Source organism: Carassius carassius, chromosome 8 (genome assembly GCF_963082965.1).
Source record: "Carassius carassius chromosome 8, fCarCar2.1, whole genome shotgun sequence".
NCBI lineage: Eukaryota > Metazoa > Chordata > Actinopteri > Cypriniformes > Cyprinidae > Carassius > Carassius carassius.
The window spans coordinates 36,150,537-36,220,884 of record NC_081762.1 but is presented as its reverse complement, the minus strand read 5'-3'; the positions used below and the strand labels follow the sequence as shown (position 1 = coordinate 36,220,884).

The 70,348-nt window shown below is 43.5% G+C and overlaps 19 non-coding genes across 19 annotated transcripts; 4 read left to right on the top strand and 15 right to left on the bottom strand.

Annotated features, from left to right (window-relative positions):
* The first annotated feature begins 682 nt into the window (after nucleotides 1-682).
* Nucleotides 683-754, top strand: trnad-guc (transfer RNA aspartic acid (anticodon GUC)). Its single transcript has one exon. It is a non-coding gene; the product is annotated as a tRNA-Asp (tRNA).
* Nucleotides 755-2,342: 1,588 nt separating this feature from the next.
* On the bottom strand, nucleotides 2,343-2,414 carry trnag-ucc (transfer RNA glycine (anticodon UCC)). The gene has a single exon. It is a non-coding gene; the product is annotated as a tRNA-Gly (tRNA).
* Nucleotides 2,415-11,242: 8,828 nt separating this feature from the next.
* On the top strand, nucleotides 11,243-11,314 carry trnad-guc (transfer RNA aspartic acid (anticodon GUC)). The gene has a single exon. It is a non-coding gene; the product is annotated as a tRNA-Asp (tRNA).
* Nucleotides 11,315-15,815: 4,501 nt separating this feature from the next.
* Nucleotides 15,816-15,887, bottom strand: trnag-ucc (transfer RNA glycine (anticodon UCC)). The gene has a single exon. It is a non-coding gene; the product is annotated as a tRNA-Gly (tRNA).
* Nucleotides 15,888-21,630: 5,743 nt separating this feature from the next.
* trnag-ucc (transfer RNA glycine (anticodon UCC)) lies at nucleotides 21,631-21,702 on the bottom strand. The gene has a single exon. It is a non-coding gene; the product is annotated as a tRNA-Gly (tRNA).
* Nucleotides 21,703-21,995: 293 nt separating this feature from the next.
* On the bottom strand, nucleotides 21,996-22,110 carry LOC132146001 (U5 spliceosomal RNA). The gene has a single exon (XR_009434755.1). It is a non-coding gene; the product is annotated as a U5 spliceosomal RNA (small nuclear RNA).
* Nucleotides 22,111-23,719: 1,609 nt separating this feature from the next.
* LOC132146029 (U5 spliceosomal RNA) lies at nucleotides 23,720-23,835 on the bottom strand. The gene has a single exon (XR_009434780.1). It is a non-coding gene; the product is annotated as a U5 spliceosomal RNA (small nuclear RNA).
* A 9,630-nt stretch (nucleotides 23,836-33,465) lies between these two features.
* trnag-ucc (transfer RNA glycine (anticodon UCC)) lies at nucleotides 33,466-33,537 on the bottom strand. The gene has a single exon. It is a non-coding gene; the product is annotated as a tRNA-Gly (tRNA).
* Nucleotides 33,538-33,823: 286 nt separating this feature from the next.
* Nucleotides 33,824-33,938, bottom strand: LOC132145827 (U5 spliceosomal RNA). Its single transcript, XR_009434591.1, has one exon. It is a non-coding gene; the product is annotated as a U5 spliceosomal RNA (small nuclear RNA).
* A 1,070-nt stretch (nucleotides 33,939-35,008) lies between these two features.
* On the top strand, nucleotides 35,009-35,080 carry trnad-guc (transfer RNA aspartic acid (anticodon GUC)). The gene has a single exon. It is a non-coding gene; the product is annotated as a tRNA-Asp (tRNA).
* Nucleotides 35,081-35,548: 468 nt separating this feature from the next.
* Nucleotides 35,549-35,664, bottom strand: LOC132146022 (U5 spliceosomal RNA). Its single transcript, XR_009434774.1, has one exon. It is a non-coding gene; the product is annotated as a U5 spliceosomal RNA (small nuclear RNA).
* Nucleotides 35,665-37,278: 1,614 nt separating this feature from the next.
* Nucleotides 37,279-37,394, bottom strand: LOC132146080 (U5 spliceosomal RNA). The gene has a single exon (XR_009434829.1). It is a non-coding gene; the product is annotated as a U5 spliceosomal RNA (small nuclear RNA).
* A 1,064-nt stretch (nucleotides 37,395-38,458) lies between these two features.
* trnad-guc (transfer RNA aspartic acid (anticodon GUC)) lies at nucleotides 38,459-38,530 on the top strand. Its single transcript has one exon. It is a non-coding gene; the product is annotated as a tRNA-Asp (tRNA).
* Nucleotides 38,531-46,241: 7,711 nt separating this feature from the next.
* On the bottom strand, nucleotides 46,242-46,356 carry LOC132145826 (U5 spliceosomal RNA). Its single transcript, XR_009434590.1, has one exon. It is a non-coding gene; the product is annotated as a U5 spliceosomal RNA (small nuclear RNA).
* Nucleotides 46,357-47,971: 1,615 nt separating this feature from the next.
* Nucleotides 47,972-48,086, bottom strand: LOC132145934 (U5 spliceosomal RNA). The gene has a single exon (XR_009434693.1). It is a non-coding gene; the product is annotated as a U5 spliceosomal RNA (small nuclear RNA).
* Nucleotides 48,087-53,846: 5,760 nt separating this feature from the next.
* On the bottom strand, nucleotides 53,847-53,961 carry LOC132145825 (U5 spliceosomal RNA). The gene has a single exon (XR_009434589.1). It is a non-coding gene; the product is annotated as a U5 spliceosomal RNA (small nuclear RNA).
* A 1,609-nt stretch (nucleotides 53,962-55,570) lies between these two features.
* LOC132145867 (U5 spliceosomal RNA) lies at nucleotides 55,571-55,686 on the bottom strand. Its single transcript, XR_009434628.1, has one exon. It is a non-coding gene; the product is annotated as a U5 spliceosomal RNA (small nuclear RNA).
* Nucleotides 55,687-56,928: 1,242 nt separating this feature from the next.
* trnag-ucc (transfer RNA glycine (anticodon UCC)) lies at nucleotides 56,929-57,000 on the bottom strand. Its single transcript has one exon. It is a non-coding gene; the product is annotated as a tRNA-Gly (tRNA).
* Nucleotides 57,001-57,286: 286 nt separating this feature from the next.
* On the bottom strand, nucleotides 57,287-57,401 carry LOC132146121 (U5 spliceosomal RNA). The gene has a single exon (XR_009434865.1). It is a non-coding gene; the product is annotated as a U5 spliceosomal RNA (small nuclear RNA).
* Between the last annotated feature and the right edge of the window lie 12,947 nt (nucleotides 57,402-70,348).

Here is a 70,348-nt window from a genome sequence, read left to right as displayed (position 1 = left end):
CACCTCTAGCCCTATCGGACAACTAGATGAGCCCCAGATACAGATCCCCTGTAAAGACCTTGTCTCAGACGACCACCAGGACAAGACCACAGGAAACAGATGATTCTTCTGCACAGTCTGACTTTTCTGCAGCCTGGAGCTGATTTGCTGGTTTCTTCTGACCAGAGGAGAACTGTCTCCCCGACTGAGCCTGGTTTCTCACCGGGTTTTTTCTCCATTTTTTCACCGATCGAGTTTTGGTTCCTTGCCTCTGTCGCCTCTGGCAGGCATAGCTGGGGACACTTCATGTACAGCGATATCGTTGACTTGATTGCAAATTATTGCACAGATACTATTTAAACTGAACTTAGCTGAATGATGACATCATCGATTTCAATGACGAAATGCCTTTAACTGTCATTTTGCTTTATTGACGCACTGTGTTCCTAATTAATGTTGTTCAGTTGCATTGACACAATCCTTTTTGTTTAAAGCACTATTTAAAAAAAAAAAAAAAAAAAAGAGTCCAAACAATGACCCCTGCAACGGGTAGTGTTCCAAATGTAATGCCACTTTAGCTAATGATGGGTCCATCCGGAATTTGACGGTGCTAGGGCTGTGTCAGCGTCAGAAAAAGCCATGCATTGTTCAGTTATGTCGGTGCAGTAGCGTCGGTTGGGGGAGAAACAGCAACATGCACAGCTCCTCGTTAGTATAGTGGACAGGATCTCCGCCTGTCACGCGGAAGACCGGGGTTCGATTCCCCGACGGGGAGGGCTAGCTCTTTTCGGCTTCAGAACGATCCATCCAAAAGTTTTGGGAGGAGCCACAGGTCACAGAAGGAGTTCTGCTTCGACATCAGCCCGAGCCAAAGGACATGCGTTGGCCAGGAATCGAACCCGGGTCAACTGCTTGGAAGGCAGCTATGCTCACCACTATACCACCAACGCAGTCAGCAGTCAGCCACTTGCGCCGTCGTTAAGAAGGCTCGAAGTGCACGAGTCGCCGATAGGGCTAGAGGAGCTGATGAGATCTTTGTTTGGACCCGTCACTAAAGAGAGCCTTCCAGAGTTTGCTTCCCGTCACGTACAAGAAAGTGCTGCCTTCCCATGCCAGCTAAATAAACACTAAGTGCTGACAGCGCAAACGCAGAGAGTGCAAATACAGACGATGACCAGTGGCACGCCCTCCTGCAGCGTGTTGGCGGACGGCCAAATTGATTCTGCTATTGCATTTTGTTGTAGCTCTGTCCTCGGTCCACCAATAACCACAAGCCCAATCAAGGCAATCTCTTTCTCATGCCTCCATCTGAAAAGTTGGAGAAAATCTTATATGAATAAAAGAGTCTTTTAAAGAAATCCCTTATTCCGAGGTCACCGTAGCCACCAGATCCATTCTGTATCCAGATCAGTGGGCCGCTTCAGTCACCCGGATCCAGTCAGTATCCAGACAAGATGGTGGATCAACACCTAGAAAGGACCTCTATGGCCCTGAAACACAGCGGAGACCGGGACAACTAGATGAGCCCCAGATACAGATCCCCTGTAAAGACCTTGTCTTAGACGACCACCAGGACAAGACCACAGGAAACAGATGATTCTTCTGCACAGTCTGACTTTTCTGCAGCCTGGAGCTGATTTGCTGGTTTCTTCTGACCAGAGGAGAACTGTCTCCCCGACTGAGCCTGGTATCTCACCGGGTTTTTTCTCCATTTTTTCACCGATCGAGTTTTGGTTCCTTGCCTCTGTCGCCTCTGGCAGGCATAGCTGGGGACACTTCATGTACAGCGATATCGTTGACTTGATTGAAAATTATTGCACAGATACTATTTAAACTGAACTTAGCTGAATGATGACATCATCGATTTCAATGACGAAATGCCTTTAACTGTCATTTTGCTTTATTGACGCACTGTGTTCCTAATTAATGTTGTTCAGTTGCATTGACACAATCCTTTTTGTTTAAAGCACTATTTAAAAAAAAAAAAAAAAAAAGAGTCCAAACAATGACCCCTGCAACGGGTAGTGTTCCAAATGTAATGCCACTTTAGCTAATGATGGGTCCATCCGGAATTTGACGGTGCTAGGGCTGTGTCAGCGTCAGAAAAAGCCATGCATTGTTCAGTTATGTCGGTGCAGTAGCGTCGGTGCAGTAGCGTCGGTTGGGGGAGAAACAGCAACATGCACAGCTCCTCGTTAGTATAGTGGACAGTATCTCCGCCTGTCACGCGGAAGACCGGGGTTCGATTCCCGATGGGGAGGGCTACCTCTTTTCGGCTTCTGAACGATCCATCCAAAAGTTTTGGGAGGAGCCACAGGTCACAGAAGGAGTTCTGCTTCGACATCAGCCCGAGCCAAAGGACATGCGTTGGCCGGGAATCGAACCCGGGTCAACTGCTTGGAAGGCAGCTATGCTCACCACTATACCACCAACGCAGTCAGCAGTCAGCCACTTGCGCCGTCGTTAAGAAGGCTCGAAGTGCACGAGTCGCCGATAGGGCTAGAGGAGCTGATGAGATCTTTGTTTGGACCCGTCACTAAAGAGAGCCTTCCAGAGTTTGCTTCCCGTCACGTACAAGAAAGTGCTGCCTTCCCATGCCAGCTAAATAAACACTAAGTGCTGACAGCGCAAACGCAGAGAGTGCAAATACAGACGATGACCAGTGGCACGCCCTCCTGCAGCGTGTTGGCGGACGGCCAAATTGATTCTGCTATTGCATTTTGTTGTAGCTCTGTCCTCGGTCCACCAATAACCACAAGCCCAATCAAGGCAATCTCTTTCTCATGCCTCCATCTGAAAAGTTGGAGAAAATCTTATATGAATAAAAGAGTCTTTTAAAGAAATCCCTTATTCCGAGGTCACCGTAGCCACCAGATCCATTCTGTATCCAGATCAGTGGGCCGCTTCAGTCACCCGGATCCAGTCAGTATCCAGACAAGATGGTGGATCAACACCTAGAAAGGACCTCTATGGCCCTGAAACACAGCGGAGACCGGGACAACTAGATGAGCCCCAGATACAGATCCCCTGTAAAGACCTTGTCTCAGACGACCACCAGGACAAGACCACAGGAAACAGATGATTCTTCTGCACAGTCTGACTTTTCTGCAGCCTGGAGCTGATTTGCTGGTTTCTTCTGACCAGAGGAGAACTGTCTCCCCGACTGAGCCTGGTTTCTCACCGGGTTTTTTCTCCATTTTTTCACCGATCGAGTTTTGGTTCCTTGCCTCTGTCGCCTCTGGCAGGCATAGCTGGGGACACTTCATGTACAGCGATATCGTTGACTTGATTGAAAATTATTGCACAGATACTATTTAAACTGAACTTAGCTGAATGATGACATCATCGATTTCAATGACGAAATGCCTTTAACTGTCATTTTGCTTTATTGACGCACTGTGTTCCTAATTAATATTGTTCAGTTGCATTGACACAATCCTTTTTGTTTAAAGCACTATTTAAAAAAAAAAAAAAAAAAGAGTCCAAACAATGACCCCTGCAACGGGTAGTGTTCCAAATGTAATGCCACTTTAGCTAATGATTTTTTTTTTTTTTTTTTTTTTTTAAGCAATAGAAAATACAGCATTTCTTCTATACACATCTCTACATTACACATCTTTCCTTTACATAGATAATTTAAAAATGTCCTTCACTTCCTGGCAGCTTCCACATTGAATCATTTAAAACACAATAAACTTTTGGGGTAAAAACATCATAAAAATAATCCAACATATTTACACCTTTAAAATACACATACAGCCTTTCAATATATAATTCGGTTTTCCTTTTAAACACAGTCCAAACATCCAACACAATGATTTCCTTTTTAGCCACAGTTCTTCTCTCCCATATTGCACGAGACTGCAATGCTGTCAGGTGTCCGGATTGCCAAGAAATTTTAAATAAATGTGAATGCTGGATGGAGGGGGTGGTAGGTGGAAGGAAAGAACAGGTGGACAGACAGGTGCATGAAGAAAACAATGATGAAGGACATTGTGATGAAAGACATGAAGAAGACAAATTACAACCAAAGGAAACAGAGGAAGGAACAAACAACAGACAGGAAGGAGAAGGAGAAAAAGAAAAAGAAAATAACAATGAACAAATAAGAGAAGAGGACACACAAATTACACCGATGGACATATCTTCAATTCATGGACAAAAAGGAAAAGAACAAGACAAAGAAACTGATAACGAAGGAGAAATTAGTATGGAGGAGGATGAGAAGGAAAAGGCGGAGAGGGGAAAAATACGAAGAAGATCGCTAAAGGTAAAGCCAAATATAGAAAGTTCAAGAAAAAAAGTGAAATGTTTAAATAGGTTTGAGGTGTTAAAGGAATTGGAGGAGAAAGACTGCGAATGATGGGTTTTAGATATTTATTATTTTTCTTTTTAATGGTTTTAAGTGTTGTGACTTTTAATGCAAGAGGACTTTTGAACTTAAAGAAATTTGAAAATATAAAAGAAAAATGTAAAAGAGAAGACATTATTGTACTACAGGAAACAAACTGGAGAGAAAATGTAATGAATGAATATAAAAAGAGATGGGGAGGAGGGATTTTGTACAATAATGGAGATGGGAGGTTTGGGAGAGGTGTGGCTTTTTTAATGAAGGATGATGTTTTTAAAGCAAGTCAAATTTTATACAAAGATACGATGGGTAAATGTATGGTTGTAGAGACAAAACATGAAGGAAGGGAATTGATTTTAGTAAATGTACATGCACCAATGGAGGAGAAGGAAAAGAAAGAGTTTTTTTATGTTTTAAGTAGTTTTGTAAAGAAGTATAAAGAAATAATAATGATGGGGGATTTTAATACGGTTTTTAGTAAACAAGACATGGCAGATGGAATGGTTTTTAAAACTGACAAAGGGAGAAAAGAATTAAAAGCTTTAATGGCAGAAAATAATATGATAGATGTGTGGAGAGAAAGAAATGAAAAGAAAAAAGAGTTTTCAAGAAGGCAAATAGTGGGGCAGTTTGTGTGTGAAACAAGAATTGATTTTATTTTATGTACAAGAAATGTGGAGAATTTTATAGAAAATATTAAGTATGAAGAAACAAGTTTTAGCGATCACAAGTTCTTATTTTTTAAATTGGATTGGAATAAAGTGCAAAGAGGGCCAGGAATATGGGTTTTAAATACAAAAATGTTAGAAAATGAAGACTATGTATTAAAGGTTAAAGAAATTATAGAAAAAGAAAAGGAAAATGAAATGTATGAAGAAGATAAGAGAATTTGGTGGGAGAATGTAAAGTTTTTAATAAAAAAATTCTCAATTAAGTATTGTAGCATAATACGCAAATGCAAAAGATACAACGAAAAAAAAATAAAGGAATGTTTGGAAGCGGAATTGAATAAAGAAAATAAAGATATACAAAAGATAAAGGAAATGGATGAAAAACTGAAGGAAATAGAGGAAAAAGAATATGAGGGGGCGAGGTTAAGGAGCAAAGCTAAATATACTGTGGAGGGAGAAAAGTGCACAAAGTTTTTTTTTGATTTGGAAAAAAAGAGAGGGAAAGCTGAAACAATAAAACAGGTAAGAGGGAAAAATGGGGAAGTTGTAGAGGGGAATGAAAAGATTTTAGAAGAAATAAAGAATTTTTATGAAGATCTTTTTAGTGCCAGGGGTGTAGAAGAAAACGAAAAAATTGAATTGTTGAATCGAATAAAAGTAAAAGTGAGTAAGGAAGATAAAAAAGAATGCGATCAAAAAATTGGTGAAGAAGAGATTGAAAGAGCAATACAGCAGCTGAATAAACAGAAAAGTCCAGGAATAGATGGTTTGGGAAGTGAATTTTATATATGTTTTAAAGAGATTTTAACCAAGATTTTAAAGGAAGTTTTTAGTGAGATTTTTGAAAAAGAAGAAGTTAATGAAAGAATGGGGATGGGGATAACAAAACTGATATATAAAAGGAAAGGAGAAAAGGTAGATTTAAAAAACTATAGGCCGATCACAATGCTTAACACAGATTTTAAGATTTTATCAAAGGTTTTAGCAAATAGGTTAAAGGAAGTAATGCCAAGTATAATCGAAACAAACCAAGCATACGGAGTAAAAGGAAGGGATATAGCGGATATAACAATGAGTATAAGAGACACAATATGGTATATGAAAGAACTAAATGAAGATGGTTACATAATTAGTCTAGATTTTGAAAAAGCATTTGATCGGGTTGAACACGAGTATTTATTTGATGTTTTAAAGAAATTTGGTTTTGGGGGAGATTTTATCAAATATATTGAGATTTTATATAAGGGCGCTTTAACGAGAATAAAGTGTAATGGGTTTTTAACAGAATGTTTTAAAATCACAAGATCGATAAGACAGGGTTGTCCGCTTTCGGCATTATTATATTCACTTGTATCGGAACCGTTAGGATTGGCCATAAAACAAAAAGAAGGAATAATTGGAATTGAAATTGAGGAAAATAATGCTGAGGGAAAGGTTTTTCAATATGCTGATGACACAACGATAATAGTAAAAGGAAAGGAGAGCATCAAAGAAGTTATGAATGTTGTAGAGGAATATTGTAAAGGATCTGGGAGTAAAGTAAATGAAGAAAAGACGGTATATATGAGATTTGGTAAAGCAATGGTTTTAAAGGATAGTTTTAATTTTAAGGAAGTGGAAGAAATTAGGATTTTAGGAATTTTAATGGGTAAAAATGAGATGAAAGTAAGAGATGAAATGTGGGTGGAACTAGTAACAGGAATAGAGAGAAGGTTAAATTTTTGGAAATTAAGAACTTTAAACTTAAAAGGGAAGGTTTTAGTATTGAATGTTTTAATGGTGTCTAAGCTATGGAATGTTTTATATGTGTCGCATATGCCAATGTGGACAGAAAAGAGGTTGAAGAAATGTTTTCTTGACTTTTTATGGGAGGGGAAGCCAGCAAGAATAGCTTTTAATACGATTTTAGGGGCGGTAGAGAAGGGGGGTTTAGGTTTAATAGATGTGGAACAGAGGAAAAATAGTTTGAGAGTGAAAGTAGTGAAGAAATACCTACAAGATGAGGACAAACCAGAGTGGAAAAAGACGATGAAATATTTTTTAAACAAATGTGGGGATCTTAACATGGGGGATGGAATTTTATGGATGAAAACGAAGAATTGGATGACAGAAAATTTACCAGAGTTTTATAGAGAAATTTTAAGTGCTTGGGGAAAATTTTTAGATAAAGTTGAGTTTGATCCACATGGGAGAGAACACATTTTAAATCAACCTCTGTTCTTAAACCAAAACATTTTAAAACAAGACAAAGGGATTTTTTTAAAGAAATGGATGGAAGTGGGGATAACAAGAGTGAGAGATGTATTGTATGAATTTAAAGAAGGTTTTTTACCGACACAATTTATTATAGATGCAATGGAGGAGGCAAAAGAGGATTACAGTGAACAAGACATAAAAAATAAATATGAAATCATTAAAAGCGCAATACCCAAAGAGTGGATTAAAAGAATAGAATGTATGGAAGAAGAGCCAAAAGAGAAATGTATTTACGTGAAATTAGGGGAAAAACTGTATGATTTTAAGGAATGTACTCTGAAAATGATTTATTGTTCTTTTAGAGATGGTGTTTTTAAAGAGCCTATTGCAAAAGGATACTGGATGCAGAAATTCAAAGATTTAAAAAAAGAGTATATATGGAGAAACATGACAGGGAAGTGTGTGGAAACTAAATTGGGATGTTTGGAGTATTTTATAAGGCATAAAGTGGTTTTTACTGAGATTATTTTAAATAAAATAGGAAGGGAAGAAAATGCTCTGTGTAAAGTGTGCCAGGAAAAGGAAGAGGGGATTTTACATATGTTTTTATATTGTAGAGAACTGGAGGAGTTTTTAAGAAAATGTAAATGTTTAATTAAAGATGTGACTGAAGACTGGGATGAAAATGTAATGGAATGGAACAGAGTGGTGATGTTTGGTTGGGAAAAAAAGTGTCAAAACAAAAATTGTATTAATCTGTGTGTAATGCTAATGAAAAGTGCAATATGGGAGAGAAGAACTGTGGCTAAAAAGGAAATCATTGTGTTGGATGTTTGGACTGTGTTTAAAAGGAAAACCGAATTATATATTGAAAGGCTGTATGTGTATTTTAAAGGTGTAAATATGTTGGATTATTTTTATGATGTTTTTACCCCAAAAGTTTATTGTGTTTTAAATGATTCAATGTGGAAGCTGCCAGGAAGTGAAGGACATTTTTAAATTATCTATGTAAAGGAAAGATGTGTAATGTAGAGATGTGTATAGAAGAAATGCTGTATTTTCTATTGCTTGTGTTTAATCTATTGTACTTTATTTGAAATTTCTTTAATAAAAAAAAAAAAAAAAAAAAAAAAAAAAAAATCTCCGCCTGTCACGCGTAAGACCGGGGTTCGATTCCCCGACGGGGAGAGCTAGCTCTTTTCGGCTTCCGAACGATCCATCCAAAATTTTGGGAGGAGCCACAGTTCACAGAAGGAGTTCTGCTTCGACATCAGCCCGAGCCAAAGGACATGCGTTGGCCGGGAATCGAAACCGGGTCAACTGCTTGGAAGGCAGCTATGCTCACCACTATACCACCAACGCAGTCAGCAGTCAGCCACTTGCGCCGTCGTTAAGAAGGCTCGAAGTGCACGAGTCGCCGTTAGGGTTAGAGGAGCTGATGAGATCTTTGTTTGGACCCGTCACTAAAGAGAGCCTTCCAGAGTTTGCATCCCGTCACGTACAAGAAAGTGCTGCCTTCCCATGCCAGCTAAGTAAACACTAAGTGCTGACAGCGCAAACGCAGAGAGTGCAAATACAGAGGATGACCAGTGGCACGCCCTCCTGCAGCGTGTTGGCGGACGGCCAAATTGATTCTGCTATTGCATTTTGATGTAGCTCTGTCCTCGGTCCACCGATAACCACAAGCCCAATCAAGGCAATCTCTTTCTAATGCCTCCATCTGAAAAGTTGGAGAAAATCTTATATGAATAAAACAGTCTTTTAAAGATATCCCTTATTCCGAGGTCACCGTAGCCACCAGATCCACTCTGAATCCAGATCAGTGGGCCGCTTCAGTCACCCGGATCCAGTCAGTATCCAGACAAGATGGTGGATCAACACCTAGAAAGGACCTCTATGGCCCTGAAACACAGCGGAGACCGGGACAACTAGATGAGCCCAAGATACAGATCCCCTGTAAAGACCTTGTCTTAGACGACCACCAGGACAAGACCACAGGAAACAGATGATTCTTCTGCACAGTCTGACTTTTCTGCAGCCTGGAGCTGATTTGATGGTTTCTTCTGACCAGAGGAGAACTGTCTCCCCGACTGAGCCTGGTTTCTCACCGGGTTTTTTTCTCCATTTTTTCACCGATCGAGTTTTGGTTCCTTGCCTCTGTCACCTCTGGCAGGCATAGCTGGGGACACTTCATGTACAGCGATATCGTTGACTTGATTGCAAATTATTGCACAGATACTATTTAAACTGAACTTAGCTGAATGATGACATCATCGATTTCAATGACGAAATGCCTTTAACTGTCATTTTGCTTTATTGACGCACTTTGTTCCTAATTAATGTTGTTCAGTTGCATTGACACAATCCTTTTTGTTTAAAGCGAAATTAAAAAAAGTCCAAACAATGACCCCTGCAACGGGTAGTGTTCCAAATGTTATGCGACTTTAGCTAATGATGGGTCCATCCGGAATTTGACGGTGCTAGGGCTGTGTCAGCGTCAGAAAAAGCCATGCATTGTTCAGTTATGTCGGTGCAGTAGCATCGGTTGGGGGAGAAACAGTAGCATGCGCAGCTCCTTGTTAGTATAGTGGACAGTATCTCCGCCTGTCACGCGGAAGACCGTGGTTCGATTCCCCGACGGGGAGAGCTAGCTCTTTTCGGCTTCCGAACGATCCATCCAAAAGTTTTGGGAGGAGCCACAGGTCACAGAAGGCGTTCTGCTTCGACATCAGCCCGAGCCAAAGGACATGCGTTGGCCGGGAATCGAACCCAGGTCAACTGCTTGGAAGGCAGCTATGCTCACTACTATACCACCAACGCAGTGACCAGTCAGCCACTTGCGCTGTCGTTAAGAAAGCTTGAAGTGCACGAGTCGCCGATAGGGCTAGAGGAGCTGATGAGATCTTTGTTTGGACCCGTCACTAAAGAGAGCTTTCCAGAGTTTGCATCCCGTCACGTACAAGAAAGTGCTGCCTTCCCATGCCAGCTAAATAAACACTAAGTGCTGACAGCGCAAACGCAGAGAGTGCAAATACAGACGATGACCAGTGGCACGCCCTCCTGCAGCGTGTTGGCGGACGGCCAAATTGATTCTGCTATTGCATTTTGATGTAGCTCTGTCCTCGGTCCACCAATAACCACAAGCCCAATCAAGGCAATCTCTTTCTCATGCCTCCATCTGAAAAGTTGGAGAAAATCTTATATGAATAAAAGAGTCTTTTAAAGAAATCCCTTATTCCGAGGTCACCGTAGCCACCAGATCCAGTCTGTATCCAGATCAATGGGCCGCTTCAGTCACCCGGATCCAGTCAGTATCCAGACAAGATGGTGGATCAACACCTAGAAAGGACCTCTATGGCCCTGAAACACAGCGGAGACCGGGACAACTAGATGAGCCCAAGATACAGATCCCCTGTAAAGACCTTGTCTTAGACAACCACCAGGACAAGACCACAGGAAACAGATGATTCTTCTGCACAGTCTGACTTTTCTGCAGCCTGGAGCTGATTTGATGGTTTCTTCTGACCAGAGGAGAACTGTCTCCCCGACTGAGCCTGGTTTCTCACCGGGTTTTTTCTCCATTTTTTCACCGATCGAGTTTTGGTTCCTTGCCTCTGTCACCTCTGGCAGGCATAGCTGGGGACACTTCATGTACAGCGATATCGTTGACTTGATTGCAAATTATTGCACAGATACTATTTAAACTGAACTTAGCTGAATGATGACATCATCGATTTCAATGACGAAATGCCTTTAACTGTCATTTTGCTTTTTTGACGCACTTTGTTCCTAATTAATGTTGTTCAGTTGCATTGACACGATCCTTTTTGTTTAAAGCGCAATTTAAAAAAAAAAAAAAAAAAAGAGTCCAAACAATGACCCCTGCAACGGGTAGTGCTCCAAATGTAATGCGACTTTAGCTAATGATGGGTCCATCCAGAATTTGACGGTGCTAGGGCTGTGTCAGCGTCAGAAAAAGCCATGCATTGTTCAGTTATGTCGGTGCAGTAGCGTCGGTTGGGGGAGAAACAGCAACATGCACAGCTCCTCGTTAGTATAGTGGACAGTATCTCCGCCTGTCACGCGGAAGACCGGGGTTCGATTCCCCGACGGGGAGAGCTAGCTCTTTTCGGCTTCTGAACGATCCATCCAAAAGTTTTGGGAGGAGCCACAGGTCACAGAAGGAGTTCTGCTTCGACATCAGCCCGAGCCAAAGGACATGCGTTGGCCAGGAATCGAAACCGGTACAACTGCTTGGAAGGCAGCTATGCTCACCACTATACCACCAACGCAGTCAGCAGTCAGCCACTTGCGCCGTCGATAAGAAGGCTCGAAGTGCACGAGTCGCCGATAGGGCTAGAGGAGCTGATGAGATCTTTGTTTGGACCCGTCACTAAAGAGAGCCTTCCAGAGTTTGCATCCCGTCACGTACAAGAAAGTGCTGCCTTCCCATGCCAGCTAAATAAACACTAAGTGCTGACAGCGCAAACGCAGAGAGTGCAAATACAGACGATGACCAGTGGCACGCCCTCCTGCAGCGTATTTGCGGACGGCCAAATTGATTCTGCTATTGCATTTTGATGTAGCTCTGTCCTCGGTCCACCAATAACCACAAGCCCAATCAAGGCAATCTCTTTCTCATGCCTCCATCTGAAAAGTTGGAGAAAATGTTATATGAATAAAAGAGTCTTTTAAAGAAAAACCTTATTCCGAGGTCACCGTAGCCACCAGATCCATTCTGTATCCAGATCAGTGGGCCGCTTCAGTCACCCGGATCCAGTCAGTATCCAGACAAGATGGTGGATCAACACCTAGAAAGGAACTCTATGGCCCTGAAACACAGCGGAGACCGGGACAACTAGATGAGCCCCAGATACAGATCCCCTGTAAAGACCTTGTCTCAGACGACCACCAGGACAAGACCACAGGAAACAGATGATTCTTCTGCACAGTCTGACTTTTCTGCAGCCTGGAGCTGATTTGCTGGTTTCTTCTGACCAGAGGAGAACTGTCTCCCCGACTGAGCCTGGTTTCTCACCGGGTTTTTTCTCCATTTTTTCACCGATCGAGTTTTGATTCCTTGCCTCTGTCGCCTCTGGCAGGCATAGCTGGGGACACTTCATGTACAGCGATATCGTTGACTTGATTGCAAATTATTGCACAGATAATATTTAAACTGAACTTAGCTGAATGATGACATCACCGATTTCAATGACGAAATGCCTTTAACTGTCATTTTGCTTTATTGACGCACTGTGTTCCTAATTAATGTTGTTCAGTTGCATTGACACAATCCTTTTTGTTTAAAGCGCAATTAAAAAAAAAAAAAAAGAGTCCAAACAATGACCCCTGCAACGGGTAGTGTTCCAAATGTTATGCGACTTTAGCTAATGATGGGTCCATCCGGAATTTGACGGTGCTAGGGCTGTGTCAGCGTCAGAAAAAGCCATGCATTGTTCAGTTATGTCAGTGCAGTAGCGTCGGTTGGGGGAGAAACGGCAGCATGCGCAGCTCCTCGTTAGTATAGTGGACAGTATCTCCACCTGTCACGCGGAAGACCGGGGTTCGATTCCCCGACGGGGAGAGCTAGCTCTTTTCGGCTTCTGAACGATCCATCCAAAAGTTTTGGGAGGAGCCACAGGTCACAGAAGGAGTTCTGCTTCGACATCAGCCCGAGCCAAAGGACATGCGTTGGCCGGGAATCAAACCCGGGTCAACTGCTTGGAAGGCAGCTATGCTCACCACTATACCACCAACGCAGTCAGCAGTCAGCAGTCAGCCACTTGCGCCGTCGTTAAGAAGGCTCGAAGTGCACGAGTCGCCGATAGGGCTAGAGGAGCTGATGAGATCTTTGTTTGGACCCGTCACTAAAGAGAGCCTTCCAGAGTTTGCATCCCGTCACGTACAAGAAACTGCTGCCTTCCCATGCTAGCTAAATAAACACTAAGTACTGACAGCGCAAACGCAGAGAGTGCAAATACAGACGATGACCAGTGGCACGCCCTCCTGCAGCGTGTTTGCGGACTGCCAAATTGATTCTGCTATTGCATTTTGATGTAGCTCTGTCCTCTGTCCACCAATAACCACAAGCCCAATCAAGGCAATCTCTTTCTCATGCCTCCATCTGAAAAGTTGGAGAAAATCTTATATGAATAAAAGAGTCTTTTAAAGAAATCCCTTATTCCGAGGTCACCGTAGCCACCAGATCCATTCTGTATCCAGATCAGTGGGCCGCTTCAGTCACCCGGATCCAGTCAGTATCCAGACAAGATGGTGGATCAACACCTAGAAAGGACCTCTATGGCCCTGAAACACAGCGGAGACTGGGACAACTAGATGAGCCCCAGATACAGATCCCCTGTAAGGACCTTGTCTTAGACTACCACCAGGACAAGACCACAGGAAACAGATGATTCTTCTGCACAGTCTGACTTTTCTGCAGCCTTGAGCTGATTTGCTGGTTTCTTCTGACCAGAGGAGAACTGTCTCCCCGACTGAGCCTGGTTTCTCACCGGGTTTTTTCTCCATTTTTTCACCGATCGAGTTTTGGTTCCTTGCCTCTGTCGCCTCTGGCAGGCATAGCTGGGGACACTTCATGTACAGCGATATCGTTGACTTTATTGCAGATTATTGCACAGATACTATTTAAACTGAACTTAGCTGAATGATGACATCATCGATTTCAATGACGAAATGCCTTTAACTGTCATTTTGCTTTATTGACGCACTGTGTTCCTAATTAATGTTGTTCAGTTGCATTGACACAATCCTTTTGTTTAAAGCGCAATTAAAAAAAAAAAAAAAAAGAGTCCAAACAATGACCCCTGCAACGGGTAGTGTTCCAAATGTTATGCGACTTTAGCTAATTATGGGTCCATCCAGAATTTGACGGTGCTAGGGCTGTGTCAGCGTCAGAAAAAGCCATGCATTGTTCAGTTATGTCGGTGCAGTAGCGTTGGTTGGGGGAGAAACAGCAACATGCGCAGCTCCACGTTAGTATAGTGGACAGTATCTCCGCCTGTCACGCGGAAGACCGGGGTTCGATTCCCCGACGGGGAGAGCTAGTTCTTTTCGGCTTCCGAACGATCCATCCAAAAGTTTTGGGAGGAGCCACAGGTCACAGAAGGAGTTCTGCTTCGACATCAGCCCGAGCCAAAGGACATGCGTTGGCCGGGAATCGAAACCGGGTCAACTGCTTGGAAGGCAGCTATGCTCACCACTATACCACCAACGCAGTCAGCAGTCAGCCACTTGCGCCGTCGTTAAGAAGGCTCGAAGTGCACGAGTCGCCGATAGGTCTAGAGGAGCTGATGAGATCTTTGTTTGGAACCGTCACTAAAGAGAGCCTTCCAGAGTTTGCATCCCGTCACGTACAAGGAAGTGCTGCCTTCCCATGCCAGCTAAATAAACACTAAGTGCTGACAGCGCAAACGCAGAGAGTGCAAATACAGACGATGACCAGTGGCACGCCCTCCTGCAGCGTGTTGGCGGACGGCCAAATTGATTCTGCTATTGCATTTTAATGTAGCTCTGTCCTCGGTCCACCAATAACCACAAGCCCAATCAAGGCAATCTCTTTCTCATGCCTCCATCTGAAAAGTTGGAGAAAATCTTATATGAATAAAAGAGTCTTTTAAAGAAATCCCTTATTCCGAGGTCACCGTAGCCACCAGATCCAGTCTGTATCCAGATCAGTGGGCCGCTTCAGTCACCCGGATCCAGTCAGTATCCAGACAAGATGGTGGATCAACACCTAGAAAGGACCTCTATGGCCCTGAAACACAGCGGAGACCGGGACAACTAGATGAGCCCAAGATACAGATCCCCTGTAAAGACCTTGTCTTAGACAACCACCAGGACAAGACCACAGGAAACAGATGATTCTTCTGCACAGTCTGACTTTTCTGCAGCCTGGAGCTGATTTGATGGTTTCTTCTGACCAGAGGAGAACTGTCTCCCCGACTGAGCCTGGTTTCTCACCGGGTTTTTTCTCCATTTTTTCACCGATCGAGTTTTGGTTCCTTGCCTCTGTCACCTCTGGCAGGCATAGCTGGGGACACTTCATGTACAGCGATATCGTTGACTTGATTGCAAATTATTGCACAGATACTATTTAAACTGAACTTAGCTGAATGATGACATCATCGATTTCAATGACGAAATGCCTTTAACTGTCATTTTGCTTTATTGACGCACTTTGTTCCTAATTAATGTTGTTCAGTTGCATTGACACATTCCTTTTTGTTTAAAGCGCAATTAAAAAAAGTCCAAACAATGACCCCTGCAACGGGTAGTGTTCCAAATGTTATGCGACTTTAGCTAATGATGGGTCCATCCGGAATTTGACGGTGCTAGGGCTGTGTCAGCGTCAGAAAAAGCCATGCATTGTTCAGTTATGTCGGTGCAGTAGCATCGGTTGGGGGAGAAACAGCAGCATGCGCAGCTCCTCGTTAGTATAGTGGACAGTATCTCCGCCTGTCACGCGGAAGACCGTGGTTCGATTCCCCGACGGGGAGAGCTAGCTCTTTTCGGCTTCCGAACGATCCATCCAAAATTTTGGGAGGAGCCACAGTTCACAGAAGGAGTTCTGCTTCGACATCAGCCCGAGCCAAAGGACATGCGTTGGCCGGGAATCGAACCCAGGTCAACTGCTTGGAAGGCAGCTATGCTCACCACTATACCACCAACGCAGTCACCAGTCAGCCACATGCGCCGTCGTTAAGAAGGCTTGAAGTGCACGAGTCGCCGATAGGGCTAGAGGAGCTGATGAGATCTTTGTTTGGACCCGTCACTAAAGAGAGCCTTCCAGAGTTTGCATCCCGTCACGTACAAGAAAGTCCTGCCTTCCCATGCCAGCTAAATAAACACTAAGTGCTGACAGCGCAAACGCAGAGAGTGCAAATACAGACGATGACCAGTGGCACGCCCTCCTGCAGCGTGTTGGCGGACGGCCAAATTGATTCTGCTATTGCATTTTGATGTAGCTCTGTCCTCGGTCCACCAATAACCACAAGCCCAATCAAGGCAATCTCTTTCTCATGCCTCCATCTGAAAAGTTGGAGAAAATCTTATATGAATAAAAGAGTCTTTTAAAGAAATCCCTTATTCCGAGGTCACCGTAGCCACCAGATCCAGTCTGTATCCAGATCAGTGGGCCGCTTCAGTCACCCGGATCCAGTCAGTATCCAGACAAGATGGTGGATCAACACCTAGAAAGGACCTCTATGGCCCTGAAACACAGCGGAGACCGGGACAACTAGATGAGCCCAAGATACAGATCCCCTGTAAAGACCTTGTCTTAGACAACCACCAGGACAAGACCACAGGAAACAGATGATTCTTCTGCACAGTCTGACTTTTCTGCAGCCTGGAGCTGATTTGATGGTTTCTTCTGACCAGAGGAGAACTGTCTCCCCGACTGAGCCTGGTTTCTCACCGGGTTTTTTCTCCATTTTTTCACCGATCGAGTTTTGGTTCCTTGCCTCTGTCACCTCTGGCAGGCATAGCTGGGGACACTTCATGTACAGCGATATCGTTGACTTGATTGCAAATTATTGCACAGATACTATTTAAACTGAACTTAGCTGAATGATGACATCATCGATTTCAATGACGAAATGCCTTTAACTGTCATTTTGCTTTATTGACGCACTTTGTTCCTAATTAATGTTGTTCAGTTGCATTGACACATTCCTTTTTGTTTAAAGCGCAATTAAAAAAAGTCCAAACAATGACCCCTGCAACGGGTAGTGTTCCAAATGTTATGCGACTTTAGCTAATGATGGGTCCATCCGGAATTTGACGGTGCTAGGGCTGTGTCAGCGTCAGAAAAAGCCATGCATTGTTCAGTTATGTCGGTGCAGTAGCATCGGTTGGGGGAGAAACAGCAGCATGCGCAGCTCCTCGTTAGTATAGTGGACAGTATCTCCGCCTGTCACGCGGAAGACCGTGGTTCGATTCCCCGACGGGGAGAGCTAGCTCTTTTCGGCTTCCGAACGATCCATCCAAAATTTTGGGAGGAGCCACAGTTCACAGAAGGAGTTCTGCTTCGACATCAGCCCGAGCCAAAGGACATGCGTTGGCCGGGAATCGAACCCAGGTCAACTGCTTGGAAGGCAGCTATGCTCACCACTATACCACCAACGCAGTCACCAGTCAGCCACATGCGCCGTCGTTAAGAAGGCTTGAAGTGCACGAGTCGCCGATAGGGCTAGAGGAGCTGATGAGATCTTTGTTTGGACCCGTCACTAAAGAGAGCCTTCCAGAGTTTGCATCCCGTCACGTACAAGAAAGTCCTGCCTTCCCATGCCAGCTAAATAAACACTAAGTGCTGACAGCGCAAACGCAGAGAGTGCAAATACAGACGATGACCAGTGGCACGCCCTCCTGCAGCGTGTTGGCGGACGGCCAAATTGATTCTGCTATTGCATTTTGATGTAGCTCTGTCCTCGGTCCACCAATAACCACAAGCCCAATCAAGGCAATCTCTTTCTCATGCCTCCATCTGAAAAGTTGGAGAAAATCTTATATGAATAAAAGAGTCTTTTAAAGAAATCCCTTATTCCGAGGTCACCGTAGCCACCAGATCCAGTCTGTATCCAGATCAGTGGGCCGCTTCAGTCACCCGGATCCAGTCAGTATCCAGACAAGATGGTGGATCAACACCTAGAAAGGACCTCTATGGCCCTGAAACACAGCGGAGACCGGGACAACTAGATGAGCCCAAGATACAGATCCCCTGTAAAGACCTTGTCTTAGACAACCACCAGGACAAGACCACAGGAAACAGATGATTCTTCTGCACAGTCTGACTTTTCTGCAGCCTGGAGCTGATTTGATGGTTTCTTCTGACCAGAGGAGAACTGTCTCCCCGACTGAGCCTGGTTTCTCACCGGGTTTTTTCTCCATTTTTTCACCGATCGAGTTTTGGTTCCTTGCCTCTGTCACCTCTGGCAGGCATAGCTGGGGACACTTCATGTACAGCGATATCGTTGACTTGATTGCAAATTATTGCACAGATACTATTTAAACTGAACTTAGCTGAATGATGACATCATCGATTTCAATGACGAAATGCCTTTAACTGTCATTTTGCTTTATTGACGCACTTTGTTCCTAATTAATGTTGTTCAGTTGCATTGACACATTCCTTTTTGTTTAAAGCGCAATTAAAAAAAGTCCAAACAATGACCCCTGCAACGGGTAGTGTTCCAAATGTTATGCGACTTTAGCTAATGATGGGTCCATCCGGAATTTGACGGTGCTAGGGCTGTGTCAGCGTCAGAAAAAGCCATGCATTGTTCAGTTATGTCGGTGCAGTAGCATCGGTTGGGGGAGAAACAGCAGCATGCGCAGCTCCTCGTTAGTATAGTGGACAGTATCTCCGCCTGTCACGCGGAAGACCGTGGTTCGATTCCCCGACGGGGAGAGCTAGCTCTTTTCGGCTTCCGAACGATCCATCCAAAATTTTGGGAGGAGCCACAGTTCACAGAAGGAGTTCTGCTTCGACATCAGCCCGAGCCAAAGGACATGCGTTGGCCGGGAATCGAACCCAGGTCAACTGCTTGGAAGGCAGCTATGCTCACCACTATACCACCAACGCAGTCACCAGTCAGCCACATGCGCCGTCGTTAAGAAGGCTTGAAGTGCACGAGTCGCCGATAGGGCTAGAGGAGCTGATGAGATCTTTGTTTGGACCCGTCACTAAAGAGAGCCTTCCAGAGTTTGCATCCCGTCACGTACAAGAAAGTCCTGCCTTCCCATGCCAGCTAAATAAACACTAAGTGCTGACAGCGCAAACGCAGAGAGTGCAAATACAGACGATGACCAGTGGCACGCCCTCCTGCAGCGTGTTGGCGGACGGCCAAATTGATTCTGCTATTGCATTTTGATGTAGCTCTGTCCTCGGTCCACCAATAACCACAAGCCCAATCAAGGCAATCTCTTTCTCATGCCTCCATCTGAAAAGTTGGAGAAAATCTTATATGAATAAAAGAGTCTTTTAAAGAAATCCCTTATTCCGAGGTCACCGTAGCCACCAGATCCAGTCTGTATCCAGATCAGTGGGCCGCTTCAGTCACCCGGATCCAGACAAGATGGTGGATCAACACCTAGAAAGACCTCTATGGCCCTGAAACACAGCGGAGACCGGGACAACTAGATGAGCCCAAGATACAGATCCCCTGTAAAGACCTTGTCTTAGACAACCACCAGGACAAGACCACAGGAAACAGATGATTCTTCTGCACAGTCTGACTTTTCTGCAGCCTTTAGCTGATTTGATGGTTTCTTCTGACCAGAGGAGAACTGTCTCCCCGACTGAGCCTGGTTTCTCACCGGGTTTTTTCTCCATTTTTTCACCGATCGAGTTTTGGTTCCTTGCCTCTGTCACCTCTGGCAGGCATAGCTGGGGACACTTCATGTACAGCGATATCGTTGACTTGATTGCAAATTATTGCACAGATACTATTTAAACTGAACTTAGCTGAATGATGACATCATCGATTTCAATGACGAAATGCCTTTAACTGTCATTTTGCTTTATTGACGCACTTTGTTCCTAATTAATGTTGTTCAGTTGCATTGACACAATCCTTTTTGTTTAAAGCGCAATTAAAAAAAGTCCAAACAATGACCCCTGCAACGGGTAGTGTTCCAAATGTTATGCGACTTTAGCTAATGATGGGTCCATCCGGAATTTGACGGTGCTAGGGCTGTGTCAGCGTCAGAAAAAGCAATGCATTGTTCAGTTATGTCGGTGCAGTAGCATCGGTTGGGGGAGAAACAGCAACATGCGCAGCTCCTCGTTAGTATAGTGGACAGTATCTCCGCCTGTCACGCGTAAGACCGGGGTTCGATTCCCCGACGGGGAGAGCTAGTTCTTTTCGGCTTCCGAACGATCCATCCAAAAGTTTTGGGAGGAGCCACAGGTCACAGAAGGAGTTCTGCTTCGACATCAGCCCGAGCCAAAGGACATGCGTTGGCCGGGAATCAAAACCGGATCAACTGCTTGGAAGGCAGCTATGCTCACCACTATACCACCAACGCAGTCACCAGTCAGCCACTTGCGCCGTCGTTAAGAAGTCTTGAAGTGCACGAGTCGCCGATAGGGCTAGAGGAGCTGATGAGATCTTTGTTTGGACCCGTCACTAAAGAGAGCCTTCCAGAGTTTGCATCCCGTCACGTACAAGAAAGTGCTGCCTTCCCATGCCAGCTAAATAAACACTAAGTGCTGACAGCGCAAACGCAGAGATTGCAAATACAGACGATGACCAGTGGCACGCCCTCCTGCAGCGTGTTGACGGACGGCCAAATTGATTCTGCTATTGCATTTTGATGTAGCTCTGTCCTCGGTCCACCAATAACCACAAGCCCAATCAAGGCAATCTCTTTCTCATGCCTCCATCTGAAAAGTTGGAGAAAATCTTATATGAATAAAAGAGTCTTTTAAAGAAATCCCTTATTCTGAGGTCACCGTAGCCACCAGATCCAGTCTGTATCCAGATCAGTGGGCCGCTTCAGTCACCCGGATCCAGTCAGTATCCAGACAAGATGGTTGATCAACACCTAGAAAGACCTCTATGGCCCTGAAACACCTCTAGCCCTATCGGACAACTAGATGAGCCCCAGATACAGATCCCCTGTAAAGACCTTGTCTCAGACGACCACCAGGACAAGACCACAGGAAACAGATGATTCTTCTGCACAGTCTGACTTTTCTGCAGCCTGGAGCTGATTTGCTGGTTTCTTCTGACCAGAGGAGAACTGTCTCCCCGACTGAGCCTGGTTTCTCACCGGGTTTTTTCTCCATTTTTTCACCGATCAAGTTTTGGTTCCTTGCCTCTGTCGCCTCTGGCAGGCATAGCTGGGGACACTTCATGTACAGCGATATCGTTGACTTGATTGCAAATTATTGCACAGATACTATTTAAACTGAACTTAGCTGAATGATGACATCACCGATTTCCATGACGAAATGCCTTTAACTGTCATTTTGCTTTATTGACGCACTGTGTTCCTAATTAATGTTGTTCAGTTGCATTGACACAATCCTTTTTGTTTAAAGCGCAATTAAAAAAAGTCCAAACAATGACCCCTGCAACGGGTAGTGTTCCAAATGTTATGCGACTTTAGCTAATGATGGGTCCATCCGGAATTTGACGGTGCTAGGGCTGTGTCAGCGTCAGAAAAAGCCATGCATTGTTCAGTTATGTCGGTGCAGTAGAGTCGGTTCGGGGAGAAACGGAAGCATACGCAGCTCCTCGTTAGTACAGTGGACAGTATCTCCGCCTGTCACGCGGAAGACCGGGGATCGATTCCCCGACGGGAAGAGCTAGCTCTTTTCGGCTTCCGAATGATCCATCCAAAAGTTTTGGGAGGAGCCACAGGTCACAGAAGGAGTTCTGCTTCGACATCAGCCCGAGCCAAAGGACATGCGTTGGCCGGGAATCGAACCCGGGTCAACTGCTTGGAAGGCAGCTATGCTCACCACTATACCACCAACGCAGTCAGCAGCCAGCCACTTGCGCCGTCGCTTAAAAGGCTCGAAGTGCACGAGTCGCCGATAGGGCTAGAGGAGCTGATGAGATCTTTGTTTGGACCCGTCACTAAAGAGAGCCTTCCAGAATTTGCATCCCGTCACGTACAAGAAAGTGCTGCCTTCCCATGCCAGCTAAATAAACACTAAGTGCTGACAGCGCAAACGCAGAGATTGCAAATACAGACGATGACCAGTGGCACGCCCTCCTGCAGCGTGTTGGCAGACGGCCAAATTGATTCTGATCTTGACATTTCGATGTAGCTCTGCTGTGAGCAGAGCACCCAAAAATACAGGTCACTTGCAAAAGTTCCCCTCCACGGAAATCTTTAGTAAAAGGCGAAAGATTTATGCGACAATGAAGAGAAACTCGAGCTGTGTCTACGACCCCTCGGGCCTGTGCGCTGCCTCTGGTAAACCACTACGCTTGCCAAGGGTCATCAAGGGTGACGACGTCTGCCCACATGCGTTTCATCAGCCCCCCCCCACTCTAAAAGGGAGGAGTAAAACTCACAAAAGTCCCCTCGGTCCACCAATAACCACAAGCCCAATCAAGGCAATCTCTTTCTCATGCCTCCATCTGAAAAGTTGGAGAAAATCTTATATGAATAAAAGAGTCTTTTAAAGAAATCCCTTATTCCGAGGTCACCGTAGCCACCAGATCCAGTCTGTATCCAGATCAGTGGGCTGCTTCAGTCACCCGGATCCAGTCAGTATCCAGACAAGATGGTTGATCAACACCTAGAAAGGACCTCTATGGCCCTGAAACACCTCTAGCCCTATCGGACAACTAGATGAGCCCCAGATACAGATCCCCTGTAAAGACCTTGTCTCAGACGACCACCAGGACAAGACCACAGGAAACAGATGATTCTTCTGCACAGTCTGACTTTTCTGCAGCCTGGAGCTGATTTGCTGGTTTCTTCTGACCAGAGGAGAACTGTCTCCCCGACTGAGCCTGGTTTCTCACCGGGTTTTTTCTCCATTTTTTCACCGATCAAGTTTTGGTTCCTTGCCTCTGTCGCCTCTGACAGGCATAGCTGGGGACACTTCATGTACAGCGATATCGTTGACTTGATTGCAAATTATTGCACAGATACTATTTAAACTGAACTTAGCTGAATGATGACATCACCGATTTCCATGACGAAATGCCTTTAACTGTCATTTTGCTTTATTGACGCACTGTGTTCCTAATTAATGTTGTTCAGTTGCATTGACACAATCCTTTTTGTTTAAAGCGCAATTAAAAAAAAAAAAAAAAGAGTCCAAACAATGACCCCTGCAACGGGTAGTGTTCCAAATGTTATGCGACTTTAGCTAATGATGGGTCCATCTGGAATTTGACGGTGCTAGGGCTGTGTCAGCGTCAGAAAAAGCCATGCATTGTTCAGTTATGTCGGTGCAGTAGAGTCGGTTGGGGGAGAAACGGCAGCATGCGCAGCTCCTCGTTAGTATAGTGGACAGTATCTCCGCCTGTCACGCGTAAGACCGGGGTTCGATTCCCCGACGGGGAGACCTAGCTCTTTTCGGCTTCCGAATGATCCATCCAAAAGTTTTGGGAGAAGCCACAGGTCACAGAAGGAGTTCTGCTTCGACATCAGCCCGAGCCAAAGGACATGCGTTGGCCGGGAATCGAAACCCAGGTGAACTGCTTGGAAGGCAGCTATGCTCACCACTATACCACCAACGCAGTCAGCAGTCAGCCACTTGCGCCGTCGCTAAGAAGGCTCGAAGTGCACGAGTCGCCGATAGGGCTAGAGGAGCTGATGAGATCTTTGTTTGGACCCGTCACTAAAGAGAGCCTTCCAGAATTTGCATCCCGTCACGTACAAGAAAGTGCTGCCTTCCCATGCCAGCTAAATAAACACTAAGTGCTGACAGCGCAAACACAGAGAGTGCAAATACAGACGATGACCAGTGGCACGCCCTCCTGCAGCGTGTTGGCAGACGGCCAAATTGATTCTGCTCTTGACATTTCGATGTAGCTCTGCTGTGAGCAAAGCACCCAAAAATACAGGTCACTTTCAAAAGTTCCCCTCCACGGAAATCTTTAGTAAAAGGCGAAAGATTTATGCGACAATGAAGAGAAACTCGAGCTGTGTCTACGACCCCTCGGGCCTGTGCGATGCCTCTGGTAAACCACTACGCACGCCAAGGGTCATCAAGGGAGACGACGCCTGCCCACATGCGTTTCGTCAGCCCCCCCCCCCCCCCCCCACTCCAAAAGGGAGGAGTAAAACTCACAAAAGTCCCCTCGGTCCACCAATAACCACAAGCCCAATCAAGGCAATCTCTTTCTCATGCCTCCATCTGAAAAGTTGGAGAAAATCTTATATGAATAAAAGAGTCTTTTAAAGAAATCCCTTATTCCGAGGTCACCGTAGCCACCAGATCCAGTCTGTATCCAGATCAGTGGGCTGCTTCAGTCACCTGGATCCAGTCAGTATCCAGACAAGATGGTTGATCAACACCTAGAAAGGACCTCTATGGCCCTGAAACACCTCTAGCCCTATCGGACAACTAGATGAGCCCCAGATACAGATCCCCTGTAAAGACCTTGTCTCAGACGACCACCAGGACAAGACCACAGGAAACAGATGATTCTTCTGCACAGTCTGACTTTTCTGCAGCCTGGAGCTGATTTGCTGGTTTCTTCTGACCAGAGGAGAACTGTCTCCCCGACTGAGCCTGGTTTCTCACCGGGTTTTTTTCTCCATTTTTTCACCGATCAAGTTTTGGTTCCTTGCCTCTGTCGCCTCTGGCAGGCATAGCTGGGGACACTTCATGTACAGCGATATCGTTGACTTGATTGCAAATTATTGCACAGATACTATTTAAACTGAACTTAGCTGAATGATGACATCACCGATTTCAATGACGAAATGCCTTTAACTGTCATTTTGCTTTATTGACGCACTGTGTTCCTAATTAATGTTGTTCAGTTGCATTGACACAATCCTTTTTGTTTAAAGCGCAATTAAAAAAAAAAAAGAAAAAAAAAAAGAGTCAAAACAATGACCCCTGCAACGGGTAGTGTTCCAAATGTTATGCGACTTTAGCTAATGATGGGTCCATCCGGAATTTGACGGTGCTTGGGCTGTGTCAGCGTCAGAAAAAGCCATGCATTGTTCAGTTATGTCGGTGCAGTAGCGTCGGTTGGGGGAGAAACGGCAGCATGTGCAGCTCCTCGCTAGTATAGTGGACAGTATCTCCGCCTGTCACGCGGAGGCCAGTCGCGGATAGGTGTAGAGCGCTGACTAGCCAATAGGAACGAAGGCAATTCCAGGGAGGCGGGACGAAAAAAATACACAGAATTAGAGGTTCGAATCCCGTCTCGGCCACAAATACCATTAAATTAGTTTGTATTCGTTTTTTCATCTAGATACACTGTAGGTACGATTAACATATAATAAACGAACTTTGTGAACAAAGATAAAATAAATATTGTAATAATTGTTGTTTTGTAGGATGTAAAAAATGTGCAACGATCTTAAGAAACAAATTTATTTTTAATATAGAAAATTGTGAATTATTAAAAATAATATTTTGATAATGTTTCAGGCCTTTATTTTTAAAGAGACATCTATTTATATTTGTATAACTGTGTACAGAAAACCCATATATATGTAATATAACTAACACTCACAAAAAAGTAAGTTTTCCATTTTATTTATAGTAAAGTAATTACTTATATACTTATTATAAAAATGATAAGAAAAACTAACCAAAATATATAATGATTAAATAAATATATCTTAATAAATCTTAATAAATATTTACATTATAATAGGGAATAGTTATTTTTAATATAGAACAATTAGAATAATTAAAAAAGAACATTTGGTAATGTTTCAGGCCTTTATTTTTAAAGAGAAATTAATTTTATATTTGTATAACTATGTACAGAAAACCCATATATATATATATATATATATATATATATATATATATATATATATATATATGAAATATAACCAATAACAGCAAAAAAGTAAGTTTAATTCTTATCTATAGGTCAGTAATACATATATTATATAAAACTGAAAAATTTAATTATTAAAGTACAGTACTTACCAAAATATTTAATAGTTAAATAAATAAACATTAAATAATTATATATTAAACAACAACAATAATAAAAAGAGAGAACACAGGAAAAACAATTAAATTGTGTTTTAAATTAAATAATTATGAACAATTATGTATATTTAATAGTAACAGTGATTAACATTTAGTGTTTTCAAATCTGAGCAAGATAATAACAACGCAAGTCTATAAAATTTACTTATAAAAAAAAACGCTAACAATGCAAATAAGGCCAATGTTTCAGGTATTTTAAAGATCACAAATGGGAATAAATAATTTAAAATTACAGATTAAACAACAGTAATAATAATAAAATCTACAGTTGTGGATAACACGGGGGAGAAAATACAAGAAACACATATTTTAAATTAAAAAAGAGTTTAATAGCAACAGTTATTAACATATAGTGTTTATGAGGCAAGATAAAATAATGCAAGTCAATAAAATAAAAATAAAAACACTAAAATACAAGGCAATACAATAAAATATATTACTTTTGGTATTTTAATGAACAGAAATAGAAAACAGAAATAAATTAAATAATTTACAATTATAGATTAAATAACAACAACAACAATAATGATAATATAATCTAAAGTTGTGGATAACGGGGGGGGGGGGGGCAAGAAATGAAATAATTATGTAGACAGTTTAGTTATAACAGTTATTAACAATGCAAGTCAACAATATAAAAACCCCACTAAAATACAATGCAATAGAATAAAATAATCATTTCGGTATTTTATTGAACAAAAGGAAATAAATGAAATAATTAAAAAAACAAACAAATTTTAATAAATTTTTTTTACAAGTGCAACAAAATATATATATATATAAACACAACCTTGTGCAAGGAATGTCTTTGTCAAATGACATGCCCAGATCTCAAATACTGTTTTGTAGCACAGTGAAGTCATTTTTTCTTTTCCTTTATCCACCTCTGCTTCTCAGTCTCATAGAATGGAGACTGCTGAAAGTCTCTCCATGACATTTCTGCACTCATTCCCTGAGCCTGATAAAGAGAAAACACTTTAGCAGGACAGTAAATGTATTTGCCTGCCACTCCAGGTAAACCAGTGTAAATATGAGGACTGTTGGGTCCTTGTTTCAGTGGCAGGTGGCAGAATCTGCACAGACGACCAGTAGGATGCTCTACTGCTGACTTCCACTTGCTTCTCTCATCAGTGACCCTCTTCCTTTCTGCCCCTCTCTGCTTAGAGGCCTCCAGTTCCCGCTGAAAAAAAGGAGTCTCTGCAAAGTCTTCAAAAGGCATTCTGGGGTTGGTCAGGCCCTCTGCTGAATATGTGTCAAATACTTTCTTGGAGCAGTAGAAGTATTTAACATCACTACCTTGATAGAAGAAATGTATTGAGGAGCCATCACCCATGTATCGAGACTTAGGCTGGCCACAGGCTAAACAGGATCTGGTTTGCTTTTTTTGCAGCGCCTGCAATTGTTGTTGCTGCTGAACTGCCTGCTGCTTCTCTATGATGTCCTTCACCATCTTCTCGAACGCTGTCTGGTCCAGAGGGACAGCCTCAGGAACAGCCTTTGCAGGTGGATTGACTGGGGCAGGTGGCAGTACTGTCACTGGGACTCTGATTGTTTCACTGCCTGAGTGAAGACGCTGCCATAACTGCTGTGTCTCCAAGAGCTTTTCTGGGCTGGTGTTGAGAGAAGCATTAGTGTTCTTTTTTTTTAGCAAGGTGTTTTATGTACCTGCTTATGTGCTGCTTTGTGGTGGAATGCAGAAGGCTGTTGGGGTCAGTACAGGCACTCTGTACCATAGCAGCATATTCAGCATCCACCTTTGTAAGGAGATCCTTGCTCCCATGATGCTTGGCCAGCAAACCATCAATTGCATTTCTCATTGGATCCGTCCATCTGTTATGGTCCAACACAAAAACTCGGCCACCGGTCTTAATAGGTCCAGTGCGAGCAGCACAGGGAGAAGCAGCTACAGGCAGTGGTGATGTGCTTGGGAGTTCTAAAAGAGATTCACAAAATTACTAATTTAAGTATTTGTTTTTTGTGTCCATAGATGAGGCAGACAGATTACACACATTGACGCCTGTATGTATTATATAGTTACCTCCAAATAAAAGACACTCCTCAGATGTTTGTTCCTTCACTGTCACAGCACTTGGTGTAGGAAACTGGTGAAAAATGACAGGCTGTGAGGTAGCCTCTGGTTCTGCAGCAAGAGGGGTCTCGGCAGAAGAGGTATCCTTTAAGCATTCATAAAAAAATGAGTGCAATATGCAAGTGAGAATTATAAATGTATTATTTTTATAAAAAAAAAACTGTTATCAATTTTTTTAAAGGCTTACCTGAGATGGGAATGGAAACGGAACGCCAGATGAAGACTCCTCTTGCATCTCCACATCTCCTAGGTCTGTCTTCCTGCTTTTGTGCTTGTCAAAGTCAAGAGGCACAGGTCGACAACCTGGCTCCACGTATTGCAGGCCAAACCTCTCTCCTGTGTCCCTGCTGGAGATGTGCAAGGCTGGATATTTGGGTTGCCCTGTCACTCTTATAGATGCCCTGTTTAACTCCATCATCAAAACAGGGTCAAACACTCCAGGTAAGACAACCCCAGGCTGCTTTAGGTCCACCAGCCGCTGATAATTCCAGCGTGCCACACCAGTCATACCCTGTGCTTGGAACAACTCAGGAGAGACACGATTGCCTGTTACCCACTGAGCCTGGTGGAAATGAAACCCCTCCTGCTGTGAAGTGCCTCTCACAGGGATCCAAATCGGCACAGCAGCTCCATCACCCTTGACATGATTCAGCTGTAGGGTTCCACCATATCTGTAGAGGATTCCTTCCTCCACCTCAGGATCACTCAGGCAGCCTCTAAGGATGTGGATATGCTGAATCCACCATAATTTTAACATTGAGGGTTTGAAAAGGAAGATGTTGTTGGGATCCTTTGCCAGATAGAAATGGTGTAACACTTCTTCCACCCTTTGAACCAGCTCTCTGGGATGTGGCACTTTTGTCCTGCAGTGCTCTCTGATGTGCAGCTTGGTGGGATTAGCAGGCTCGATACCACAGAATCTGTATGCGTTCTTCAGTTTCTCCAGGTCACTCTGATCAACTACAGAGAAGGCAGAAGAGAGGAACTGGCAGAAGGAGCCATACAGAGGATGGTGCTCCGAAACACACTCCCTGGTGAACCGCCGCATACAGTGAAACAAGTCCAGTTTAACAACCATGTCCTCGTTGAACTTCCTGCAAGCGGCATGTAAATTCTTGAGGTTTCCTGATGTAACCTCTGCCACAATAGCTTCTGTGGTCCTCCAGGCTTCCCACTGCTGGTGCTCATAAGGTCCTGGGTCCATCACTCTGAAAGCGGCACAGCAGTCCCTAAGTACATAAAGGAGAAAGAAAAATACATTTTAATGTATTCATAACCTTTGCTTACACCACTTGATGTAATGTTTGGTTAGATGTGATGATTTATACCTGTCCACCCACTGGTACTTGGCCTTGGGAATACCAGCAGCACTGTAGCGATTGGATAGCCCACAGTACATTGACTCCAATGACTGCTCACTTTCACTCTGCAGCATCACCCAGGACAGAATCATCCAGTTCTCGTTCATCACAGCATAGGATGACATTGTGCCAGATAAGAGGGTAACTTTTTTAACAACTTTGCGTGTGTGATCTGACCTGAACACCTGTCCAAAAGTGCCTTGTAGGAGCTGAGTGAGAGCTGCTTCCTGCCGCTGATATTCATGAAGGAGGCACTCTATTAAATAGTGTGCAGAGACAGACACCCCATCCCACCCATCAGTGTCTCCGTAATCCCCAAACGGTGCAGGTGTGTCATCCTTCCTCAGTGCCCCAGTGATGGTTTTCTGACCATACATCCCTGCTTCAGCATCCCTGACATTCTGCACACTGAGAAGGTAAGCCAGATGTGCTCTTTCAAATTTAAGGTGAAGCACCTCAGACAGCTGGTTGGCCATGTCATTAGGGGATTTTCCAGAGCGCCTCAGTTCATCCATCACTGTTTTACAGATTGCCTTCTTATGGGTGAGGAAGGCTGGCAAGACGTTTCTGAATCGCTGTGGTAGAATGTCCAGCCACTGAGGTTTATCAGCAAACCAGTATCTTTTGCATGCCTTACAACACAGACGTGAAGCAAGGATGTAAAATTGCCCAGTAGTACCAAGGATCACTCTGGGTTTTCCCACACCAGAGGACACAACATTTGGATTTTGACATCTGTAAAGACAAGGCAGGATGTAATTGTTCCTAAGCCTTTCCATTATACTGTGCTCAGGTTTCCAAATGAAAAAGGGATGGAGTTGGAAGTATTTGGGTGATGGAAGGCCAGTGTTTGTCTCTATAAGCTCAGGCTGAGGTGGATAGCGCCACAAGGAGACCATATTCATGAGGTGTCTTACTGGGTGTGATCCTGGCCAGAGCCCCATGGATTCCATCTCTGTCTTCATCCAAATTCTTTGATGAAGAGAGCAGTTCCAGCGGCTGATATCTTGCAAGTAGCTAGGAACAGGTGCTTCTTTCTGTACAGAAGGCATTGATGCAGGAGCTGTAGGTGCTGATTGTGCAGCAGGAGGTGGTACAGGCCCATCAGTCTGTGAAGAAGGCATACTGGGACTGGGAGAACTAGAGACTGCATGTGATGTCGACAGAACTGGATGGAACACACAAAAAAAAAAAAAATATATATATATATATATATATATATATATATATATATGTGTGTGTGTGTGTATTAACAATGATTGCACATGATGTGTATTTAACTGTCTTTACCTTTTTTGTAGCTGAGAACAGGGGTTTCAGTCAGTGCAGATGGCATTGGTGCCGGTGTTGATTGTGTTGCTGCAGGTGGTACAGAGCCTTCACCCCGTGAAGAAGGCCTACACACAGGAACTGATGTTGATGGAGGCTGTGGCAGACCTGCATGGAACAGCACAAGGAGGAAATAAAAAATATATTAAAACACTGAATGTACATGATGTGTATTTAATTGTCTTGACTACATTAAATGACTCATTTAATGTAATGCATGAATCATTGTTTATTCTATTATTCTATTTATTCTAGGAATGCAAATTCTAATAATGTTCAAAAGTCTGTAAGTAAACATTCCACTTATAACAACAAATGACACTTTAAATACCATGCATACAATTCATGAAGTGCACTCACCCTCACCACTGGTATGTTCAACCCTTAATTATAGTTAGAACAAAAAAACATGTTTTTTAGAACAGGCAAGAACACTGCCAAAGCAACAAATAAGATAATTAAATTCAGAAATAGAGGATAAGTCTGTATGTAACAGAATAAGCCTCTGAATCTGATTTGGAAAGTAACCTGCTGTAGACAAGTGTGTGGATTCCGTGGCTGCAGATGATCCTGAAAATTAAGCATAATTTGAACATTTTTGCTCCAGTATGTGCAATTGCATGTGTCAAAAACATGCTGAACTTGAAATGGCTCTGAATAACACACATGACGTGACTCTTGATTCACTTACTCAGCTTTGTGAGATACTTTGTTGGAGACAGACTCAGCATTATCCTCTCCAATTCTTCATCCTCCTCCATCACTATAAAACAAAATCAATGGATCAGTAGGCTTTAAGTAACAATATAAGCAAATTTGCATGAATTTTATTAACTTACCAGGCTGATCAGAAGCAGTACTGGAAGGAACAAGTGGTCTTGCAGTGGAAGCTGATGGTGAGGGCAACGGAGGAGTGTTTATTGTCAGCTGTTGTTGCTGCTGTTTTAAAAGATACTGCTGCAAGTTGTACATTTTGCTGCCTGGAACACACTTCTGCTTCATTATAAAGAAAGCATATCCATCTGCCCTGGTATCCCAAATTTGTCTCCAAGTGTTTTGAGCTCTTGTTCCAAATCCAACAGTATTGTCTTCCTCTATCAAAACTGGCAATGGATCTGGCCTTTGAGACAGATACCGTTTAAGATCATCAATTTCCTTAAAGCTTCTTGAGTATTCAATAAAGGAAATTAGACTATCTTTGCAAGGACCCTCTGGGTTGAACTGCCCAGCCTGTTCTTCTTTCTCAACCTTATTGGACAGGTACAAAGCATAGCCGACATAATTCTCTAGTAACCACCTGAAAGACTGGCCCTTGTATTTGCCAAACTGTAGAATGTATTCTCCCAACACCTCTTGCTTGTCAGAGACATCCCCTCCTCTCTGTAAGACAACAGAACGGGCATTCATCCTGACCAGATCTTCTCTTTGAGGTGTTGACTTGTTCTGCAGTGAAGGGTTGTCTTTAATTTGCGTAAATGGCCTGATGGGCCTTTCCTGAAAGACACCTTGTATCTCCCGGGGAAAAAAACTGTTTTCTTCATGTTGCAGTTCTGAAATCATGGCCACATAAAAATACTTAATATAGTTAAATAAGACAGTTATCAGCAGCAGTTATATATATATATATATATATATATATATATATATATATATATATATATATATATATATATATATATATATATATATTATATATAAGTTATTTTAACTTGCCATAATATTTCATAATATTACAGTTTTTTAGCTTAATAAATGCAGCCTTAGAGCATAAGAGACTTATAAATTTGTGTTATTTAATATTTATTTAATCCACTCAATATATGAGTACGTATATAAAATATTTATTATGAAAATGTATACATGTATATATTAAAACAAGTTTAACTAATTAAAAATGTTGATTTATATACACACAGTTTAAATTATACCATTAAATTGCACAAGTACAATATATTATATATAATAATATAGAATATATATGTAATAAATGTAATATGTGTGTAATACATGTTAATTACATTATGAGTATCATATTGCATTGTTAACATTTTCAAAAAAACATTTTTAAGTACTTAGAGATCAATTATGAAACCTTCACTCTTACAAAGAAACTATAACAATTATATAAAATAACTGCTGTATGTTCAACTATGAGTTTGGTTTAATATTTCCTAACATCACAAACCATTCAACACAATTAACAATACCATTACATGAGAATATACATGTCATTTATATGATAATGTATTTACAATACAGAAAGTTAATATTGCTAAAGTAACGTAGCATTTAACTTAACTTACCTTCTCGCTTAACATTAATTGCGTTGATCTCGAACTCTTACGTAAAAACAGCGGTCACCTGAGGTAAAACTTTTGCAACGGTAGTTTAGACAGTAAATGCTTGCCAGCAAACTTGTTTTGTTTTGTACAACAATTCGGTAAACAGATATCTCTCCGATCGTGAAACTGGTCTCCTCCCCTCCTCCACTCACTACGAATGATTGACAGATGACACCAGGCTTCTTAAATTCCCCGCCACGGAAGAGGCGAAACAGCGCCAGGAAATCTACGTGTGGCCACAAATATATTGCATCCGTAGTGTTAAGCACTACCATAGAGAATGAATGGGAAAAGTTAAGAGAAGTTAAGCTTAACTATTTTCGGCTCCCGCGCGGAAGACCGGGGTTTGATTCCCCGACGGGGAGAGCTAGCTCTTTTCGGCTTCCGAACGATCCATCCAAAAGTTTTGGGAGGAGCCACAGGTCACAGAAGGAGTTCTGCTTCGACATCAGCCCGAGCCAAAGGACATGCGTTGGCCGGGAATCGAACCCGGGTCAACTGCTTGGAAGGCAGCTATGCTCACCACTATACCACCAACGCAGTCAGCCACTTGCGCCGTCGCTAAGAAGGCTCGAAGTGCACGAGTCGCCGATAGGGCTAGAGGAGCTGATGAGAGCTTTGTTTGGACCCGTCACTAAAGAGAGCCTTCCAGAATTTGCATCCCGTCACGTACAAGAAAGTGCTGCCTTCCCATGCCAGCTAAATAAACACTAAGTGCTGACAGCGCAAACGCAGAGAGTGCAAATACAGACGATGACCAGTGGCACGCCCTCCTGCAGCGTGTTGGCGGACGGCCAAATTGATTCTGCTCTTGACATTTCGATGTAGCTCTGCTGTGAGCAGAGCACCCAAAAATACAGGTCACTCGCAAAAGTTCCCCTCCACGGAAATCTTTAGTAAAAGGCGAAAGATTTATGCGACAATGAAGAGAAACTCGAGCTGTGTCTACGACCCCTCGGGCCTGTGCGCTGCCTCTGGTAAACCACTACGCTCGCCAAGGGTCATCAAGGGTGACGACGCCTGCCCACATGCGTTTCGTCAGCCCCCCCCCCACTCCAAAAGGGAGGAGTAAAACTCACAAAAGTCCCCTCGGTCCACCAATAACCACAAGCCAAATCAAGGCAATCTCTTTCTCATGCCTCCATCTGAAAAGTTGGAGAAAATTTTATATGAATAAAAGAGTCTTTTAAAGAAATCCCTTATTCCGAGGTCACCGTAGCCACCAGATCCAGTCTGTATCCAGATCAGTGGGCCGCTTCAGTCACCCGGATCCAGTCAGTATCCAGACAAGATGGTTAATCAACACCTAGAAAGGACCTCTATGGCCCTGAAACACCTCTAGCCCTATCGGACAACTAGATGAGCCCCAGATACAGATCCCCTGTAAAGACCTTGTCTCAGACGACCACCAGGACAAGACCACAGGAAACAGATGATTCTTCTGCACAGTCTGACTTTTCTGCAGCCTGGAGCTGATTTGCTGGTTTCTTCTGACCAGAGGAGAACTGTCTCCCCGACTGAGCCTGGTTTCTCACCGGGTTTTTTCTCCATTTTTTCACCGATCGAGTTTTGGTTCCTTGCCTCTGTCGCCTCTGGCAGGCATAGCTGGGGACACTTCATGTACAGCGATATCGTTGACTTGATTGCAAATTATTGCACAGATACTATTTAAACTGAACTTAGCTGAATGATGACATCACCGATTTCAATGACGAAATGCCTTTAACTGTCATTTTGCTTTATTGAGCACTGTGTTCCTAATTAATGTTTTTCAGTTGCATTGACACAATCCTTTTTGTTTAAAGCGCAATTTAAAAAAAAAAAAAAAAAGAGTCCAAACAATGACCCCTGCAACGGGAAGTGTTCCAAATGTTATGCGACTTTAGCTAATGATGGGTCCATCCGGAATTTGACGGTGCTAGGGCTATGTCAGCATCAGAAAAAGCCATGCATTGTTCAGTTATGTCGGTGCAGTAGCGTCGGTTGGGGGAGAAACGGCAGCATGCGCAGCTCCTCGTTAGTATAGTGGACAGTATCTCCGCCTGTCACGCGGAAGACCGGGGTTCGATTCCCTGACGGGGAGAGCTAGCTCTTTTCGGCTTCCGAACGATCCATCCAAAAGTTTTGGGAGGAGCCACAGGTCACAGAAGGAGTTCTGCTTCGACATCAGCCCGAGCCAAAGGACATGCGTTAGCCGGGAATCGAACCCGGGTCAACTGCTTGGAAAGCAGCTATGCTTACCACTATACCACCAACACAGTCAGCAGTCAGCCAATTGCGCCGTCGCTAAGAAGGCTCGAAGTGCACGAGTCGCCGATAGGGCTAGAGGAGCTGATGAGATCTTTGTTTGGACCCGTCACTAAAGAGAGCCTTCCAGAATTTGCATCCCGTCATGTACAAGAAAGTGCTGCCTTCCCATGCCAGCTAAATAAACACTAAGTGCTGACAGCGCAAACGCAGAGAGTGCAAATACAGACGATGACCAGTGGCACGCCCTCCTGCAGCGTGTTGGCGGACGGCCAAATTGATTCTGCTCTTGACATTTCGATGTAGCTCTGCTGTGAGAAAAGCACCCAAAAATACAGGTCACTCGCAAAAGTTCCCCTCCACGGAAATCTTTAGTAAAAGGCGAAAGATTTATGCGACTATGAAGAGAAACTTGAGCTGTGTCTACGACCCCTCGGGCCTGTGCGCTGCCTCTGGTAAACCAGTACGCTCGCCAAGGGTCATCAAGGGTGACGACGCCTGCCCACATTCGTTTCGTCATCCCCCCCCCCCCCCACACTCCAAAAGGGAGGAGTAAAACTCACAAAAGTCCCCTCGGTCCACCAATAACCACAAGCCAAATCAAGGCAATCTCTTTCTCATGCCTCCATCTGAAAAGTTGGAGTAAATCTTTTATGAATAAAAGAGTCTTTTAAAGAAATCCCTTATTCCGAGGTCACCATAGCCACCAGATCCAGTCTGTATCCAGATCAGTGGGCCGCTTCAGTCACCCGTATCCAGTCAGTATCCAGACAAGATGGTGGATCAACACCTAGAAAGGACCTCTATGGCCCTGAAACACCTCTAGCCCTATCGGACAACTAGATGAGCCCCAGATACAGATCCCCTGTAAAGACCTTGTCTCAGACGACCACCAGGACAAGACCACAGGAAACAGATGATTCTTCTGCACAGTCTGACTTTTCTGCAGCCTGGAGCTGATTTGCTGGTTTCTTCTGACCAGAGGAGAACTGTCTCCCCGACTGAGACTGGTTTCTCACCGGGTTTTTTCTCCATTTTTTCACCGATCGAGTTTTGGTTCCTTGCCTCTGTCGCCTCTGGCAGGCATAGCTGGGGACACTTCATGTACAGCGATATCATTGACTTGATTGCAAATTATTGCACAGATACTATTTAAACTGAACTTAGCTGAATGATGACATAACCGATTTCAATGACGAAATGCCTTTAACTGTCATTTTGCTTTATTGACGCACTGTGTTCCTAATTAATGTTGTTCAGTTGCATTGACACAATCCTTTTTGTTTAAAGCGCAATTTAAAAAAAAAAAAAAAAGTCCAAACAATGACCCCTACAACGGGTAGTGTTCCAAATGTCATGCGACTTTAGCTAATGATGGGTCAATCTGGAATTTGACGATGCTAGGGCTGTGTCAGCGTCAGAAAAAGCCATTCATTGTTCAGTTATGTCGGTGCAGTAGCGTCGGTTGGGGGAGAAACAGCAGCATGCGCAGCTCCTCGTTAGTATAGTGGACAGTATCTCCGCCTGTCATGCGAAAAAACTGGGGTTCGATTCCCCGACAGGGAGAGCTAGCTCTTTTTGGCTTGGGAACGATCCATCCAAAAGTTTTGGGAGGAGCCACAGGTCACAGAAGGAGTTCTGCTTCGACATCAGCCCGAGCCAAAGGACATGCGTTGGCCGGGAATCGAACCCAGGTCAAGTGCTTGGAAGGCAGCTATGCTCACCACTATACCACCAACGCAGTCAGCAGTCAGCCACTTGCGCCGTCGCTAAGAAGGCTCGAAGTGCACGAGTCGCCGATAGGGCTAGAGGAGCTGATGAGATCTTTGTTTGGACCGGTCACTAAAGGGAGCCTTCCAGAGTTTGCATCCCATCACGTACAAGAAAGTGCTGCCTTCCCATGCCAGCTAAATAAACACTAAGTGCTGACAGCGCAAACGCAGAGAGTGCAAATACAGACGATGACCAGTGGCATGCCCTCCTGCAGCGTGTTGGCAGACGGCCAAATTGATTCTGCTCTTGACATTTCGATGTAGCTCTGCTGTGAGCAGAGCACCCAAAAATACAAGTCACTCGCAATAGTTCCCCTCCACGGAAATCTTTAGTAAAAGACGAAAGTTTTATGCGACAATGAAGAGAAACTCGAGCTGTGTCTACGACCCCTCGGGCCTGTGCGCTGCCTCTGGTAAACCACTACGCTCGCCAAGGGTCATCAAGGGTGACGACGCCTGCCCACATGCGTTTCGTCAGCCCCCCCCACTCCAAAAGGGAGGAGTAAAACTCACAAAAGTTCCCTCGGTCCACCAATAACCACAAGCCCAATCAAGGCAATCTCTTTCTCATGCCTCCATCTGAAAAGTTTGGAGAAAATCTTATATGAATAAAAGAGTCTTTTAAAAAAATCCCTTATTCCGAGGTCACCGTAGCCACCAGATACAGTCTGTATCCAGATCAGTGGGCCTCTTCAGTCACCCGGATCCAGTCAGTATCCAGACAAGATGGTGGATCAACACCTAGAAAGGACCTCTATGGCCCTGAAACACAGCGGAGACCGGGACAACTAGATGAGCCCCAGATACAGATCCCCTGTAAAGACCTTGTCTCAGACGACCACCAGGACAAGACCACAGGAAACAGATGATTCTTCTGCACAGTCTGACTTTTCTGCAGCCTGGAGCTGATTTGCTGGTTTCTTCTGACCAGAGGAGGACTGTCTCCCCGACTGAGCCTGGTTTCTCACCGGGTTTTTTCTCCATTTTTTCACCGATCGAGTTTTGGTTCCTTGCCTCTGTCGCCTCTGGCAGGCATAGCTGGGGACACTTCATGTACAGCGATATCGTTGACTTGATTGCAAATTATTGCACAGATACTATTTAAACTGAACTTAGCTGAATGATGACATCACCGATTTCAATGACGAAACGCCTTTAAACTGTCATTTTGCTTTATTGACGCACTGTGTTCCTAATTAATGTTGTTCGGTTGCATTGACACAATCCTTTTTGTTTAAAGCGCAATTAAAAAAAAAAAAAAGAGTCCAAACAATGACCCCTGCAACGGGTAGTGTTCCAAATGTTATGCGACTTTAGCTAATGATGGGTCAATCCGGAATTTGACGGTGCTAAGGCTGTGTCAGCGTCAGAAAAGGCCATGCGTTGTTCAGTTATGTCGGTGCAGTAGCATCGTTTGGGGGAGAAACAGCAGCATGCGCAGCTCCTCGTTAGTATAGTGGACAGTATCTCCGCCTGTCACGCGGAAAACCGGGGTTCGATTCCCCGACGGGGAGAGCTAGCTCTTTTCGGCTTCCGAACGATCCATCCAAAAGTTTTGGGAGGAGCCACAGGTCACAGAAGGAGTTCTGCTTCGACATCAGCCCGAGCCAAAGGACATGCGTTGGCCGGGAATCGATCCCAGGTCAAGTGCTTGGAAGGCAGCTATTCTCACCACTATACCACCAACGCAGTCAGCAGTCAGCCACTTGCGCCGTCGCTAAGAAGGCTCGAAGTGCACGAGTCGCAGATAGGGCTAGAGGAGCTGATGAGATCTTTGTTTGGACCCGTCACTAAATGGAGCCTTCCAGAGTTTGCATCCCATCACGTACAAGAAAGTGCTGCCTTCCCATGCCAGCTAAATAAACACTAAGTGCTGACAGCGCAAACACAGAGAGTGCAAATACAGACGATGACCAGTGGCACGCCCTCCTGCAGCGTGTTGGCGGACGGCCAAATTGATTCTGCTATTGCATTTCGATGTAGCTCTGCCCTCGGCCCACCAATAACCACAAGCCCAATCAAGGCAATCTCTTTCTCATGCCTCCATCTGAAAAGTTGGAGAAAATCTTATATGAATAAAAGAGTCTTTTAAAGAAATCCCTTATTCCGAGGTCACCGTAGCCACCAGATCCAATCTGTATCCAGATCAGTGGGCCTCTTCAGTCACCCGGATCCAGTCAGTATCCAGACAAGATGGTGGATCAACACCTAGAAAGGACCTCTATGGCCCTGAAACACAGCGGAGACCGGGACAACTAGATGAGCCCCAGATACAGATCCCCTGTAAAGTCCTTGTCTCAGACGACCACCAGGACAAGACCACAGGAAACAGATGATTCTTCTGCACAGTCTGACTTTTCTGCAGCCTGGAGCTGATTTGCTGGTTTCTTCTGACCAGAGGAGAACTGTCTCCCCGACTGAGCCTGGTTTCTCACCGGGTTTTTTCTCCATTTTTTCACCGATCGAGTTTTGGTTCCTTGCCTCTGTGGCCTCTGGCAGGCATAGCTGGGGACACTTCATGTACAGCGATATCGTTGACTTGATTGCAAACTATTGCACAGATACTATTTAAACTGAACTTAGCTGAATGATGACATCACCGATTTCAATGACGAAATGCCTTTAACTGTCATTTTGCTTTATTGACGCACTGTGTTCCTAATTAATGTTGTTCAGTTGCATTGACACAATCCTTTTTGTTTAAAGCGCAATTTAAAAAAAAAAAAGAGTCCAAACAATGACCCCTGCAACGGGTAGTGTTCCAAATATTATGCGACTTTAGCTAATTATGGGTCAATATGGAATTTTTTTTTTTTTTTTTTTTTTTTTTTATAATTGTTTTTGTTATGCATGAGCAAAGAAAGACAAAGAGACAAAACAATAAACAACCTTGTCAACCTGGTTTTCCATCCAAGTCTATCCAAGTATTAACCAATACTAAACAATATCCTCTGTGCAATAGGGGGGGAATAAAAAAAAAAATTAAATAAATAAATAAATAAATAAATAAAATAATTCACAATAAACATTCCCCTTCACTTTATACATACAGCACTTTTATTTCCCTCTTCCCCCCTCCCTTTTTAAAAAAATTAGAACAAACATAAACAAAACAAGCTAACAAACCAAAGTAATAACAATAATAATAATGATGTCTCATTTACACACACACACACACACACACACACACACAAATTACACTGGTGGTGCTCCTTGGGTGAACTGTTGAGAGAGAGAGAAAAAAAAAGAAAAAAATAACTTAACATTGCCATGTTAAATTTACAAACAAATAAAAATAAAATACAAAATAAATTAAGGTAGCTTTGGGCTAATTACAGGGCATCAAATATTGGTTTCCACACTGAATTAAACTGTTTTTGTTTATTTTTGTCCACTGACAGAGTTTTCTCGATGTTTAGATAATATTTCATTACATTTTTCCATTTATCCAAACCTGGGGTATCTGTGTTTTTCCAATTTTGTAACAACAGTTTCTTATAGACTAAAGAGGAGAATATTAACTGCCATCCCATAGGATATTTCATTTTTGTTACATTTTGAAGTAAACAAGCTTCTGGTGTAAATACAAATCTCTGCTTACAGATGTTAGAGAGCCATCTCTCAATATCAAACCAGGTTTTCTTTATTTTTTCACAGTACCAAAATGAATGAGTGAGATAATCACTACTACCGCATTTTAAGCAGGTGGGGGGGGGGAGATGCATCAAACTTATGAATTCTGTCCCTACTATAATAAATTCTAGTCATTAGCTTATATTGAATCAATCTAAGATTTTCGTTGGATGTGACTTTATATGTTAAATTCAAGCACTCCTTCCATTTTGTTTTAGCATTGAAGTCCTTTATATCTCTATCCCATCCTTCATATATCTTGCTTAGCAGATTACAATTGATTACGACATTATTGAGATAATCATACATAACACTTATACATTTTTTCTTTTTCTTACTTTCTTCCCAAAGGGTCTTTATCTTTTCAGGAACATCATTCACTATATCACAGTTCTCTTTGACCCAGATTTTTAACTGCATATATTTAAATATCTCTGAATCTTTTAATTTAAATTTATCTTTCAGTGTATCAAATGAGGATATATTATTTAAGCAAATATTATCTGATAATGTTTCGATACCTCCATTCATCCAAGTTTTCCACATTAATTTAGTACCTTGAATTCTAACAGACGGATTGTTCCAAATCTTAATATGTGTTGGAGTGCCGATCTCCATCCCTAAAATCTGCTTCGTTTTTTTCCACATATTTAATGTACTATTGACAACAAAGTTATCAGTCTTTACTTTTTTCTTGGAGAACAAGATGGATAGTAAACTATTTGGTTGTAGTTGATGATTTTCGATAACCAGCCATGGGTCTTCATTAGTATTATTAATAATACGATCAATATAAAACATCTGAGCTGCTATCTGATACAATTCCATATTAGGGAGGTTTAACCCTCCTTCCCGTTTAGAGCAAAACAATAGAGTTCTTTTTATTCTGGGGGTTTTTCCAGCCCAAATGAAAGATGTAATTATGGAATTTATTTCCTTAAAAAAGGTTTTTGGTGGTGTCAGTGGGATACATTGAAACAAATAAATAAACTTAGAAAGCCAAATCATCTTTACCAAGTTTATTCTACCAATTAAGTTCAGCTTGAGATCACTATAGTTATTGAGATTATGTTTTAGATTATTTTTCAGTGTTAAAAAATTACTCTTATACAATTGCTTTTTATTTGCACTGATATAACAACCTAAATATTTAATTTTACAGCTTTGTACTTTAAATTGTTTAAATACTTCTGGGTTTATTGGTTTTTGGCCAAAAGTCAAAATTTCGGTTTTGCCACTGTTAATTTTATAACCTGAAATTTTTGAAAATTGACTCATTATATTAATTACACTCGGAATTGAAATATCCACATCACTTAGATACAACAACAAATCATCCGCAAATAAGCTTAATTTATATTCATTTTTGCCTATAGTAATACCCGTTATGTTATCTGTCTGTCTTATTTTCTCAGCCAAGGGTTCAATAGCCATCGCGAACAGCGCTGGAGATAATGGACAGCCTTGAGCAGTACCTCGGCTTAAAGAAAATGCCTCAGAAAGAACGCCATTGGTGTAGACTTGTGCTTTGGGGGCTCTATACACTGTTTCTACCATATTAATAAATTCTACTGGGAATTCAAATGTTTCAAGCACTTTATACAAATATGACCATTCAAGGCGATCGAATGCTTTTTCAGCATCAACCGCCATCAAAGTCAAATCTATATTATGTTTTTTTGCATATTGTGTTAAGGATATACATGTTCTAACATTAGTTCTAAGATCCCTATTAGGAATAAACCCAGTTTGATTATGGTGGATAATGCTAGGTAAAATTAATGCCAATCTATTATTCATTACTTTTGTTATGATTTTCTTATCACAATTGATTAAACTAATAGGCCTAAAATCAGAAGGCTTATTACATTCACGACCTGGTTTTGGTATCACAGAAATAGTTGAAAGATACATAGTTTCTGGCAACTTTTGTTGATTAACAAATGAATTCACAACCTCCATGAACAAAGATCTAATATTTGGCCAAAATGTTGAGTAAAACTCGATAGGGAGGCCATCTATTCCTGGGGCCTTTTTTTCCGGAAATGCCTTAATTGCAGCTTCAATCTCAGAGGTTGCAAAGACTTTCCGTATATCTTCCTTTTGATGATCTGATAAGCACTGTAATTTGACTGATTTAAGGAAGGAATCTGAGTCATCTTTAACCTCTGCTGTATACAAATGTTCATAAAATTGCTTAAATCTTTTATTAATAATAGCATTGTTTGTAATAACCTCATCCGATTCTTCCTCTTTTAAAGATATAGACTGAGTCTTTGCAACCCTTTTGACCAATGATGCCAGGTGTTTACCCGATTTATTAGCTGAAATATAATTAAGCTTATTCGAATTATGTCTAAAGTCTTTAACTTTATCCATCAGCATAGTATCCATTTCTATTTTCTTTTCTTGCAATTTACTTTTTTTTTGTTTGGTCTCCATTTTTAAGTTGTATTTCCATTAAATTAATGTCCTGTTTTATTTTAGCCATATTCTGCTCAAAACTAGCTTTCCTTTTTGCTGCGAAGGCTATCATTACCCCCCTTATATATGCTTTAAAGGAGTCCCATATAATACAGATATTTGGCTTATCTTGATGATGAGGTTGCTGCACATTAGTTAAAATAAAAATATTAATTTGTTCTTTTACATAGGCAACAAATTCCATATCCATTAAATATTTCCTATTCATTCTCCAAATTCTATGATGTAAAGTGTTTTCCTTCGGAGTCATGGTGCAGACAACTGAAGCATGATCAGATATTATAATATTGTCAATTTCACATGATATACAATTATTAATTCCCTCTTGAAACACAAAAAGATAATCCAATCTACTATAACTATTCTGAGGACTTGAATAATAAGTGTAATCTTTTGAGTTTGGATGTAAGGTCCTCCATATATCTTGAAGAGCATTGACAGAAAGAAATTTCTGTAAATGTTTTGGAACATTGGCCTTCCTAGTTTTTGTTGTACTGTCACAAACACTAAAAATGCTATTTAGGTCTCCTCCCATAATTATCCGACCTGTTTGTGAACTATCCAATCTTGTTTGAATATCTTTTAAAAGGGCCATATTTGAGGCCGGAGGCCTATAAATGCTCAAGAGCGTATGAAATTCCCCAAATAATTCACATTTGATTATAAGATATCGACCATACGGATCTGAATACTGTGACACTAGTTTAAAGGGTATTCTCTTATTAATCAGTATCCCAACTCCTCTACTTCTGGATGTATATACTGCCTCAAAAGCCTCCCCCACCCATCTTCTTTTCAAGTACTCTATTTGACCGGCTTTAAAATGGAGTTCTTGGAGAAAAACTATGTCAGCGGACATTTTTTCCAAATGATAAATAACTTTGTGTTTTTTTGAACCCTCCTGTAATCCATTTACATTCCAAGTTACTACTTTAAATGTGTTTAACATATCTTTTATACTCCTTATATGCATTTTTATTTGATCTTAACTACTAGTTTATATAATTTTGTTTTTATTTTTTATATGTAAATGGAGTGATATAGGCCAAATTGCATAGCCCAACCCCATCTGTTGAATAACTTTGTTCAAAAGTAGTAGGAAGCACCTAAAGAGTTCAAACAAACATTCATCCATCCATACCAGCATGTAACATATAAACAAATAACATATACCCTATCCTTCCCCCCTCCCTTCCTTCCCAGGAAACATGCTTTGTTAGAGCTTAAACTCCCAACTACATCTGGCGTAGAAACAGTGACTTCCAAATAGTTCAAATAATACCACCCCCCCCCCCCTTAAAAAAATAATAATAACAAACAAAAACCAACCAAAAAAAAAAAAAAAAAAAAAAAAATTAAAAAAAAAAAAAAATTAAAAAAAAAAGACTAGTAAAGAAAATGTACAACCAAATTAAATATAATTGTAGCAATTCTGCTTTACATAAACCTTTGCCAATATCCCATATTTCCTCAGACAAAAAAAACAAAAAAAAAACAAAAACAAAAAATATTAGAAAAGAAATAATTAAACAACCACTTTCCCATCCAACTGTACAATTAGGTCATATTCTTTATATTCAAATTTAATATCTTTAAGTCCAGTCTCATTTCTTCAACGGTGATTTAAGAGTAAATGCTCTTACCAGGTTCTGCAAGATCAGGTCATTTTATACCTAGGTACTTCTTTTTTAGTTCCAATCTAGCTTTCTCCGGTGAGGTAAAAGTATTTACGAGGTCTCCATCCTCCACATACAACGTCGCTGGGAATTTTAGAAAAGTCTTAATGTTGATCTGATGTAGCTGTTCTCTCAGAGGCCAGAACGCCTTCCTTTTCTCCCGCACCGCCGCAGACATGTCAGGCACTACTTTGAAGTTGCAACCCTCTATTTGCTTGCGGGTTCCTTTCCAAATATACAACTTCTTCTGATAGTGGTGCAGCTTGAAAATGATAGCGCGCGGATACCTGGTGTCATCTCTCTTGGCCCCAACGCAATGTGCCCTCTCAAAGTCCTCTTCTTTAAGCTCCAGCTTCCACTTATCCTTGAAAGTTTTAATCAAGAAAGCGGACATGGGCAAATCCTTTTCACTACCTTCCAAAACATTCAGCAAGCGCAGGTTGTTCTGACGATGCCTATTTTCCAGTTGGTCAATACAATCCAAAGCATCTTGTAGATTCTTTTCAAGCGCACCTGTGCGGCTCACCTGCGCCTCCACCAAAACACCGTAATCATGCACCTCAGCCATCGCGTTCTCAAATCGGTTTTCGAAAGCCTCAATCCTCTTCACCGCGGAATCAAGCAGTGTGTTAGTAGAGGTATTGACTTGCAGTAGCTTGTTGAGTTTGGACTCGAGACCATCAAACCTGGAGTTGTAGTCGAGGCCAGTTGCTTCCACTGCTGCTCCCGCACCTGCCATTTTCTGTCGTTGTTGCCTCGTGTGCGGTCTCCCTTTCGTACGCAGTCAATCCGGAATTTGACGGTGCTAAGGCTGTGTCAGCGTCAGAAAAAGCCATGCATTGTTCAGTTATGTCGGTGCAGTAGCGTCGGTTGGGGGAGAAACAGCAGCATGCACAGCACCTCGTTAGTATAGTGGACAGTATCTCCGCCTGTCACGAGGAAGCCCGGGATTCGATTCCCCGACGGGGAGAGCTAGCTCTTTTTGGCTTCCGAACGATCCATCTAAAAAAGTTTTGGGAGGAGCCACAGGTCACAGAAGGAGTTCTGCTTCGACATCAGCTCCGAGCCAAAGGACATGCGTTGGCCGGGAATTGAACCCAGGTCAAGTGCTTGGAAGGCAGCTATGCTCACCACTATACCACCAACACAGTCAGCAGTCAGCCACTTGCGCCATCGCTCGAAGTGCACGAGTCGCCGATAGGGCTAGAGGAGCTGATGAGATCTTTGTTTGGACCCATCACTAAAGGAAGCCTTCCAGAGTTTGCATCCCATCACGTACAAGAAAGTGCTGCCTTCCCATGCCAGCTAAATAAACACTAAGTGCTGACAGCGCAAACGCAGAGAGTGCAAATACAGACGATGACCAGTGGCACGCCCTCCTGCAGCGTGTTGGCGGATGGCCAAATTGATTCTGCTCTTGACATTTCGATGTAGCTCTGCTGTGAGCAGAGCACCCAAAAATACAGGTCACTCGCAAAAGTTCCCCTCCACGGAAATCTTTAGTAAAAGGCGAAAGATTTATGCGACAATGAAGAGAAACTCGAGCTGTGTCTACGACCCCTCGGGCCTGTGCGCTGCCTCTGGTAAACCACTACGCTCGCCAAGGGTCATCAAGGGTGACGACGCCTGCCCATATGCGTTTCGTCACCCCCCCCACTCCAAAAGGGAGGAGTAAAACTCACAAAAGTCCCCTCGGTCCACCAATAACAGCAAAGCCCAATCAAGGCAATCTCTTTCTCATGCCTCCATCTGAAAAGTTGGAGAAAATCTTATATGAATAAAAGAGTCTTTTAAAGAAATCCCTTATTCCGAGGTCACCGTAGCCACCAGATCCAGTTTGTATCCAGATCAGTGGGCCGCTTCAGTCACCCGGATCCAGTCAGTATCCAGACAAGATGGTGGATCAACACCTAGAAAGGACCTCTATGGCCCTGAAACACAGCGGAGACCGGGACAACTAGATGAGCCCCAGATACAGATCCCCTGTAAAGACCTTGTCTCAGACGACCACCAGGACAAGACCACATGAAACAGATGATTCTTCTGCACAGTCTGACTTTTCTGCAGCCTGGAGCTGATTTGCTGGTTTCTTCTGACCAGAGGAGAACTGTCTCCCCGACTGAGCCTGGTTTCTCACCGGGTTTTTTATCCATTTTTTAACAGATCGAGTTTTGGTTCCTTGCCTCTGTCGCCTCTGGCAGGCATAGCTGGGGACACTTCATGTACAGCGATATCGTTGACTTGATTGCAAATTATTGCACAGATACTATTTAAACTAAACTTAGCTGAATGATGACATCACCGATTTCAATGACGAAATGCCTTTAACTGTCATTTTGCTTTATTGACGCACTGTGTTCCTAGTTAATGTTGTTCAGTTGCATTGACACAATCCTTTTTGTTTAAAGCGCAATTTAAAAAAAAAAAAAAAAAAAAAAAAAGAGTCCAAACAATGACCCCTGCAACGGGAAGTGTTCCAAATGTTATGCGACTTTAGCTAATGATGGGTCAATCCGGAATTTGACGGTGCTAGGGCTGTGTCAGCGTCAGAAAAAGCCATGCATTGTTCAGTTATGTCGGTGCAGTAGCGTCGGTTGGGGGAGAAACAGCAGCATGCGCAGCTCCTCGTTAGTATAGTGGACAGTATCTCCGCCTGTCACGCGGAAGACTGGGGTTCGATTCCCCGACGTGGAGAGCTAGCTCTTTTCGGCTTCCGAACGATCCATCCAAAAGTTTTGGGAGGAGCCACAGGTCACAGAAGGAGTTCTGCTTCGACATCAGCCCGAGCCAAAGGACATGCGTTGGCCGGGAATCGAACCCAGGTCAAGTGCTTGGAAGGCAGCTATGCTCACCACTATACCACCAACGCAGTCAGCAGTCAGCCACTTGCGCCGTCGTTAAGAAGGCTCGAAGTGCACGAGTCGCCGATAGGTCTAGAGGAGCTGATGAGATCTTTGTTTGGACCCGTCACTAAATGGAGCCTTCCAGAGTTTGCATCCCATCACGTACAAGAAAGTGCTGCCTTCCCATGCCAGCTAAATAAACACTAAGTGCTGACAGCACAAACGCAGAGAGTGCAAATACAGACGATGACCAGTGGCACGCCCTCCTGCAGCGTGTTGGCAGACGGCCAAATTGATTCTGCTCTTGGCATTTTGATGTAGCTCTGCTGTGAGCAGAGCACCCAAAAATACCGGTCACTCGCAAAAGTTCCCCTCCACGGAAATCTTTAGTAAAAGGCGAAAGATTTATGCGACAATGAAGAGAAACTCAAGCTGTGTCTACGACCCCACAGGCCTGTGCGCTGCCTCTGGTAAACCACTACGCTCGCCAAGGGTCATCAAGGGTGACGACGCCTGCCCACATGCGTTTCGTCAGCCCCCCCCCACTCCAAAAGGGAGGAGTAAAACTCACAAAAGTCCCCTCGGTCCACCAATAACCACAAGCCCAATCAAGGCAATCTCTTTCTCATGCCTCCATCTGAAAAGTTGGAGAAAATCTTATATGAATAAAAGAGTCTTTTAAAGAAATCCCTTATTCCGAGGTCAACGTAGCCACCAGATCCAGTCTGTATCCAGATCAGTGGGCCGCTTCAGTCACCCGGATCCAGTCAGTATCCAGACAAGATGGTGGATCAACACCTAGAAAGGACCTCTATGGCCCTGAAACACAGCGGAGACCGGGACAACTAGATGAGCCCCAGATACAGATCCCCAGTAAAGACCTTGTCTCAGACGACCACCAGGACAAGACCACAGGAAACAGATGATTCTTCTGCACAGTCTGACTTTTCTGCAGCCTGGAGCTGATTTGCTGGTTTCTTCTGACCAGAGGAGAACTGTCTCCCCGACTGAGCCTTGTTTCTCACCGGGTTTTTTCTCCATTTTTTCACAGATCGAGTTTTGGTTCCTTGCCTCTGTCGCCTCTGGCAGGCATAGCTGGGGACTATTCATGTACAGAGATATCGTTGACTTGATTGCAAATTATTGCACAGATACTATTTAAACTGAACTTAGCTGAATGATGACATCACTGATTTCAATGACGAAATGCCTTTAACTGTCATTTTGCTTTATTGACGCACTGTGTTCCTAATTAAGTCAAAGTCAAAGTCAAAGTCACCTTTATTTATATAGCGCTTTAAACAAAATACATTGCGTCAAAGCAACTGAACAACATTCATTAGGAAAACAGTGTCAATAATGCAAAAATGATAGTTAAAGGCAGTTCATCATTGGATTCAGTTATGTCATCTCTGTTCAGTTAAATAGTGTCTGTGCATTTATTTGCAATCAAGTCAACGATATCGCTGTAGATGAAGTGTCCCCAACTAAGCAAGCCAGAGGCGACAGCGGCAAGGAACCGAAACTCCATCGGTGACAGAATGGAGAAAAAAACCTTGGGAGAAACCAGGCTCAGTTGGGGGGCCAGTTTTCCTCTGACCAGACGAAACCAGTAGTTCAATTCCAGGCTGCAGCAAAGTCAGATTGTGCAGAAGAATCATCTGTTTCCGGTGGTCTTGTCCTGGTGCTCCTCTGAGACAAGGTCTTTACAGGGGATCTGTATCTGGGGCTCTAGTTGTCCTGGTCTCCAGGGAAGTCGTGGCCTAATGGTTAGAGAGTCGGACTCCCAATCAAAAGGTTGTGAGTTCGAGTCGGGCCGGCAGGAACTGTGGGTGGGGGGAGTGCATGTACAGCTCTCTCTCCACCTTCAATACCACGACTTAGGTGCCCTTGAGCAAGGCATCGAACCCCCAACTGCTCCCCGGGCGCCGCAGCATAAATGGCTGCTCACAGTGTGTGTGTGTGTTCACTGCTCTGTGTGTGTGCATTTCGGATGGGTTAAATGCAGAGCACAAATTCTGGGTATGGGTCACCATACTTGGCTGAATGTCACTTCACTTTCAGGGATGTAGAGGTCCTTTCTAGGTGCTGATCCAGCATCTGGTCTGGATACGTACTGGATCCGGGTGACTGCAGTGACCCTCTGATCTGGATACAGACTGGATCTGGTGACCTCGGAACAAGAGAGAAACAGACAAATATTAGCGTAGATGGCATTCTTCTAATGATGTAGCAAGTACATAGGGTGTTATGGGAAGTGTTTCCGGTTCCGGTTTACCTAATTAATGCAGCCTAAAAATCCTTTAACGGATTTGGATAATAAAAGCATATTACTATGTTATGTGTATGCCAGGTTAAAGAGATGGGTCTTTAATCTAGATTTAAACTGCAAGAGTGTGTCTGCCTCCCGAACAATGTTAGGTAGGTTATTCCAGAGTTTGGGCGCCTAGGTTATTCCAGAGTTTGGGCGCCAAATAGGAAAAGGATCTGCCGCCTGCAGTTGATTTTGATATTCTAGGTATTATCAAATTGCCTGAGTTTTGAGAACGTAGCGGACGTAGAGGATTATAATTTAAAAGGAGCTCATTCAAATACTGAGGTGCTAAACCATTCAGGGCTCTATAAGTAATAAGCAATATTTTAAAATCTATGCGATGCTTGATAGGGAGCCAGTGCAGTGTTGACAGGACCAGGCTAATATGGTCATACTTCCTGGTTCTAGTAAGAACTCTTGCTGCTGCATTTTGGACTAGCTGTAGTTTGTTTACTAAGCGTGCAGAACAACCACCCAATAAAGCATTACAATAATCTAACCTTGAGGTCATAAATGCATGGATTAACATTTCTGCATTTGACATTGAGAGCATAGGCCGTAATTTAGATATATTTTTGAGATGGAAAAATGCAGTTTTACAAATGCTAGAAACGTGGCTTTCTAAGGAAAGATTGCGATCAAATAGCACACCTAGGTTCCTAACTGATGACGAAGAATTGACAGAGCAACCATCAAGTCTTAGACAGTGTTCTAGGTTATTACAAGCAGAGTTTTTAGGTCCTATAATTAACACCTCTGTTTTTTCAGAATTTAGCAGTAAGAAATTACTCGTCATCCAGTTTTTTATATCGACTATGCAATCCATTAGTTTTTCAAATTGGTGTGTTTCACCGGGCTGCGAAGAAATATAGAGCTGAGTATCATCAGCATAACAGTGAAAGCTAACGTTTCCTGATGATATCTCCCAAGGGTAACATATAAAGCGTGAAGAGTAGCGGCCCTAGTACTGAGCCTTGAGGTACTCCATACTGCACTTGTGATCGATAGGATACATCTTCATTCACTGCTACGAACTGATGGCAGTCATATAAGTACGATTTAAACCATGCTAATGCACTTCCACTGATGCCAACAAAGTGTTCAAGTCTATGCAAAAGAATGTTGTGGTCAATTGTGTCAAACACAGCACTAAGATCCAATAAAACTAATAGAGAGATACACCCACGATCAGATGATAAGAGCAGATCATTTGTAACTCTAAGAAGAGCAGTCTCAGTACTATGATACGGTCTAAATCCTGACTGGAAATCCTCACATATACCATTTTTCTCTAAGAAGGAATATAATTGTGTGGATACCACCTTTTCTAGTATCTTGGACAGAAAACGGAGATTCGAGATTGGTCTATAATTAACTAGTTCTTTGGGGTCAAGTTGTGGTTTTTTGATGAGAGGCTTAATAACAGCCAGTTTGAAGGTTTTGGGGACATATCCTAATGACAATGAGGAATTAATAATAGTCAGAAGAGGATCTATGACTTCTGGAAGCACCTCTTTTAGGAGCTTAGATGGTATAGGGTCTAACATACATGTTGTTGGTTTAGATGATTTAACAAGTTTATACAATTCTTCCTCTCATATGGTAGAGAATGAGTGGAACTGTTCCTCAGGGGGTCTATAGTGCACTGTCTGATGTGATACTGTAGCTGACGGCTGAATGGTTGCAATTTTATCTCTAATAGTATCGATTTTAGAAGTAAAGTAGTTCATAAAGTCATTACTGCTATGGTGTTGGGAAATGTCAACACTTGCTGAGGCTTTATTTTTCGTTAATTTAGCCACTGTATTGAATAAATACCTGGGGTTATGTTTGTTTTCTTCTAAAAGAGAAGAAAAGTAATCGGATCTAGCAGTTTTGAATGCTTTTCTGTAGGATATGTTACTTTCCCGCCAAGCAATACGAAATACCTCTAGTTTTGTTTTCCTCCAGCTGCGCTCCATTTTTCGGGCTGCTCTCTTTAGGGTGCGCGTATACTCATTATACCATGGTGTCAAACTGTTTTCCTTAACCTTCCTTAAGCGTAAAGGAGCAACTTTATTTAAAGTGCTAGAAAAGAGAGAGTCCATAGTTTCTGTTACATCATCAAGTTGTTCTGAGGTTTTGGATATGCTAAGGAATTTGGATACATCAGGAAGATAACTTAAAAAGCAGTATTTTGTGTTAGAAGTGATGGTTCTTTCATACTTGTAACAAGAAGTAGAATTTACAATTTTGGCTATATGAATTTTGCAAAGAACTAAATAATGATCTGAGATATCATCACTTGGCTGAATAATTTCAACACCATTAACATCAATTCCATGTGACAGTATTAAATCTAGAGTATGATTTCGACAATGAGTAGGTCCTGAAACGTGTTGTCTAACACCAATAGAGTTCAGAATGTCTATAAATGCTGATCCCAATGCATCGTTTTCATTATCAACATGGATATTAAAATCACCAACTATTAAAACTTTATCTGCAGCCAGAACTAACTCGGATGTAAAATCACCAAACTCTTTAATAAAGTCTGTATGGTGCCCTGGTGGCCTGTATACAGTAGCCAGTACAAACATAACAGGGGATTTATCATTAACATTTGTTTCTAATATAATGTTATATGAAGCACCATTACTTCAAACGAGTTATAATTGTAGCCTGCCATCTGAGAAATCCTGAAAATGTTGTTATAAATTGAAGCAACACCTCCACCTTTGCCTTTTAGACGTGGCTCATGTTTATAACAGTAATCTTGGGGGGTGGACTCATTTAAAATAATGTAATCATCAGGTTTTAGCCAGGTTTCTGTCAAACAGAGTACATCTATATTATGATCAGTGATCATATTATTTACAAAAAGTGTTTTCGTAGAAAGCGATCTGATATTCAATAGGCCAAGCTTTATCATTTGTTTATCCATATTGCTTCTGTTTTTTATTTGTTGAACCTCAATTAAATTGTTAATCTTAACTTGGTTTGGACGTTTTTTGTTTTTTCTAGTTCGGGGAACAGACACAGTCTCTATAGTGTGATATCTAGGTGAAAAAGTCTCTATGTGCTGAGAATTAACTGACCTCTGTGAATTAATGTTGTTCAGTTGCATTGACACAATCCTTTTTGTTTAAAGCTCAATTTAAAAAAAAAAAAAAAAAAAAAAGAGTCCAAACAATGACCCCTGCAACGGGTAGTGTTCCAAATGTTATGCGACTTTAGCTAATGATGGGTCAATCCGGAATTTGACGGTGCTAGGGCTGTGTCAGCGTCAGAAAAAGACGTGCTTTGTTCAGTTATGTCGGTGCAGTAGCGTAGGTTGGGGGAGAAACAGCAGCATGCGCAGCTCCTCGTTAGTAAAGTGGACAGTATCTCCGCCTGTCACGCGGAAGACCGGGGTTCAATTCCCCGACGGGAAGAGCTAGCTCTTTTCGGCTTCCGAACGACCGATCCAAAAGTTTTGGGAGGAGCCACAGGTCACAGAAGGAGTTCTGCTTCGACATCAGCCCGAGCCAAAGGACATGCGTTGGCCGGGAATCGAACCCAGGTCAAATGCTTGGAAGGCAGCTATGCTCACCACTATACCACCAACGCAGTCAGCAGTCAGACACTTGCGCCGTCGCTAAGAAGGCTCGAAGTGCACGAGTCGCCGATAGGGCTAGAGGAGCTGATGAGATCTTTGTTTGGACCCGTCACTAAAGGGAGCCTTCCAGAGTTTGTATCCCATCACGTACAAGAAAGTGCTGCCTTCCCATGCCAGCTAAATAAACACTAAGTGCTGACAGCGCAAACGCAGAGAGTGCAAGACAGACGATGACCAGTGGCACGCCCTCCTGCAGCATGTTGGCGGACGGCCAAATTGATTCTGCTCTTGACATTTCGATGTAGCTCTGCTGTGAGCAGAGCACCCAAAAATACAGGTCACTCGCAAAAGTTCCCCTCCACGGAAATCTTTAGTAAAAGGCGAAAGATTTATGCGACAATGAAGAGAAACTCGAGCTGTGTCTACGACCCCTCGGGCCTGTGCGCTGCCTCTGGTAAACCACTACGCTCGCCAAGGGTCATCAAGGGTGACGACGCCTGCCCACATGCGTTTCGTCAGCCCCCCCCACTCCAAAAGGGATGAGTAAAACTCACAAAAGTCCCCTCGGTCCACCAATAACCACAAGCCCAATCAAGGCAATCTCTTTCTCATGCCTCCATCTGAAAAGTTGGAGAAAATCTTATATGAATAAAAGAGTCTTTTAAAGAAATCCCTTATTCCGAGGTCACCGTAGCCACCAGATCCAGTCTGTATCCAGATCAGTGGGCCACTTCAGTCACCCGGATCCAGTCAGTATCCAGACAAGATGGTTGATCAACACCTAGAAAGGACCTCTATGGCCCTGAAACACAGCGGAGACCGGGACAACTAGATGAGCCCCAGATACAGATCCCCGGTAAAGACCTTGTCTCAGATGACCACCAGGACAAGACCACAGGAAACAGATGATTCTTCTGCACAGTCTGACTTTTCTGCAGCCTGGAGCTGATTTGCTGGTTTCTTCTGACCAGAGGAGAACTGTCTCCCCGACTGAGCCTGGTTTCTCACCGGGTTTTTTCTCCATTTTTTCACAGATCGAGTTTTGGTTCCTTGCCTCTGTCGCCTCTGGCAGGCATAGCTGGGGACACTTCATGTACAGCGATATCGTTGACTTGATTGCAAATTATTGCACAGATACTATTTAAACTGAACTTAGCTGAATGATGACATCACCGATTTCAATGACAAAATGCCTTTAACTGTCATTTTGCTTTATTGACGCACTGTGTTCCTAATTAATGTTGTTCAGTTGCATTGACACAATCCTTTTTGTTTAAAGCGCAATTTAAAAAAAAAAAAAAAAAAAAGAGTCCAAACAATGACCCCTGCAACGGGAAGTGTTCCAAATGTTATGCGACTTTAGCTAATGACGGGTCAATCCAGAATTTGACGGTGCTAGGGCTGTGTCAGCGTCAGAAAAAGCCATGCATTGTTCAGTTATGTCGGTGCAGTAGCGTCGGTTGGGGGAGAAACAGCAGCATGCGCAGCTCCTCGTTACTATAGTGGACAGTATCTCCGCCTGTCACACAGAAGACCGGGGTTCGATTCCCCGACGGGGAGAGATAGCTCTTTTCGGCTTCCGAACGATCCATCCAAAAGTTTTGGGAGGAGCCACAGGTCACAGAAGGAGTTCTGCTTCGACTTCAGCCCGAGCCAAAGGACATGCGTTGGCTGGGAATCAAACCCAGGTCAAGTGCTTGGAAGGCAGCTATGCTCACCACTATACCACCAACGCAGTCAGCAGTCAGCCACTTGCGCCGTCACTAAGAAGGCTCGAAGTGCACGAGTCGCCGATAGGGCTAGAGGAGCTGATGAGATCTTTGTTTGGACCCGTCACTAAAGGGAGCCTTCCAGAGTTTGTATCCCATCACGTACAAGAAAGTGCTGCCTTCCCGTGCCAGCTAAATAAACACTAAGTGCTGACAGCGCAAACGCAGAGAGTGCAAGACAGACGATGACCAGTGGCACGCCCTCCTGCAGCGTGTTGGCGGACGGCCAAATTGATTCTGCTCTTGACATTTCGATGTAGCTCTGCTGTGAGCAGAGCACCCAAAAATACAGGTCACTCGCAATAGTTCCCCTCCACGGAAATCTTTAGTAAAAGGCAAAAGATTTATGCGACAATGAAGAAAAACTCGAGCTTTGTCTACGACCCCTCGGGCCTGTGCGCTGCCTCTGGTAAACCACTACGCTCGCCAAGGGTCATCAAGGGTGACGACGCCTGCCCACATGCGTTTCGTCAGCCCCCCCCCCACTCCAAAAGGGAGGAGTAAAACTCACAAAAGTCCCCTCGGTCCACCAATAACCACAAGCCCAATCAAGGCAATCTCTTTCTCATGCCTCCATCTGAAAAGTTGGAGAAAATCTTATATGAATAAAAGAGTCTTTTAAAGAAATCCCTTATTCCGAGGTCACCGTAGCCACCAGATCCAGTCTGTATCCAGATCAGTGGGCCGCTTCAGTCACCCGGATCCAGTCAGTATCCAGACAAGATGGTTGATCAACACCTAGAAAGGACCTCTATGGCCCTGAAACACAGCGGAGACCGGGACAACTAGATGAGCCCCAGATACAGATCCCCTGTAAAGACCTTGTCTCAGATGACCACCAGGACAAGACCACAGGAAACAGATGATTCTTCTGCACAGTCTGACTTTTCTGCAGCCTGGAGCTGATTTGCTGGTTTCTTCTGACCAAAGGAGATCTGTCTCCCCGACTGAGCCTGGTTTCTCACCGGGTTTTTTCTCCATTTTTTCACCGATCGAGTTTTGGTTCCTTGCCTCTGTCGCCTCTGGCAGGCATAGCTGGGGACACTTCAAGTACAGCGATATGGTTGACTTGATTGCAAATTATTGCACAGATACTATTTAAACTGAACTTAGCTGAATGATGACATCACCGATTTCAATGATGAAATGCCTTTAACTGTCATTTTTCTTTATTGACGCACTGTTCCTAATTAATGTTGTTCAGTTTCATTGACACAATCCTTTTTGTTTAAAGCGCAATAAAAAAAAAATTAAAAAAAAGAGACCAAACAATGACCCCTGCAACGGGTAGTGTTCCTAATGTTATGCGACTTTAGCTAATGATGGGTCCATCCGGAATTTGACGGTGCTAGGGCTGAGTCAGCGTCAGAAAAAGCCATGCATTGTTTAGTTATGTCGGTGCAGTAGCATCGTTTGGGGGAGAAACGGCAGCATGCACAGCTCCTCGTTAGTATATTGGTAAGTATCTCCGCCTGTCATACGGAAGACTGGGGTTCGATTCCCCGACGGGGAAAGCTAGCTCTTTTCGGCTTCCGAACGTTCCATCTAAAAGTTTAGGGAGAAGCCACAGGTCACAGAAGGAGTTCTGATTCGACATCAGCCCGAGCCAAAGGACATGCGTTGGCCGGGAATCGAACCCGGGTCAACTGCTTGGAAGGCAGCTATGCTGACCACTATACCACCAACGCAGTCAGCCACTTGTGCCGTCGCTAAGAAGGCTCGAAGTGCATGAGTCGCCGATAGGGCTAGAGGAGCTGATGAGATCTTTGTTTGGACCCGTCACTAAAGAGAGCCTTCCAGAGTTTGCATCCCGTCACGTACAAGAAAGCGCTGCCTTCCAATGCCGGCTAAATAAACACTAAGTGCTGACAGCGCAAACGCAGAGAGTGCAAATACAGACGATGACCAGTGGCACGCCCTCCCGCAGCGTGTTGGCGGATGGCCAAATTGATTCTGCTCTTGACATTTCGATGTAGCTCTGCTGTGAGCAGAATACCCAAAAATACAGGTCACTCGCAAAAGTTTCCCTCCATGGAAATCTTTAGTAAAAGGCTAAATATTTATGCGACAATGAAGAGAAACTCGAGCTGTGTCTACGACCCTTAGGGCCTGTGCGCTGCCTCTGGTAAACCACTAAGCTCGCCAAGGGTCATCAAGGGTGACGACGCCTGCCCACATGCGTTTCATCAGCCACCCCCCCCCCCCCTGTCCTTCCCAAATGTACTGACTTTTATCCATAATAACAGTTGCATTCCCCTTATCAGCAGGTTTTATGATGATGTTCCTATTTCTTTGTAATTCTAGCAGAGCTTTTCTTTCTGCCCTTGTTAGGTTTTCCATTGTTTGAAGGCCCCAGTTTAGGTGCCCTAAATGCGTAGTTGTCAGCTCTGATTATTTGTTTTATTTGTTTGGGCAGACTAGACTAGATAATGCTGGAGTCCAGTCTGAGGCTCCAGTGAAGGGAATTTTTTGTTTTTGATTATTTTTCCCCTCAAAGAAAGTCTCTAGTTTGATTCTGCGGTGATAGGCCTGCATGTCTTTTAGTAGCTGTATTTTTTGAGTTTTAACTCCCATGGGTGTGGGAACAAAAGATAGGCCTTTAAGTAAAACCGCACGTTGTTCTTTGGATAATTTGAATTTCTTTGAGAGGTTCACAATGAGTTTATTCTGGTCTTGTTTTGGACTCTCATGAATTAACAGTTTAAATGCGTTTTCCAGTGTTGAAGCATGGCTTTGGCAGTGGAGGCCCTCCAGTGTATCCCATCACTTTCCACCATGAATTGTTCTGAGGGAAGTGGAGGGATGCAACTGGTATTTTTCTTTATGTGAGTGTTCAAGTGATCAATCATGATTAGCTCGTACAGTGGCAATGACCTGGTGAAATTGATCAGTGGGAAGAACACTTCTGTGTTAGGCAGTCTCTTAGTGACAGCTTTGTGGGCTTTTTACAGTTCGGTTATGGCCACAATTCTGTACCTTTGATGTCTGTTATTGAAGCCAAAGGATAGGATGATCTTTTCAGACTGTACTCTAATTGTGGCCCTTTCAATCAGGTTAGTTGCGAGCTGCAGTTTGGCCCCCAGGTAACTGTCTACCTGTAGGTCAGGACAGTTGAGGGCTGGGACTCTGGACACATTGGAATCACCAATTATCACATATTTTTTCTCAATTGTTAGAACCCAATCTGCCATTTTTTTACACATATTTATGTGTCTGGTAGGCCATGCTACAGGGCTGTCAGGGATTTCTGCAGATGAGGTCTGTTTGGACCTTATTTGGGGAATGCAATGTGAGGTGCTTGCCTCACATTCATCAGCCTCCATTGCTGTTTCTTGTGGTGCATCTGAACTGATCGTATCATCGTACTCTGCCAGAAATCTAGATATGGGTGAGAGGCCCTGTGTGAGTTCATCTGGAGTGTCAGAGAACTGTAAAATGTTTAGTGGAGATGAATGATCTAAGCCACTGAGCACCAACTGTTCCCCATTGTAATCTTCTTCCCCTGACAGGTCTAGCTCTTCCATTGGTGCTACCTCCTGTGGTGGAGAAGCAGCATTCAACTCTGGGCATTGTTGCGTTTCTCCTGAGGTGGCGAGAGCAACATCAAGGGGCGCTATTTGGACTCTACCTGGTCTAACTGTTCTTTGCTCTCTGGGGGAAATGGATGGGTCTTGTATGTTAGGGTTAGGAAAGAAGAGAGTTTTCCCAGGATAGGACCCTGAGGGTCCCACTCTGGGTTGTGCACGGTCCATCCCTCCACTGGTCACCCCCAAATCACATAAAGACCAAGGGAGGTCACAGCAGGCCAACTGTTAAAGGCTGTTCATAGGGCTATTGAGGCCAGGGCTATTAAGTTTTAGGTCTGGTTAAGTTTAGGTTTGTGCAGGATGGGTCTGTAAAATCCAAGGTATGAATCCCGGGGTGTCTGGTAGGTTTTAGGTTTTGGGTATGGTGAGTTGGTTAGGTTTAGGTTGTGTTATGGTTAGTCGGTTAGGTTTAGGTTTGGGTTAGGGTTAGGGTTAGGTATATAGATAAAATCGAGTTTCACCCTCATTAATTCCACCCTCATTAGCATATGCGATCTGATTGGCCAAAGCTTACCTGTCCGTATGTTTTGAAGTGTAGGTCCGATGTGCACATAACTGGTATCATTGGATTCAGAAAGCGGCCTTCTTTCAGGTAGCTATGGAAGAAAGGATGTTGCTTTCAAATCCAATGTGACCGTACATCAGTCTAAAGTGTGACAAAAAGGAAGTCAATCATCGGTAAAAGCAAGAATACATCCAAATTAAATAACCTGTGAAATCATTTGTCTTTTTAGCAAGAAGGTATTACACGTCTGAATAAAAAGTGATTTCCAGCCAGTTCGTGTGTGTCTGTGTGTTTGAGTGCATGTGTGTGAGTGTGCACATGTGTGTGTGAGTGTGCACAGGAGTGTATGTGTGTGCCTTCTTTCAGGTAGCGTGGATCTATGGAAGAAAGGATGTTGCTTTCAAATCCAATGTGACTGTACAACAGTCTAAAGTGTGACAAAAAGAAAGTCAGTCACTTTTTTTTCCTTTTTTCTCTTCCTGTGTGTTGTTGTCTCTGTGCACTGAAAGCGTATGTCACTAAAACAAATTCCTTGAATGAGCAAGCCTACTTGGCAATAAAGCTCTTTCTGATTCTGATTCTGTTAAAGTCCAAAAATACATCCAAATGAAAACAGTTTCCAGCCAGTTTGTATGAGTGTGTGCAGAGGTGTGTGTGTGTGTGTGTGTGTGTGTGTGTGTGTGTGTGTGTGTGTGTGTGTGTGTGTGTGTGAGGGAAAGAGACAGAGTGCATCATTAGGAGTCAGACTTAAACAATTTGAGATGAAACAGCAGGTAGGCTTGAGCAATTTAGACTATTGAACAATGTAAAGGAAGAACATATTGTTCACCTCAAAGGTTGTGTTAAGTGTTAGGTCCTGGTGTGGATAGATAGATAGATAGATAGATAGATAGATAGATAGATAGATAGATAGATAGATAGATAGATAGATAGATAGATAGATAGATCTTTACACATGATCTAGCACCGAGGCCAGAATAGCGCAGGGTTTCCACAGTCGAGCCTGAAGTACGCTGCACGTCACTAAAACACGCCCTTTACACGCCTCTCAGAAACAACATCATGCAACCCCATCATTTCACCAACAAAGAGAAGTTATCAGAAAACTAATAAGAAATAAGTCACTGGAACATGCGCGATCACACAGGAACATGATAAAAGTGGCCGTTTGTTTGCATGCTTTGTTATATATTCAAATTCAAAAGCATCAATGTTTTAACTATAGAATAAGTGATACATTGATCATATTGATTTAATTTATCAGGACTCAAAATTAATCACAAATAAATACACTTATTTCTATTTTATTTCTTTATTTTTAACGCTTATGAAAATAGCCTGCTTATTCAGTCGAGTCTGTTTCTGTTTATTTGTAGCCACAGTAGCCTATACGTCACATTCAGAACGAATGATAATCTCTCTATTTTTATAAAAGCTCCCGAACAAAAACATTATTATATTTTTTATGATAGGCAACGTGAGCTAAACTCGCGAGAGGAGGCTTGTGACAGATAATATAAGTTACTAAATAAATACACAATTGTGATAGAGAATAAGAAGCTGACGTCTGATTTCTCCAAGTGGTCATTTTTACCATGTTTACTATGGTAACGTTAATGCCCAGCGTGCATACCCACTGCGCAATGTGACGTCGTAGTGACGTCATTTTCATGTAATTTTTGGATGTCCAAATTTGGTCCATTGAAGGGGTTGTTTTGTAACGCCAGGCGACGTCTTTTTTCGACGTCATCCGCATGTCATTTTTCGACGTCATCCGCACGTCATTTTTCGACGTCCATCCACAAAAGTTTGTTTACAATAAATCACACACACACACACACACACACACACACACACACACACACACACACACACACACACACACACACACACACACACACACACACACCTTGCTTTACCTGGGACTCAAACTCGTGATCATCTGCTCCACGTGCCAACGCTCTACTGTTTGAGCTACAGCATCAGACTTGTATGCATTTCCAGTTATCAGTCTAAATGTTGAACAATGATTATTAAATCAATCGATCGAGTGATTTGAGGGTGAGAGAGTGAGATAATTTCTGATTATCGCGTTTAGGCTAAAAATAGGTTCGGCGCTTGGAACATAAGATCACGAGCATCTTGCAGTACATTTAAAATATTTTAAATATAATATTTTAAATATTTCAAAAATATATAACATTTTAAATATAGCGATTTAGAAACGTGGATGGAGCAGTGAATAGGTTCATTACACAGCAAAATGACATGACAAACTCGCGTTTTGGAAAAGAGCTCTTCATTTGTAAATTAAAAAAATTATAATAATCATGTAAATTTCCTGCACCTGTCATAGACGTCCAAATGACGTCCAAAAAATTACCCAGTTCAGGTCCAATGTTGAACGTAAATATGACGTCCAAGTTGGGTCATGGTTGGACGTCCAAATAGTGGACCTAGTTTGGACGTCGAAAAAAATTACCCAGTTCAAAGGTCCAATGTTGAACGTCAATATGACGTCCAAGTTGGGTCATGGTTGGACGTCCAAATAGTGGACCTAGTTTGGACGTCGAATAGATGTCCAGAATTGGTCATGGACCGACGGACCCAATATAGACATGATCTGCACGTCTATCCGACGTCCAATGTTTAGTGGGTAGTCTTTTACATCGGTTCTAAATATTTCTGCCTTGTTTAGTGATTATAATCCACATCGGATCAAGTTATTTCAAACACTCGCTGCTGAATGAAAGTGAGTTTTGAGCTTCACTTATTTAATAAAGTGTTTAACTCTCTTGGCGCCACGGTCGAGTTTACTCGACAAGATGCGGCACTGAATAAAACGGCCGATTTTGTCAAATAGGGTGTCAAATTTCATGCAACCTCCCCTGCACCAGATAGCAGACATGTAATACTTCATCTTTGACTCAAAAAAAACTTCATGCTCCTATAACAAAAAATCTTCGAGCTAGAGCGTATTGAATCAGTGCAAACAATAGCGGAGCTAGTGTGAGACTGAGCCATTTTATCTGACCAATATTGTCAACGTCAGCGAGTATTGGCATTAGATTGTTATTATTATCATTATTATTATTATCTAATGGCATCAATAAAGCCGCAATGAGGTGTTGGAACTTCTATTTGCGGACACTGATTCTGAAGGGGAATAGCTGCATTCAGAAGATGCCGGTGATACTGAAAGTGAAAGTATAGCCCTACACCAAGCACAAACGGTGAATCCTTTGCCTAATGTAAATGGTCCTTTGCCAAATGTCAGAGGTGTGAACAATGTTTGCCGGGGTCAGAGTGTTCATCGCGAAATTAGCATGCGTGTTATTGTTGCGGGGACGAGGCGGGAGATTTTTACCGCGCTAGACATGTATATTTGTCTTCTGACCGCACCTCTCCGCAATCACGGCGACAGTATTGTAGTGGAGACTTTGTCTAATGCCACTGGGTATGTTAGACGAGGTCGAAGTATTCATAGGACAGTTAGGAGGCAAGGTGGGGAGTCGCAATGACACTGACAGTAGTCCGAGCTGTGCACACTCGGCGCGTGCGCGAGGCAGATCTGGCCGCGCTGCTCATAGCAGAAGCAGAGGCGATGTGACACGGGGCATAGCTTTTGAACTAAACAGGTCTTGTCTACTTGTGTTTGTGTGTCATATGATTAATATATATGTGCCCCATACATGGAATCAGAGTGCCTGCTGCATGTAGTAAATTGAAAATCCCAACTGCTACATGCATTCGGTTTGTTTCTACCATTTATTAGTAATGATTTACACAGTTTGTTTACTACTTACTATTTACCTGAGCATTCAGTATTGTGCAATATAGCACACAGAAGGTGAGGGACATTTTTTGGGGGAAAGAAGTGCTGCATTTTATTATTTAAACATGTGACTTTTCATGAAAATTCTATAATTCAAGATGGCCACCCCCATATGACGTCATGATATGCAAATTAGATGGGAAAATAAAATCCCTACATAAACATTGGGTCATCCTTAATATTTGTATAATTGACAGAAAGTCTCTATCTTTTATAAATTTTAAGATATAGCCTTCTGAAATTAAGATGTCAAAATCGAACGTTTTAGGAAAAAACCTCTGGCGCATAAAGGGCTAATGCTGGTGTTAAAGCTGTTATCTTACAGTGTGTATGTGTGTTCACTGCTCTGTGTGTGTGCACTTCGGATAGGTTAAATGCAGAGCACGATCAAGTCGCATCGGATCAAGTTATTTCAAACACTCGCTGCTGACTAAGAGTGAGTTTTGATAACTTATTTTAAAAAGTCTTTAATACTGGTGTTAAAGCTGTTATCTTTCTGTAATGATCTGCAGCGCTGAGCTCTCCAGACTCAGAGAAACTCCGCCTTTGTTCATAATCACTCCTCTAGCCACAGCTGGCCCGCTTTGGCCCAAGGTTTTCGTCGGGCCAAAAAACCCTGGCCGTTGGCCCCGAGGAAGCCCCGACGAGACAGATCAAGCCCCGGAAGTGACAGTGGAAACGCGACTGGCCCTGGCAAGCACTAGAAAATAGGCTAATGATTGCATCATAACCAGTGACTCTCTGTCGCACAGTAGAGAAATTACCGTAAGTGTAGTGAAGTGCCGCTGTTTGGGTTGCGTCTTCTCCGAGTAAGTTGACTCCGCCCTAGAGGCCCGCAGGTAATCAGCGTCTCATTTCCATGAGTATATTAGGGTGGCTGTTTTGCCACTGGACGTGAGGTCAATGCGTGACCGTCTCTCTAGCGCGTCATTATTCTGCTGTCGGTCTAGTGTTCTGGCTGGAGGTGCTGGGCTGTGTGTCGATTAGCACACGTTGTGCTGAGTGTTTGTAGCCATTGGCAATATGCGCTGTTTGCCTGATACCAACGCACGTTATATATTGCACTAAGCGTCACTGGTGTATTGCTGCTTGGCTACTTGGTAAGTTTCTTTCTAGCTTTTGTAGCCGTATTTATTTAAGTAATGTATAGTGATGGGGTTTATGCGTGCATTCCAGCTCGCCTTTGTAAACTTTGTTCATCTGCTGTTGCCGGATGAATGACGTGATCTCCGCATGTTTGGTGAATTAATCTGCCTGTATAAGGGCACCTGAAGACTGTTGCCCTGATTGGGACTCCTCTGCTGTTTTGTTCCTACTATTTTAACTTTTGTTTCCATTGTCCTGTTTCCTCAACATGCACATTTGAGTGCAGTTGCTCCAATGTGAGGATGCTTTAGTATTGGTGATGTTTGTTTTTGTTTAATTGGTTGAGTTATGTTGCTTTATTATTGTGTGATTTTATTTAATTCGTTATTTTCTTGTATTTTGCTTGCTTTTGATTTTCTTTTTGTTATATTGTTTTTGTTTTGTATAATGTGTCTTGTAAATTGAGTACTCCAATGTAAGCAAATTATTTTCTTTTTTTTTGTAATTTGCATTTCTTGTGTTACAGGCCGTGTGAGTCCGGAGCAGGAAGGCTAGTTGCTTTATTTGGTGGTGGGTCCTGATGGTGCACAGTGTGTGGTCTACAACCCGTAGTGATTGATCTTGGTTGACTGAGTGTGTGTGTGTGTGTGTGTGTGTGTGTGTGTGCAGTATAGTGCACGTGTGGGTGCCTCTTGGCCATTGCTGACGTTGGTGAAGTCTGGCACTAGCTCGTCCTGCTCCTGGTAATCACGAGTCCTGATAAGCCTTCCTCGTTATTGTGAGGTGGTTATGATTGAGCCTGATCGCCTTGCACTTTAGTATTTTATCTTTGTCTAATAAAGAATATTTTTGTACATTGTTATATCCACGTCTCAGAGTCTCTGTATAAGGGAAAAATCGAACCTGTGTGTCCTTGTTGGGATACTTCCCTGGCTTAGTGACCAGGGTGGCGTAGTCGACTCTTCTCTCTCTCTCTTTCTTCTTGCTTTGTCTGTCTTTTCCAAATTCTTTCTGTCATCATACCTACTGCCCATGCCACATTTGGCGTAGTCAGCAGGATTTCCCTGTTCTATATTAGAGCTGAGGTGTGGATGTATGTTTGTTTGTTTTTTTGTTTTTGTTTTTTCTTTTCTTTTTTTATTAGGTATTGGGAACAAGACAGCAGCATGGACTGTGACCGCAGGTAACATTATTTGGATGTTCTTGGGTAGATTCCCTTTCATTGGGTATTGTAGAAATGGAATAAGAATTGCAAGAGCTGAGGGAGCTTGTAGCCCAATTACGGGCCGATAATTCAAAGTTGCGGCAAGATCAAGCTCTTGTAGGGCCTTCGGACCTCGGCCATGTTCCCAATGTACCTGGCCCGTCGGTTACTCCTCCCCAGGCTATTGATGTGGGTGCCATTTCTATGGAAGGGTACGTTTTTATACCGAGGGACCGAAGGTGTCCTAAATTTAATGGTAGGTCTGGTGTAGGAATTAACGAATGGGTTGAGGAGGCACAGGCCTGCATGCGGTCCCGTCATATGCCCATAGCAGATAAGGCTTTCTTTCTTTTTGACCATTTAGAGGGGGAGGCACGTGATGAGATAAAGTATAGGCCTGCTGGGGAGCGAGAAGACCCCGAGAAGATTATTACGGCTTTGAAAGAATTATACGGATGCTCCAAATAATATGTTGCCTTGCAGGAGGCCTTTTTCTCCAGGAGGCAACATGATGGTGAGACTCTGTTGGAGTTTTCACTCGCTTTAATGAACCTTTTGGAGCAAGTCAAGCAGCAATCGCCTACTGTTATGTCAAATGCCGAAACCTTGCTTCGTGATCAATTCGTGGAGCATGTGGTCGATAGTGCTCTTCGCTGCGAACTTAAACAGTTGGTTCGTCGTCAACCTAGTGCCACTTTATTGGAGGTTCGCAGGGAAGCTATTAGGTGGGAGCAGGAGGGCATGCTGGGCGGGGCAAGAGGTCGTAGTCATTCTCTCCCCTCAGCCCCTTCAATACGGTGTACAGGGTGTTCGTCCGGGTGTTGGTGACTCTCCTCGGCGGTCTGAGATGGGTGAGTTGAGAGAGATGTTAAAACTGCAGCAGCAGCAGTTAACTCAACTCACACAAAATGTAGCTCGGTTACAGGACCCATTTCAGCGTTCTCATAGCCAATCTCGTCCTTTTCGTAATGGTTCGGTTATTTGTAGACGGTGTCAAAAAACGGGCCATTTTGCAAGGGAGTGCGACGGGGAACGTGTTCCGCTTCGGGTACCCGCTTCTAGCAGAGAAGATTCTAGGGTCAGTGAGGGGGAGTTGCATCGTTCAGGTCAGTTATCGGAAAACTAGCCCCCGCCGAGTTGCAGAGCCACAGCTCGGTTGGGGGGAACATCGGCTCAGATGTGTTGCATGTTCCTGACCCCATGTTAAATTTGATGTCCCCCTGTCCTCATATTAACGCTCTCCTGGGTGGTATTTCAGTACCGTGTTTGATAGATACTGGGTCCATGGTATCTACTCTTACGGAGAGTTGTTTTCTAAAGTATTTTGAGCCCTGGGGACAGGAACGCCTTAGAACCTGTCAGTGGTTGCAGCTTAAGGCTGCGAATGGACTTTCCATTCCTTATATAGGGTATATGGAATTAGATGTGGAGCTTTGCGGGAAATTAGTACCGAAATGTGGTGTGCTGGTAGTTAAAGACCCCCCGGGTGGCATGTGTGATAAGGTCCCTGGAGTGCTGGGGATGAATGTACTGGGTAAGTGTTACCAGGGGCTTTTGGGACAACATGGCCCCTCTCTTTTTGAGTTTCCGCCAGTAGCGAGTGCTCCCGTCTCTGTCGTTCGGGCATTGCAATATTGCCATCAAACCAGCACTCTTCCTCCAGTTGGGGAAGCGGGTCAGGTTAAGACCCGCGGTCCTCGGGCATACCGTATACCTGGTGGCACCATTAAACTGGTAGCCGCAACGTGTTCGGAGCAGTATTCCAATGTTACTGCACTCCTTGAACCTCCAGAATTGGGACTACCTATGAGGTTATTGGTTTCTCCTGCCTTGGTTCAAGTAATTAAGGGCACTGTGTATGTTCCAGTGGTTAATGTCGGGATCACGGATGTTTTGCTCTTTCCTCACCGAGTAATAGTCACTTTAATAATTGTGAATGTGGTCAGTTTGCCCCCAGGTGTCACCGAAGTGAAATCTACTTCTGGTAGGGTGTGGTCTATTGCTACTGCAAGTATTCCAACTGTCCCAGGCCAAATTGATGCGTTGGATTTGTCTCTCCTGTCCGGAGAGGAACAACGTAAGGTTAGGGCTCTCTTGGGGAGGTATCAGTCGGTATTTTCTGCTTTTGAGGGGGATTTAGGATGCACTAATATCATTGCACATGATATTCCACTCATAGATGACACCCCGGTTCGACAGCGATATCGCCGTATTCCCCCATCTGAGTATGAAGTGGTAAGAGCGCACATTAATCAGCTGTTGGATGCTCAGGTGGTGCGGGAGAGCTGTAGCCCCTATGCCTCTCCAATTGTGCTGGTGAAAAAAAAGGACGGCAGTCTGCGCATGTGCGTGGACTACCGTCAATTGAACTCCAAAACAAGGAAAGACGCATTTCCGTTACCTCGAATTGAGGAGTCGCTGGACGCCCTGACTGGTGCCCGCTGGTTTTCCACTTTGGATTTAACCAGTGGGTACAATCAGGTTCCCATGTCAGAAGGGGATAAGCCAAAGACCGCTTTTTGCACCCCATTCGGGTTATTCGAGTGGAATCGGATGCCGTTTGGGCTCTGCAATGCCCCTAGCACGTTCCAGCGACTTATGCAGCGACTATTTGGTGACCAGCAGTGCCAATCATTACTTCTGTACATGGATGACATTGTTGTCTATTCCTCCTCTGTAGAGCAGCACTTGGAGAGGCTGGAGGTGGTCTTGAGCCGCTTGGAGCATGAGAATCTGAAGGTTAAGATGGAGAAATGTGCGTTTTTTCAGACAGAGGTGAGGTATTTGGGCCATATTATATCAGCCCAGGGTGTTGCAACCGACCCTGGTAAGATTGAGACTGTGGCTCAGTGGCGTCGTCCATCTAATGTCACTGAACTGCGCTCATTTCTCGGGTTCGCCAGTTACTACCGGCGTTTTGTGGAGGGGTTCGCTAAAGTGGCAGCCCCTCTGCATAGGCTGGTGGCTGAGTTTTCTCGTGAGAAATCAAAGTCTAAGAAACGAACTGGGTTAAGTTTTGAGGGTGCTTGGGATGAGCGGTGTCAGTCGGCCTTTGAGAAGTTAAAAGGGAGGCTAACCACAGCCCCGGTGCTCGCATATGCGAATTTTTCCTTGCCTTTCATCCTAGAGGTGGACGCTAGTCACGGAGGGTTGGGAGCAGTCCTCTCACAGGAGAACGAGGGTAGGGTACGTCCCATTGCATATGCGAGTCGCAGTCTCAGGCCCACTGAGCGCAATATGGATAACTATAGCTCCATGAAGTTGGAGTTTCTTGCGCTCAAGTGGGCCATGACTGAGAAATTCCGAGAATATCTATTGGGTAACAAGTGCGTGGTCTTTACGGATAATAATCCTCTCAGTCATTTGACCTCGGCGAAACTTGGGGCGGCGGAACAGCGCTGGGCTTCTCAGTTGGCGGCTTTTGATTTCGAGATCCGGTATAGATCCGGAAGGAGTAATAAGAATGCTGACGCTCTTTCCCGGCAGAATCCACCAGAGCTAGGGGCAGTAGGTGAATTTTTCCCAGGGACTGTGGTCCCGGTGTCATTACAGCAAGCTGTGGAGGTAGAGCCAGTTGTTGAAGCAGTACAGCGTGTGGTCGCCACGATGCCTGGTTATTCGATGGTTGATTTGGGTCAGCTGCAAGAAGAAGACTCTGTGATTTCTGAGGTTTTGACTTGGAGGCGAAAGGCCCGTCCTGGGCCTGAGGAACGACGACGCATGTCTACTTCAGCCGTGGCATTGCTCCGTCAGTGGGATCGCCTGTTAGAGGAGGAGGGGGTACTCTATCGTAGGGTTAGGACTCCAAGCGGGGGAGAGGAGGTTTTCCAGTTACTGTTGCCTGCTGTGTTACAGTCTGATGTCCTCATGCAGTTACATCAACAACATGGGCATCAGGGCATCGAGCGTACTACTGAATTAGTCAGACAGCGATGTTACTGGCCTGGCTTGTCGTCGGACGTGGAGCGGTGGTGCCAAGCGTGTGAGAGATGTCAGGTAGCTAAGGATTCACATCCTTTGGCTCAAAGCTTCATGGGTCATTTGTTGGCCTCTAGGCCTAACGAAATCTTGGCCATAGACTTTACGGTGCTGGAACCTTCTAGGTCAGGAATTGAGAATGTGTTGGTACTGACCGATGTGTTTAGCAAATACACTCTTGCGGTGCCGACTAGGGATCAGAGAGCGGAAACAGTAGCCCAGACCTTAGTAACTGAGTGGTTCTATAAGTTTGGGGTTCCCAGTCGTCTCCACTCCGACCAGGGGCGACATTTTGAATCTCTCCTGCTCCACCAGCTTTGTAGTCTGTATGATGTGGGTAAGTCTCGCACCACACCCTATCACCCAGCTGGGAATGGTCAGTGCGAGCGCTTCAATCGAACTTTGCACAATCTTTTGCGCGCACTGCCAGTTTCCAGAAAGAGGGACTGGGTGTCTTGTCTTCCCCAGCTTCTCTTTTCCTATAATACCACCCCTCATCAAGTCACTGGGGAGTCTCCGCATTTTTTAATGTTCGGTCAAGAACCTCGTTTACCCGTTGACTTCCTGTTGGGTAGGGTGCAGGAACCAGTGGCAGGGAGGGTGCATGAATGGGTCATCGAACACCAAACCAGGCTGCAAGTGGCATTTGAAGGAGCACGGGAACGCTTACAGGTAGTAGCTGCGAAGCGTAAGGAAAGGCACGATCAGCAGGTAAAGAATGCACCTCTGGTCGAGGGCCAGTTGGTGTATCTCCGGGACTATGGGGTAAGGGGTCGCCATAAGATTCATGATTTATGGAGTCCAGTTGTCTACCAGGTAGTGAGAGTGCCTCGAGAGGGAG